The 51,384-nt window shown below is 38.6% G+C and overlaps 5 protein-coding genes and 1 pseudogene across 8 annotated transcripts; 4 read left to right on the forward strand and 2 right to left on the reverse strand.

Annotated features, from left to right (window-relative positions):
- The first annotated feature begins 2,556 nt into the window (after window positions 1–2,556).
- Window positions 2,557–7,875, forward strand: LOC121971279 (polyadenylate-binding protein RBP45-like). Of its 3 annotated transcripts, none has more exons than XM_042522455.1 (7): window positions 2,557–3,109; window positions 3,889–4,366; window positions 6,255–6,310; window positions 6,380–6,510; window positions 6,589–6,685; window positions 6,755–6,937; window positions 7,607–7,875. In XM_042522455.1, the coding sequence occupies exons 1-6, from the start codon at window positions 2,708–2,710 to the stop codon at window positions 6,911–6,913; spliced, it is 1,323 nt and encodes a 440-aa protein (XP_042378389.1). In that variant the 5' UTR covers window positions 2,557–2,707; the 3' UTR covers window positions 6,914–6,937; window positions 7,607–7,875. The 3 variants fall into 3 exon arrangements, with proteins under 3 accessions (XP_042378389.1, XP_042378390.1, XP_042378391.1); XM_042522456.1 differs by having other exon boundaries at window positions 6,758–6,937; XM_042522457.1 differs by having other exon boundaries at window positions 6,761–6,937.
- An 863-nt stretch (window positions 7,876–8,738) lies between these two features.
- LOC121971280 (B2 protein-like) lies at window positions 8,739–14,322 on the reverse strand. Its single transcript, XM_042522458.1, has 6 exons — window positions 14,166–14,322; window positions 12,533–13,122; window positions 11,465–11,565; window positions 10,236–10,319; window positions 10,050–10,160; window positions 8,739–9,085 (listed from the first exon to the last, which is right to left on the reverse strand). The coding sequence occupies exons 2-6, from the start codon at window positions 13,104–13,106 to the stop codon at window positions 9,044–9,046; spliced, it is 912 nt and encodes a 303-aa protein (XP_042378392.1). The 5' UTR covers window positions 13,107–13,122; window positions 14,166–14,322; the 3' UTR covers window positions 8,739–9,043.
- Window positions 14,323–15,117: 795 nt separating this feature from the next.
- Window positions 15,118–16,865, forward strand: LOC121971281. Of its 2 annotated transcripts, XM_042522460.1 has the most exons (2): window positions 15,119–15,746; window positions 15,915–16,865. In XM_042522460.1, the coding sequence occupies exons 1-2, from the start codon at window positions 15,192–15,194 to the stop codon at window positions 16,362–16,364; spliced, it is 1,005 nt and encodes a 334-aa protein (XP_042378394.1). In that variant the 5' UTR covers window positions 15,119–15,191; the 3' UTR covers window positions 16,365–16,865. The 2 variants fall into 2 exon arrangements, with proteins under 2 accessions (XP_042378393.1, XP_042378394.1); XM_042522459.1 differs by having other exon boundaries at window positions 15,118–16,865.
- Window positions 16,866–17,387: 522 nt separating this feature from the next.
- On the reverse strand, window positions 17,388–40,058 carry LOC121971282 (tobamovirus multiplication protein 1-like). Its single transcript, XM_042522461.1, has 11 exons — window positions 39,786–40,058; window positions 38,008–38,098; window positions 37,883–37,935; window positions 22,781–22,873; window positions 22,617–22,688; window positions 21,381–21,453; window positions 21,260–21,305; window positions 21,107–21,170; window positions 18,119–18,172; window positions 17,921–17,998; window positions 17,388–17,776 (listed from the first exon to the last, which is right to left on the reverse strand). The coding sequence occupies exons 1-11, from the start codon at window positions 39,942–39,944 to the stop codon at window positions 17,684–17,686; spliced, it is 876 nt and encodes a 291-aa protein (XP_042378395.1). The 5' UTR covers window positions 39,945–40,058; the 3' UTR covers window positions 17,388–17,683.
- A 309-nt stretch (window positions 40,059–40,367) lies between these two features.
- Window positions 40,368–44,318, forward strand: LOC121971283 (annotated as a pseudogene).
- Window positions 44,319–44,870: 552 nt separating this feature from the next.
- LOC121971284 (pentatricopeptide repeat-containing protein At1g55890, mitochondrial-like) lies at window positions 44,871–46,211 on the forward strand. The gene has a single exon (XM_042522463.1). It carries the CDS (start codon window positions 44,913–44,915, stop codon window positions 46,116–46,118), a length of 1,206 nt encoding a protein of 401 aa, XP_042378397.1. The 5' UTR covers window positions 44,871–44,912; the 3' UTR covers window positions 46,119–46,211.
- Window positions 46,212–51,384: the final 5,173 nt, after the last annotated feature.

Genomic DNA, 51,384 nt, shown 5'->3' on the forward strand with positions numbered 1-51,384 from the left:
GTCCGAAAGTGATTTCCGGCCCACTTGCCCGCTCTTGGCTGCAGCCGACCGCGTGGATCTGCAGCTGACGGACGCCCGCCTTTCTGGCTCGGTTGGAATCTCCTCCGGTCGGCCCACCAGCAATAACGTTGATCTCGCCCCGGGAAGTATTGCTCCTATTTTCCTCCTCCCGAGCGGACGGTCGTGATCGTTCTCTGGACGCCCGGCGATTCTCCTGCCTCGGGGATCGGTGCCGATCGGGTGTCTGCTGGTGTCGCCCCTCGGTGCGGGTCCGGTCAGCTTCATGAGTCCTACGTCTCCTGTCGATGGGAGGCGACCGTCGTTCGGCTTTCCTGGGAACAGGATTGGACACAAAGGGAAGGCTTCGGCAATCCCTCGTGTTGTGCGTATCCGTCTGGTGGAATTTGCGAACATAGGGTCCACCTCTTCTTTGGCTTGGGCGGCGAGCGACTATTTCTTGTCGTGCGATCGACGTGAGGGATCGAATGCTTGACCCTCGGTCCTCCGGGTGGTGGCGGTGTCTGTTCCGCTCGGCATGAGCAGTGCCTCCGAGTTTCCTTCCGAAGCGGCTTGCGCTTCTTCCACATTTATATATTCGTTGGCCCGATGTAGCATGTGATCATAATCTCGGGGCGGCTTTCGGATGAGCGACCGGAAGAAGTCCCCATCCACAAGGCCTTGCGTGAAGGCATTCATCATCGTCTCCGATGTGGCCGTTGGGATATCCATCGCCACTTGGTTGAATCGCTGAATATAGCCTCGAAGCGATTCTCTCGGCTCTTGCTTGATGGCGAATAAGCTGACACTTGTCTTTTGATAACGCCGACTACTGGCGAAGTGGTGGAGGAAGGCCGTTCGAAATTCCTTGAAGCTCGTGATGGATCCGTCCGGCAACCTTCGAAACCACCGTTGAGCCGATCCCGAGAGGGTGGTAAGGAAAACTCTACACTTTACTCCATCTGTGTACTGATGGAGCGTGGCTGTATTATCGAACTTACCCAGATGATCATCCGGGTCCGTTGTTCCATTGTATTCGCCGATCGTCGGAGGCACGTAGTGCTTGGGCAGAGGGTCTCGTAGGATAACCTCCGAAAATTGGCGATTGATCCGCTCGGGGGAGGAGTCCGCTCGGGGAGCTTTCCCCTTCCTGTCATCCCGCCTTGGCATTTCATCTGAGGAAGATCCTCTATCTCTTCGGGCTGGTATGGCTTCAGGGGTGCGAAATAAGGCCCGATGGAATGCGACGGTGGTTGGAGGTGCTTCCGCTCGGCCACCAGACGCAGATGTTGCTTGTTGCTCCGCCCGCTCGGCGGATGCTTTTTGTTTTTGCTCCATGAGTTTGGCGGCCCTCATCTCGACCAGAGCCTCGAGTTCTTCTGTTGAAAGCGTCACCGTGTGTTGTCGTCCAGCCTCGTCCATTGTCTCCGATCGGATGCAGGAGCGTTCCCACAGACGGCGCCAATTTGATCCTGTCCGAATCAAGAGTCAGTGGACGCTGGGCACGCGGCGCTCTCTGCTGGATCCTCGAGTGCTCCGGCGAACCTGCAACAAAACCGAGCCGGGAGGGGTGTCCGACGCTCAAGTCAGGTAAGTGGTGGAGAAAGTGGCTGCCAAATTCGTATTCTGCGTACCTTCGGCGAAGTAATAGCCTCTTTATATAAGACGGAGAAGGAACCGATGCACGCCCACCGAGGTGCGTACGTGTCAGTAACCCATACCATGGTATGCACTTGTCAGAGAGCTTACCGACACCATGCTGCCACAGTCTTTGTCAGACTAGAAGTATGGCACAGCCATACGACTTGACGGCTGTCAGAAGATGTCCCCGTCTTTTACCCACCGTCTGACTGGGGTGCCTGGCCCGCCGAGCGGGCGATGAACGTCGTCCGGACGGCCTTGATTCTTTGCGCCGTCCGGGCGGCACCTCCTTCCGCTCGGTTATTACGCACTGCTTTATTTGAGCGTCGGACCCCTGGTCCCTACCAGGGTGCCTTTTACTACCAGATTTCCCTTTCTTCTGAGTCCGGTCGGCTCGTCCTTTTTCGGCGAGCCACTGGACCCTTTGACCTCCCCTCAGCGTTGACTCCTTATGGGGTTCCGGATTTTTACCGCCGGATCAATTATTATATATTATTATACGTATTACATTTAAATCAATAGTCAATTGTATGAATATGATAAATTTGAAATACAATAATAATAAAATTATAACCGTCAAAATATAAAAATTATTTAATAAAATAAGCTATGAAATTATAATATTTATAATTAGGATAATTATTACAATATTGTAGGATTTTATAGCTATTAGCCTATTATACATAAATTTGTTCTATACATAAACGTGGGGAGGGGGGCCTTTTGAAATTGTCCCGATGATACGCGTTCTGTTTGGTCTAGAAATCATTTCATATACGATAGAAGATACCCGAAGTTTACCAACCTTTTGTTAAAGTGTGTGGGCCCCAGCTACTCAGTTAAGAAAGTGGGTTGCTCTGAGAACAGTATTAGTTTTTAATTTGTTAATAAATAGGATCACGGGGCGCCTCTTTTTAAGATCTGTCGTCCTCTCGTTAGGGTTTTCTCCGTTCCAGCCCTCGACCCCTTTACTTTCGCCTCCAAATCATCCAAGCGAAGAGGGCCATCGCGAGATCTCTATCGCTGTTCTTCTTCCTGAATCTGCGTGATTTTCGTTCCCTATTCGAAGATGATGCAGCCGGGCGGCGGAATGGTGCAACAACCTCCGATGGCGCCGCCACCGATGGACCACCAGCAACAGCAGCAGCAACCGCAGCAGTGGCCCGTGATGCCACTCATGCCACCTCTGCCTCAGCCGCAGTACTACCAGGCCGGCCCGCCTCCGCCGATGTGGAACCAACAGACATCTCAGGTTCCGCCGCCTGTCCCTCAGCCTCCGCCGCAGTACCAGCATCCTGCACCGCCCGTGTTGCCACCCCAGATGCAGTACCAGGTTTCTGCGCCTAACCCGGCACCAGCCATGGCAGCGCAGCAAGGATCATCTGATGAGATCCGCACGCTTTGGATCGGCGACTTGCAGTACTGGATGGATGAGAGCTATATCTACAGCTGCTTTGTACATACGGGAGAGGTATGTTTTTCTATCCATCTATATTCTTTTTTAGCCCATTGGTTTTCAGTATCTCTGATTAATATATTTAGTAGCCTCATGAGGTATATTTATGTCACGTTTCTTCTAGTATTTCTTCAGTCGAGATGAATCGATCAGTTTTTCTATACACAAAATCAACCACCACTATTGTTAAGTCTTTCAACATAAGGATTTAGAGTAACACAAATCGAAGTTGTGTAACTTGTGTTACTTGTGCGAACTAAGGCCTACGCAATCTATTGATTAGTTGGTCAGGCCTCTTTGGACAATGAAACACTGGGAGTTGAGTAACTTGGATTGTGACTGATATCTTTTAGCTATAGAACAAAGCCTGTCCTGTAGTTATTACTTGTTTCATTATCTGACATGCTTTTCAAGAGTTTAATTTATGCTCAAATGAACATTGTGTAAGCTTGCAAAATTTCATGAGCTCTTTCAGGAGTTTAGCAACAAATGACACGATGATTCACTTATCCTTTTTGTTTTTGTGCATCTCAGGAAGTTATCTGATAGTTGGGTCTCAGCTTCTTCTTGTTGCATATCATGTAGTTATTTTTCAGGTTAATTGTAGTAGTGCAAACATTGAGACGCAGGAAAAAGTTTGGTTGCAACATCTCTTTTCTTGCAAGTCTCTATTTTGTTTTCTGTTCATCTTGTTGACTTGGATAATGATTGCCCTTGTAACATGAAATTTGTTTTTATTTATTCAATTTTTAGATGTGCATTTTTCTTCTCCGACATGTTCAACCTATGTGCAGGTTGTTTCAGTTAAACTTATTCGCAACAAACAAACTGGGCAGTCAGAGGGTTATGGTTTTATTGAGTTTGTATCTCAAATGGCTGCGGAACGAATTCTTCAAACTTATAATGGTCAAACAATGCCTAATTCTGAACAAGCTTTCAGATTGAATTGGGCTTCATGTGGAGCAGGAGAGAGGCGTGGAGATGGTGCTGATTATACAGTTTTTGTTGGTGATTTGGCTGCAGATGTCACTGATTATATGTTGCAAGAGATATTTAAGAGCCGCTACTCCTCAGTTAAGGGTGCCAAAATTGTCACTGATCGACTTACTGGGCGTTCCAAAGGCTATGGCTTTGTTAAATTTGCTGATCTTAATGAACAAACAAAAGCATTGACTGAGATGAATGGAGTTTATTGCTCAACAAGGCCCATGCGAGTTGGTACTGCTGCTAACAAGAGGGCATTGGGTAGTCAACAGCAATATCCCTCAAATGGTATGCAGCAATGCAATGTTCCTGAAATACTAATACTGTCTTGTTATTCTTCATATTGCTTCTACAGGACTCTGCAGGGATCCTATAATCAATTGGATTCCTTGTTCATTGGTTACATATTTAGACAGTTCATTTTGAATTACATCAGTTCCTCAGTTAGAGTTAATCTTGGAATGTGTTAAAAGAATTTCCTTGGCCATTTTGTTTGCTATCATGAACAGTTCGTTCCAGCACTTTCCTTCATGAAATTTGGGCTCATTTACACATAGTTTTGCATAATGAACACTTATAGAAACTCATGTTGTCTCAAAGCAGGATGACATGCCCCTTCGTTTAGGCATTGGAATTGACTTCAGCTGAGATGCAAATCTCCTATAGTGAGGGGCCCAGTAGGTCAGTGTTTTGATTACATACTGATTCGGTTCTTAGTCCTTTCTGTGGCTTTATGGGCTACAATTTTTCAGTTAAAAACTACGCTGGCTATCTATAGCTTTCAAATTCCCACTTGCTTTTCCTTTATAATTCCTCCAGTTTCTTACTTTTACATCTATCATTAAATTTATGCCTTCAATTGTCATTTCCCTGTCAGTAAGAGCCTTCATAGAATTTCTGCTATAATCATCTCATAGGCTGAGCATATGATTTCAGTTCTTAGTTCTTTTCACAATTTATGAAGGAATCTATTTACGATCTTCAGATTTTGCATTGGTGTTCACATTATCTTCTATCCTTTTTTTTTAAGAATCTTAAGTTCTGATTGGTCAATTGTATTCTTCAATGCACTGAAAATTTATGATTCAGGTCATTGTTAAGTGCATGAATGTGATCTTGTTAGTCGTATCCAGGTCAAGTAGGCCCAGTTAACCGTATTTTCCTTATAATTCAAGTGAGTTTAAGAATCTTTTCCTGTTCAAATGGTTATTTTTTTATTACAAGATTTGCATGGCCAATAGTCAATAACTCAGATAAAGTAGTTCATATCATGAACTTCATTCCACATCGTCAACACATTGTAAGCCTACTAGAAAACTCTACACTTAACAAAGTTTTTGGGCAGCTTCCTTTATGTTGATTTCAGTGGTTGCAATTGAAATATCACTATGATTGGTGAAATTTTTGCTAATGTTATTGAACTTGATTTCAGTCTTATTTTATTTACATTTTTCCATTACCTTGCTACATCAACTCTTCAATTTATATTTCCTGCTGGATGAATTTACAAAGTTTTTGCAATTTAATATCAATATTATTAGTCCCATCTACATTTATTATTAGTTTAATCATCTAATGAACCACCTTGTCAACTATTAAATTGTTAAAGGCTGGAGCCTAACTAATGTTTTTCCTACTTGTTTAATTCTAAACTAAAAACTTGTTAACTGATTTGGCAAGGACCTTTTGAAAATGTTACATAGATCCACCATCTTGCATCTTTAGGTATTTGATCATGGAATTTGATTATTCATTATGGGATTGATATCCATTTTAGCTTAATTAGGAATAACTTCAATGAATGCCATTACAATAAGATTTCTCTACTTTGAGATTGGTTTAAATGTTTGAACCACTACTAAAAAGTTATTGTGCATGTAGTGAGGCTGTGTGTGGTGTGATAATTTGTAAGATACAAGTGTTCACCACCATCATTCCGCTTGTTGAAAGATATCTTTTTGCTCAATTGTGTAGAAGCTGAATTAGCCAGTTGAAATATCCATATCTGGTCAAACTCCCTTTGGCAGTATTGCATCGGCACAATGTTTGAAATGATTGCTGACTTCTAATTTGATTTCAATCATTTTACCATTCGTTTTGTTTTTCCTGTAAACATTATACCAGTAGAAAAGTTTCAGATTTAAATCAATTGATGATGTTACATTGGCTTTTGTAGTTTCCTACCAGAGTGGACAGAATGCAGAGTCTGAGAATGATCCAAACAATACTACCGTGGGTATTTTGTTTTGTTTCTGATAGCTCTTTCATATATATTTCTAAAACATGATGCGTGGATTGCAGATTTTTGTTGGTGGGCTTGATTCTAATGTTACAGATGATATTTTGCGACAAGTTTTTGGCCAGTATGGGGAAATAGTTTATGTAAAAATACCCGTAGGGAAGCGATGTGGGTTTGTTCAATTTTCTAACAGGTTAGCACATAATGTACGAGTACCTGAACATTGTTACTCGTACCTGATTATATTTCTTCCTTTTATGTTGTCTCTCAGGTCAAGTGCTGAGTCTGCATTAAGTTCACTAAATGGAACCCAGTTAGGTGGACAAAATATCAGATTGTCATGGGGTCGCAGTCCTACCAATAAACAGGTATAACATGTTCATCTTATCATATAAAAGTGTGTTGTTTTGAAGAGCTTTACCAATGACTGTCCTCATCAGCAGCAGCAGCAGGAACCCAACCAGTGGAATGGAAGCTACTATGGATATACCCAAAACTACGACAACTATGGTTATGCTGCCACTCCACAAGATCCTAACGCATATTCATATGGAGCATATCAAGGATATGGGAACTATCAGCAGCAGCAGCAATAACTGCTGGCACAGCAGTTGCCTCAGGTATGCACTTTACTGATGCAAATTTCACATCACCACCGCCATTGGCTTGATTATCCTTGTCATAATAAAAAAAAAGTTACATAAGTTGGCTAGATAGATCTTTGACATCATCATTGTCAGTCATTTTTGTCATTATCGGCTAGATGGATCTTTAATATCATCGTTATCATAGTCATTCTCAACCTAAGCATTATCGATCATTGAATTATTTTTTTTATTGTGCACAAGTTCAAACCAAAGAACATGTTGCATTTGTGCTGATGAGTTCTGTTCACAGTGGCATTCTTTGAATTCACCTTATCATCATTACAGAATCTAAATAGCAGTGTCAGTGATTTGGTTGGGTGGTTATTAAAATGGCACAAGCGTTATGGTGATTTTAAGAAATTCAGGGGCCATTTTCAGAAAAAACAAAAATTTAAACTTTGGATGTTGAAATGATTAGTTTGAGTATAGTGATGCAATATTGCAAACAACTTGGAGGCAAGAGGTTGAGGAATGAGGACAAATGAAAATATCATTTTAAACAATTCGTAGTCAATATAGCCACTTCAAAGTTTGGACCGGATTATGTATAAAACCTAGATTGACTTTCTGTACCCGTTAAGACGTTTGTGCTAGTATTTGTTGATACTGAACTATTCAACTAAGATGTCATTTTTGTTGCAGTGATCTGGGGAGCTCATTGCGGCTCGGCTTGTAATTTCCACAAGGAAAAACTCGTTACTTTCTGGTTCCTGCTCGCCTCCCCCTTTAAATCCTTTTACAATACGTTGATGTTGTGCGAACTTTGTAGTAGCTACCAAGTCAATGGGCGATTGGTGATTACTCTACTTTATTGCTTTGGAATTTTATCTTTCTATTGTGGGATTGTGGTTGTATGTCATGTTTTTAATTACTCAACTTTCGGTCTTGATGATTGCTAGTTCTGCTTCCTATGTTAGTTGATGGTCTATGTTTCGGTTTCCCTTTTTTATTATAATGATTGTAGAAATGAACTGCTGCTTTTAAAAGCTTTTGGTAATTGTATGATTTTCAAAATCACGAATGGAATTATTGTGAACTTATTTACTTTTAGTTTTGTCAGCTTACGTGCCCAATCATACAAATAAAGGTCCAATTTGCGATCCAATAGAAAGCGTAATCTGCTATTGTCTGGTAGAACGTCCTTTATCGGGCCGTTATCTTGGACAACAAGATCGATCACTAGAAGTGTAACGACGCGAAGTTTAGCTGATTCCTCTTTATTGGGCTGAAGATTTACAATGTTTGGATTATTTAAGTTGACAAATGGCCCGATCTATGGCCCATTAAAGCCGACCTATGGGTTTGCTTATGGCCTAAGCGTTAGATCAGCTTAATGGACAACCGAACTGTCCGTTAGTCGGCGTTATTGAGCCCGAGGAAGGGCCAGATTATAGCATAATAGTGTTCGGTAATGAACCTCACGGTAGCCCAATTTTGAAAGAAGGTCCATTTTCAGTCTTAATGGTTAGCAAATAGCCCATATATTGATGTAAATGGGTCAGAATCGGCCTATCTTTTTTACGGGCCATAAATCAACCCGCATGCCGACCTTAATGGGCCTGTCATGACTCAATGTGGCAGAGTACAAGCGGTTACCCTGCCTATAAAGGCTAACCAATTTGGTTATTACACTGCCCAAATGGCGGAAACCAATTTACCCAACTAATTGGGCCAAGCAGGATTGGAGGCGACTAGCTGCAGTCGCCATGTTTAAGATCGTAACGTTGAGATGATTTCTTTTCTCAAAAATAAACGAGAGAGAGAGAGAGAGAGAGAGAGAGAACAAGCATAAACATTCTACTTCATGTGTCATCAACAACTATTACACGACAACAGCAAAGCAAAGAACAAAGCAGCCAGAAAAGATAAGTCTACACCAGATTCTATACTTATACATTGGAGCATAGCAATACCTCTTTAGCTGAGTACCTAGCTTTTACTCTTTTCGGGTCACAGAGCATGCCAGATCGCGGGAGATGCAAATTCAGTAAACTAACCAAAATTACTGCTTACCCTAAAGCCATTAAAGCAAGCCCGATACGTCTTGAGGCTCGGGCTATGAACAGATTGTTCAGCTGTTCACATGCCCTCTCGCTCGCACAAGTCCAACAGCTGCAAGGTCTGATGACACAAATAGGTGGAAAACAACCCTTGTTCATTGAGTTAAACAATATATAACCTAAACTGCTTGAACATAACGTTTTACGGGTAAGCTAAAACCATGCTTTCTTTATTTTACCTATATGTTAATAAATAACACCATTGAATATCGTAACACCTCATTGACGAGGTGATAATGCCAAAAAGTTGATATGCATTCCTTTCATAACAATGCCAATTGGCATGGCTGGAATATATTCCATTAACTGACACATGAAACGCTCTGAGAGATGATGACCCCTTCATTATCGTAGTTGTTAAGTAGATAATGGCAAAAAGTTGATGTGGAAACATTAGAGAAATGAGTAGGTAATTCTTGTCAGATCCAATGTGGTTCAGAAGACAGAGAGGAGACTCAAAGGGCCTGCCTGCAGTTGAAGTTGCAGCTCTGACTCTTAACGAAGCAACAGACCTTAAACCTTAAGGTAAGCATGTTTCTTCTTCCTTCTTGGTTCCTCCCTCTTAGTTAATGGCACCATGTGTTAGCAGAACGCTAGCATATTCTAGTTCCAGCCAGAAACAATACCCATCAAAGAATGAGACATTAAACTATGGTTTTCTGTTACTAAAAGAACATAAGATTTAGCTTTGCCCCAATTCGGTCTTACAAACTCTGACAATTTTTTTCTAACAATCTAACCTACAAATTGCATTACACCTACCTACACTAGTGTTTTTTTTAACCGTTTCTAAACTGTCATGCACATCAAATTAGCTAGCTATACTAAAATCATCATGTCTTTAGATAATTGATGTTCGCTCATATCTATTCTCAGCTAGAATTTTACTGAAAATCTATAGAAAATAGTTGAAGTACTATGAACTTTCCTCCAAAAGCAACATCAGTTTTAATATGACAAATAGGGAAAAGAAAAAAGAAATATCAACCCATAACAAAAGCACAACAAAGTGAAGTAATTATTACCTCAGATATAGAGAGTTCAAGGCGAAACTTTGGACCGTCATAGTGATGCAAAACTGGCCGGAAGGCATCTTCTTCAAGAGCCTTATAAAGTTTTCTAACACGAATCCTCACCTAATATTTTGCACCAAATACAAAAATCTTAGTGTAGAATGTGATGCAGGAGAAGGCTTGATGGGCATTATTTACCTGTGCTGGAAACCTGGACTCGCCTTTGCACTTTTTGTCTTCCCAAGCTGTTGGATCAATGTTAGAGCCCCCAAAACTAGCCGCCTACCAGAAACAAAGCACTTATATGTGAACATAGCAAACAAGAATATTTGACATGGAAAATAACTCAGTTCAATTACTAATCCCCTCACACTTCAAATATAGACAAGAAATGAGAAAGGGGAAAGAAGCTTTCTGATCCTATTGCTAAACTATAGTGCATGTTTTCTCCTTAATCTTTCCTCCAAAATTTGACTTAAACCTTCTTGCTAAAATATCCGGATGCATTAAATTTGGACAAATAGTGGAGTCTGCTAAAACTCAGGGCCCTGCATAGGCCTTGGTTTTGAGATGGTTAGCTCAAGAAGGCTAAAGGTCTTTGGACTAGGTGACATTGTGAAAGGGTTATGGGTAAGTTTCATCCAGGTCAGGTGTAATTTGGCTGGCTTGTTAGCAGTTCGCCAGTGTTTTGTTGGATTGGGTCCAAGGTTGATGGGCTTTCTAGGTTGGGTTCAAAAGCAAGGTGATGTTGTGGTGTGGACTGAGGTTAAATTTAAGTGGAAGGTTTGGGTTAAAGTGAAGATTATTTGGAATGCTTTGGTTGAAGTGGAGATTAAGTGGAATGCTTTGGTTGAAGTGGAGATTGTGAAATGAAGCCTATGGTGGAAATTTTTGTCGCTTGAGTTTCGCTTGAGAGTTGGATGTTGACTGTAGTTGGTCTAGTAATCCATCTAAAGTCCCCTCAGGTCCCAATTCCCAAGCAGGATGACCTATTCTTGGAATGACGACTCTATGTTGATCTACCTCATTGATCACATGCCAATCCCTCAGTAGTTGATGATAATACACAGAGACTCGCAGTGTAAGCATATAATGAACACACGCCAATGATCTATTGGCCTGCTGAGATGGTGGTAGTTTCTACCCACATCTCCTCCATATGATAGTATGATCTAATACATACACCAATGATCTATTAGGCATATGCCCAATCTCGACTTGCCTTGCTCAGGAGAACTAAATCACAAAATTATGAAAGTGAAAGACCTAAAGTGTGAAAACATGCAATCATGTAACGAATATCAAAATTCTACTCAACCAAGATAACATAAACACTGCTACAATGCCTAGTTCACTTGGGTGATAAAACTAGCAGTGCAAACCTACAGACAACTTGAATACAGAAGCTTAATTGATAATAAAATAACCTCAAATATCCCGTGTAATTGGTGAGTGGTATAATTGTATAGAAAAAGTGGCAATCCTGGAGTAATGGCACGTACTGAGTCACGGTATCTGGGAGGCAATCCTGCAAATGTGGTCACAAGCAATTGAAAAATTTTATAGCCTGAATGGAAATAATAATTGCCTATTATAATAATAGTAGGTACATAGAGGTAAAGCTACCTAAAACACTTGGTCACTTTAGCAGACATGAAACTTTCACTTGGATGGTACATAAAGGCATCTACAGGTAATTGATCTAAATGTTGTAAGAGAACAAAAAGAAAAAGTAAACAATGATGAATAGTAAAAAGTGCAGATGAAAGTAAAGAATTGATCCAAATTCTAATACAATGCTTTTTATATCAGTTCAATAATGTATTGTCTGTATAACATATACTAGTAAAATAGAACACCTGGAAAAGTTAAAATACTTCTAGTTGCATTATTAGGCAGACGATATTCTAGCTTGCCATACTGAGTGGAGATGCCCCTTAGCCACTGGAGAAACATGCAAGAAGGAAAGCAATAAAAAATAGTTACTACCATCTAGAATCCTTCTGTCACCTTAGAAGACTGAGTTTTCAGCGATCTAAACTGAAAAATTATATCAAAATATTTAAATACTGTGAGATAAATTGTCCTAAAAGAGATTAAATGGACAGAGAAGTTTTCCAGTAAGAAGAAAAAAACACTTAATTGGCTAAATAGCCTTGATAATATCTTTCCACTTGATATTTAACAAATAACAGATAGCATGAAGTGAATTTACATTTCATGGTTCTTAGCTCAAGTAAAATAAAAATGATGCAGAAGATCAATATCATACAAACAAAAACCGTTTTAGTTGATAAACACAGAGATTGCAGTAATAAAATGCAGCTTCTTTTGATTTGTTCACAGATAAAAAATAATGCTCAGCCTACATGCCCGAATGTTGGCTAGATGCATGATCAAACAATACTTTAGCAACACCAAACTACAAATCAATAGCAAAAATCACATAGTTGCAAACCAAGATTCACAAAATGATTAAAGCTAAAAGATCATACCAAAAAGTTGTCGTTTGAGATCTTCCTGCATAGTATCATTGTTGCAAACAAAGATATAACCACCAAGAACTTCATTTCTAGGCAGCATCTCAGTTGAGGGTAATGTCTTAAACCTCTTATCAATGTTGTTGCTGTTGTTATTGCCATTGATGTTGTCGAAACTGTTGCTGTCATTCATATTGTGGTTAACTTCTCTATTGGCAGAATTTTTAGCATACTTGTTAATTGCATAGTCCAGCTTGAAGCTATTGATCTCGTTAGTGTTGCTTTTCTGGTAGGCATTGCTCATGCTATAAGCACCATGGAAGAGACTCTTTACAGAAGTATCATTTATCTTCAGATCCAGATTCACAAGTCCAAGATTGATGCTCTCGAGTTTGTTATCCTCGTGGAACTCAACCTTGTCATATGGCTTAGCTTCGATAGAGTTTTTTGAGTACTCCAGATTATTCTGGCGGCCAACTTTGGACTTTGTCAGTTCAGCCAGTTTGGAAGTCATAACAGACCACTGATAGTCCTCTAAATTTTTTGTTTGACCTCTGAATTCATCTCCCAATTTCCAGAGGCTATCCATCTTTTGACAAACCTAACTGTTAAGTAAATAATCCATCTAATTAAGGTGATAATAAATTTTGCAAAGAAAAACCAACAAAACAAAGAAAAAAAAAATTCTATCTTTTCAAAACCTAACTGTTTATAAAAGTAACATAAATTAAATTATCTAATGGTCAAAGAAGAGAAATCTAACTATACAAAACAGCCAACAAAAAAGGACAAAAAAAACTCCTTAAAACTGTGCAGATCAGGTAGTCATACAAGTATCTACAATTCTCTCCGAACAGAAGAGATTACATAGAAGAATCTAGGTAATTTTTGGTCTACAGATCCAACATTGACTAAAGACTTCATGGTAAGAAATCTTCTGGTTTAAAATTCACTGATCAAAAGAAAGATTGGTTACACAGACTAGAAAATTGGCATCCACTCTCCAACCTCTTTGAACAGCAATCTTAAATCACAGGAAGCAAACTAAACAAACATGAGAAGACAATATTGCAATTCTAACTGACAAAGTCCAGATCTGAGATTGGGGAGAACAAATAAGAGGAAGGTCAACATGATTTACACTGCAATGCAAATAATGCCCCACAATCACCTTCTAAAGTAGAAACACAAGAATTCAGCCTCAAAATGATGGTTGCGCCTAGAATCCAGTGCTCTATGTTCCATAGTACTGTTGATTCGAACTCCAGAACTCTAGACCTCGACCAAAGGCACTCGGGATCTAGCTGGTTTACCAGTTGGAACTGCTCGAAGTTTTTTGAACAGCGAGAAGAAAACGAAACGAACTAGATAACACAAACCATTTTAGTGAAATAAAGTCCAGATCTCAACTAAATACTAGCTTTCAGATCAACATTGGGGTGAACAAAGAACAGGTAGGGCAACAAGATTCGCAATGGGACTAACTAAGCTCCTTAAACATCAAATTTAAAGAAGACAATCTATTTGATTATTTTAGTAAAATTTCAGCTGCGAAAGTCCAGATCTCGACCAAATCGAAGCTCGCAAATCAACATTGGGGCGACGAACAAACAACAGTTAGGGCAACAAGAATCGCATAGGGACTCACCTCTATTCGACGCTGAAGACAATACCCGGGATCGCTAGGGTTTGTCGACGTAATAATCTGGAAACCCAAGCTTCTGAGATCGACGGAGAGGAAGGCAAACCACCTCTCCCTCTTCTCCTTAGTGGGAGCAAAGAGGAATGCAAATTTCGTCGATAGAGCTAATAAATGTATACAGAAGGAAACGGTTTGACCTGGATAGGCTTCAATTTGAAGAGAATTACTTTGCTGCCACTTGAAATTTTCACTATATTATTCCTTTTGTTAATTTAAACCACGGGAAAGTTTTCATTTCACTGCTCTGAAAATTTATATGCCTTTTCAAAATCAAACAACCTCATTTAATCAAAAAAGAATGAGCTACGTAATATTAAACAGATTACCCTAAAAATACCGAAACCAGATCCCCAAAACTTCGTTTGATAAACTTGATGATTACACATCAACCATCGAACGTGTTGTAGAAGCAATATAAGCAACACGGAAAGAGAAAAAAAAACGCAGAAAGATTTTACTCGAATAAATCGACAAGTTCCAGTTCTCGACCAAACTCAAGAAATCAACATTGAACAGCAGTTAAAGCAGCAAGATCCGCACTCGGACTAACCTTGATCCAAAGCGCAGAAGGCGATCCACATTTTTCAGGGCTGGAAGAACGGAACCGCATCGATGTTCTGCAAACCCTAGCTTCCTATGGGATCGAACGGAAGAAGAAGACGAAGGCGAAGCTGCGATGTTCGAATTAGGAAGTCGACGGAACCATTTCATTAGGAAATAGATCGATAAGACCGCCTTATAGTTAACCACTGCGGATACGAATAGGTTGTCGAAGGACCAGGGTAGCCTTTTCATTAAAGATATTTACTATATTGCCACTTCGGTACTTTTTTCATATTTCAGCGTCAAATTTCGAAAATTACATATTTGGCAATTTATGGACGGGAAATATGTCGAAAGGCCCGGCCCACCAAATGCTGCGAATTAGGGTTACAACCATTGCTTGATAGCTTGAAGGTTCGAAGCTCGGAGATGCCGCATGGTTCTGTCGCCGGCATTCCTGTCGTCTTCCGCCATCGGCCTCTCGATGCGACGCACCATCTCTTCTTCGCCAAAAGATTCAAATTTTATCGAGCACTATACTTAGCGATGGGGAGCGAGGGGCCTTCGCGGCGGCCCTTCTGTCTGAAGTGCTTCAAGGCGGCTAGTACCTGTATTTGCTCTCGATTACCGTCGACGCCTCTCGACAACTCGATCTCCGTCACGATCCTCCTTCATAGCTTGGAGAAGAAGCACCCGCTAAATTCAACGCGGATCGCTAAGTTGGGCCTGAAGAACCTGGAGATTGTCCCGGTCACCGATGTGAATTTTCACGCTCAGCTAGTTCTTCGTCCTCTCGAGCCTTCCATGGTTGCCCAGATGAAACCAGAAGGAAGTTTGAATTTTTCAGATGCCAAGTGCTGCAATGGTTGCCGTTCTGCACATTCATTCAATCCTCAGAATCCACTGGAAAGGCAGGTCTCAGATCCTTCATTTACTTATCATAAACAGACTCCAATTTCTTCGATGCTGCAACGCGATTTTGATGTAAGTTCAGCTGATTCGATCACAATGGCATGTGATAAATGCATAGTAACATGCTCTAGTAGAGATATAAAGATGTTTGTTGAGCGCTCTTGCAAACCTAGAATCAACTGGGTCTTAGAGACTCCCATTGGCAGAGCTGCAATTGATAGTGGTTTTACTGTTAAAAAGTTGCAGAGGAAGGAATTGCAGCCAAGCAAGAAACTAGAAGACTTTGACGAATTCGATATTGCGATCCCTCCTGGAGCTGCACTCCTTTTTCCTAGTGATAAGGCTATCAGTTTAAAGGAAGTGGATTTCGAAGTGAAGCATTTGGTCGTTTTAGACGGCACTTGGGCAAAGGCAAAGAGGATTTACCATGAGAATCCATGGCTGCAACTTTTGCCTCATCTGAAGTTGGATTCAGGGAGGGAGAGCTTGTATGCTGAAGTGAGACACGAGCCTAAGGCAGGTTGTTTTTCCACCATTGAAAGCATTGTTTGTGCCATGAAAGAATTAGGAGGTGCCATGGAAGGTTTGGACAAGCTTTTGGATGTGTTTAGATCAATGGTTGATGATCAAAGGGTCTGCTGTAAAGATAAGATCAAGGATAGTGTTTTAGAAACTGTATCAGAACCATAGACTTCCTGTTGATTCCCGGTTTCCGGTTTTCGTGGTTGAAGCAATCCAAAATCTGATTCAACTTGGTGCCATGGGGGTGTTGACAAGCTTTTGTATGTGTTTAGGTCAGTGATTGATGATGAAAGGGACTGTGAAGACAAGTTCAGAACCAAAGCAGTTCGACATCTCAACTAGGTGCCCTTTGATCTCTGATACCGGTTGATAGAGTTAAAAACATTATACAAGAATGTCTAGGCTGAACTTTTGTTTATATTTGAGATGATGAACACAATTTTGAATTGTTATCATTTTTCCATAAGACCTCAGGAGATGCTCGATTCCTGGATCACAACACATCAAACTGAGGACAAATAGAACTTGGAAAGATCCCCAGTTTGATGTTTTTCTTGTTAAGTTATTTAAATGGTTTTTTGCTTTTTTTGAAGAACTGATAAGTGTACCATTTGAGAGATTTCTTCTTGACAGAAAAAGAATGATGCAGGATGATTTTGTTCTTTCCAATATTTGGCTTGTTTGGTGTATGCTTCCTTTTTTTGCAAAAGATGATCTCCGCATTGATTAAGTATTGATGATATATTAGTCGACTTCTGAATGAAAGCTTTCGATTTATCCGATAGTTGAATTAGAACTAGAGAAGTTAGTCTACTTATGATATCACCAATAATATATCAATTAAATCATTTTGCTAATGATAGAATTTACTTTTTTTTCTTTACTTGTTTATTTCCAATATCTATACACCAATATTTGCATTTTAATATATATATGTATATAAAAGTGGCATTTTTTAGCAACTTAAACCTGATTCATAAAGTACCACAGCATATAATATTTTTATTATTACAATTGTTAGATTGAACAACTTGTTAAGGATAATAACATATTTACTATAATAGGACAGATTAATTTCCAATTAACGCGTGTTCTAAAAAAAAACCCCTCCCTCTTGGTCTATTTCCTTGACAACCTAAGAAGAAGTATGAGAGATATTTGAGAGGAGCTTTTGTTTTAGTAAAAGTATGCTAAAATAATATTGTGATCCTTCTTATACACTTCAACTTCTGTTCTAAAAATACATAATTTTCTCAAACCTTCAATCTTAGCAAACACTTAAACAAATTGGTTGCTTGTGCGATCCCACAACTCCATTCCAAAGCACTGAACTGACCTCCTATCCTTAGGGTCACTAGAGTCCCACGACTAAGCAACAGGAGGGATCACAACGAATAGCTACTCATACAGTTTTAGCTACTGCAACCTTTGAACAAAATTTCGAGTCTGGTTGCCACAATGCAAGCTCAAAATAGTGTTCATTCCCGCTATTGGATAGGGTGGTGTTGTGCTGATACTCGCTTTGGAGGAAGCTTACGGAGTATGTAAAGAACAAGTGCCGAGGGGAGTATTTCGGTCAGCTGTCAAGAAAGAATCATGGTATTAGATGGAAATGAGCATAAGCTAATTTACGAAACTAGCATATTAAACATACCATGTCGAAAAAAGAATCATAGTAGATGCATATGGTCATAAGCTAATTTATGAACGTGTATTAAGCGTACCATGTAGTATACAAGGTCTAGAATAGGATGATCCAAAACCTCAAGAGAGGCATCTCTGTCGAATGCAGACAATCCCACCTACAATGAAAAGAGGGATACATAATTTCAATTGAGGCACTCAGAGCAGCACATTGCATTCAGTTCTGTGTTTTCAGGATAACATAACAAAACAGGCCCAAAGTTTATCGATCAACTTACCACGAAGCATCGTATAAGGAAGCATGCAAAGCATATGGCCGTGACATATCCCACCTACATCAGATTTCACATTCCCGATTAGGAGGGATCCAAGAATATACCTAGTTACTCACAATCAACTGTTCATCATTGATGCCGATATGAATTGCTCGAATTTGTGTCCAGCAAAGGAGTTCAATTCCTAAAAAAGTTATTGCTATCATTTCATTGATGATCAATGATCTACAACACGAATTGACTTTGGAAATATGGTTAAGCTAACTGCTTGAACCTATTCAAATAGTTAACAAAAAACTAGGGTGAGCACCTAAAATCTGAATCCAACAAACTAAATCAACCCAAACAAAAAATATTGGTTATCGGTTGGGTTTTAGTTTGTAATAAGGCAAAACATCAATTTTGATTTAGGTTCAGTTTTAACATATACAAACGGCTAAACCCAAATTGAACAATTTAAATAACTTAATATGTCATTATGTTTTCTTATTGCTATTCTTACTGATATGTTGTTTTCATGGATTAACATAAACCTTAAATTACAAGAATCATTGTTATTTTCACTAAAATGTTACCTAAAATTTTCAATTAATTTTCTGGTGGACATTTTATTTTGTCAGTTAATGATTTATTTGATTTTGAAAATTCTAAGCTTGGTTTCAATTTTTTGTTACCAATAAAATCAAGTTATAAGCCAAAGTGTGCCCACAAAAACAACAAAGAAACTAAAAAGTAATTATTTTCTGGTATACAGGAAATCCATATTAAAAAGTAATTATTTTTTTTTTAAAAAATCAAAATCTTCTGGATATTAATCCTAACCAGGAGTTCAACTGTTTAGCTTCAGTCTTTTGTATGGTCTTGTGGAATAATAACAATCAGTAAATGCTTTTAGCAAATAAGTTGGTTTTTCTTATTACGAAGGTTGACAAAATGCAGTACTTTTCAAATGTTTCTCGGCAATTTCCCAAAGGACGCGCCTAGAGTTTCTGAGCCAAAAGGCACACCAAGGTTTCAATTTTTCCCAAACGGCGCACCCAATTCCCATTTTACCCTTCCTTCCAACCGTTGACTTTTTCTCGTTTCTCTCTCCTTACATGTAATATTTTCCCTCTTTCTTCTTAAATTAAAGTAAACTTTAATATAATCCTCTAATTTTTTTTTTAAAATCTTAAAACTTTAATAAAAATTTTAAAATATATTTTGAATTTTTTGATATCTAATTATAAAAGAATAAAAAATAAAATAAAAAATGAGAATTGATTTTATTAATAAAAATAAAATAAAAAATCACTCTAGTGCTAATTTTAAAAACCAACACCAAAGCTTAAATACCAACATCATTATGTTATGATACTGGTTTTTAAACACTAGCATAATCGTGTTTAAAAATCAGTACCACAACTTAAACATCAGCACCACAACTTAAACACTGATTTTTAAAATAGTAAACAAGAGCATATTTGGATTCTAGAACACGGTAGAAACCCATAGGAATTGGAATGATCAAATCAGAGCTGTCTATCAATAAATTTTGATAAAAATCTATTGATGGACTTAAGAGATTTGAATTTTTGAAAAGTTGACATGTAATGAAAGAGGATGGTACAGTGAAAGTATTTATGGTGTCCATGCATAATTCTGACATCCCTACGATAAGTTACGTATGTTTACCCATTGCCAAAACAATGACAAAATTGCTCGGAGCCTCTAAAACGGCTTCAAATGATGTTTTTAGGCTCAAAACACAAGTGTAGATCGCTGAAAGAGGTTCAATTTGGCATGTAGACCATTCTGATACTTGAATTAAAAGTTATGACCTTCGAAAATAAGTATTTGACACATACACATAACTTATCGTAAGGATGCCAGAACCAAACATGAACAACATAAATACCTTCACTGCACTATTTTCTTCCATTACCTGCCAACTTATCAGAAATTCAAATCTCCTACGTCCATCAAAAAGTTTCAATTAAAACTCATTGACAAGTCTAAAGAACTTTAATCAGACCCATTTCAAGTGCTACATGTTTCTAAAGTGCCCCGAAGTTTATATGTGCCCATAGATATCAGCTTGAAGTCATTAACAACAGTGATAAAAAAGTTTTCAAAGTTTATGACTTTAAAACAATTGACACATTCACATAACTTATCATAAGAATGTCAGAATCAAACATGGACACCATAAATACTTTTACTACACTACCCTTTTTCATTACATGTCAACTTTTCAAAAATTCAAATCCCCTAGGTTCATCAATGAGCTTCGATCAAAACCCATTGATGGACTTAGAGAGTTCATGTGTTTCTGCAATGTTCTGGAGTTTAAATATGCCCTTCTTTACTATTTTTAAAAAATCACCACTACAACGGTGCTGGTGTTTAAGTTGTGGTGTTGATGTTTGAGCTATGATTCTAGTTTTTAAATACCAACACTGACACCACAACAATGTTGGTATTTAAGCTTGATGTTAATTTTTAAAAACCAATACCAAAGCAATTTTTTATTTTATTATTTTTATTAATAAAATCAATTCTCGTTATTCATTTTATTTTTTATAATTAGATATTTAAAAAAATTATTAACCTTCTTTATATTTTTTATTAACATTTAAAATAAAAAATAAAAATAAATAAATTTAAAGGATAATAGATAATTTAATTTAAGAGGAAACAAAGGAGGGGAAAGATATTACATGCATGAAGAGAGAGGAAAGAGAAAAAAAATCCACGGTTGGCAAGAGGGGTAAAATGAGAATTATGTGTGTCATTTGTGAAAGTTGAAACCTTGGAGCGCATTTTAGGCATTCAAAAACTCTAGGGGTGCCCTTTGAGAAAGTGCCATATGTTTGTAGAAATATTTGAAGCTAAGTACAAAATTTCTTTCATGGAAAAGAACAGGAAGGCATCAGGAGCTCCTGTTGTTAGCTATCATGCCTAATTCCACTTGTACTATATTTTGCATCTGAAACAGTATTGATGAAATACCTCATGAAGTTTCTTCCTCCTCCCTTTTGATTCAATTGGGAATCGCCGAAGCAGGAAAAACAACCTATTCAGAAAAAGACAACAAAACAAACATAGATAATGCTACATTGCTACTTGTGATTATCATGATGTCATGCAATTATTAGTAATTACCTGCCCCCGTAGATGGCAAATCCAAGCGCAGCTACGAATGAAACAACTGAAATTACAAAAGCATGAGCACAAAAGTAAGTTTATGATCATGGGAAAAAGAAAGGAATGATAGACTAGCTACCTGCTATAAAGATTTTCCCCAATAAATCTCCTATGCTGCTGTAATCTACCAACAAATATATCCAGATACAGACCTGAATCCATTGTAGATAATCAGAATATACAATTGCATTGCAATGATAACTTTGATCTGATTCAGCGTCTAAGTTATTACTTATCATGAGACACTTAACTTCCATGATGTTGCTTGAAGAGAAATCAATGAAAACTTATCCAATGAAAAATATGGTATTTTGAAAACTCTCAATCAATTTTAGTTTTATTAACTCAGTTTTCTTTAGTCTTTGATCTTCCTCACGCCTTCAATTTTAATTGATTCAATTTATCCAATTATAGAATTCAATGACAATTTTATCCAATTTTCACTCACTCTGTTACTAGAGGCACTGTTTTGAAAAACATCCCGACAAGATGATTCAGCCACCCTATTGGATCTTGTTTTTTAAATAGTCAACAAGCCCTGTTCAACTAAAAAATAATATTAAAGAATCAAACCATTAATTCCCAATTCAATTGATTAAACTAATAGGTTTGATATGGCCTGATTTTAACACACTGTTTAAAGATACACCTAACTAGTCATGGATAACTATTTTCATATTTCTTTTTTACTAACCTCTTCATTTTATCTTTTCTAGTAATCACACAAACTAATCTTAGCATGTTCATTTTTACTATACTAAACTTTTTATGTGTTATTTCCTAATTATCCATCATTCTGAATCATAAAAGATGATTGATTCTATCATCTCATCCCTCCAACGAATTCTATGCTAGATAATATCACTACTAGTATTCAAATTATTTAATATTATATACACTATGTTTACTTTAATCTCCCTCTATCCTTTACACCATCCACTAAATTCAACCAGTACGAATGTTTAAAAAAACATAAACAGAGAGTTCGCTTTGGATGTAAAGATCAATTCTTACACTCTCAAAAGATTGAACTCTGCTAACTACATTATCATATTATCACATTAATATAATTACTGTATTTTTTTCTTCTCTAAAACTCAACAGAATAATTGTCTACACACTCTATCATAACATTTTTGAAATCAGTAAACTTTTCTCTATAGTTCTCCTCAGTTAACTTAATAATAAATAGAAGCGATAGACCAAAACAACAAGACAAAAAAAACATTTTGTGTGTGAAACGCCTGATGCAACAGAAGATTTATCAATTGAAGAGCCAAATAAAGGAATTAACTGAATGAAGGATAAGCCAGACCTGAATAACATAGATGGCAGTATTGATGCAAATGTACACAGTCCTTAGTTTGTCCGTCGGAAGATTTTTTGCCTGAAATTCCAAGAAAATAAAATCTTATGGTTTTGACTGCGTCTATGAAAATGCATTTTAATGCAGATAATGGAAGTGGTCCTCTAACTTGCCTGATGGTATATTTCTGCCCAGAACAGTACAAGCAGTGTGTACGTAGAGAAGAACAATAAACCAGGAAAATCTAGTAGAGCTATAGTATATACCTGGATGAAGAAGAAAATGACTAAATTGATTGCTAGCCAAAATAAAAAAAAATTAATAATAGTTACATTGTATAATATTTGTGAAAAACGAGGGGAAAAAACAACTTATTCAAATGGATTTGAAAGTGGCTGTTTTTCTCTTTTGTATCTCATTAATATTACCTGTGGTTTTTATATCTCACTTAGTCAAGAAACAACTATGAACTGATGAAGAAAACATACCTGTGAGATGTGAGATGTGAGATGTGATAGTGAATACATAATTATTCAACTTTAGCCCGTTGGGATTCAATCAAAGTTTCACATTAGAAAAAATTGGAAACGATCATGGGTTTAAAAGGATATAGGATATCTCCATTGGTATAAGACCATTTGGATAGAGCCCAAGAGCAAAGCCATGAGGGCTTAGGCGCAAAGTGGACAATATCATGTCATTATGGAAATATGTGGACATCCTTTTGCACAACAAATAGTAGCAGAACTATGGTCTAGATGAGATGCTATGTGATCAACATAATTTTGTTATGAAGAACTGTAACATAATTTTGTTATATAAAATCGTAACAAAATTTTATTATGAAAAATCTTAATAAATTTTTCTTCCATGACATTTATCGCATTGACCTTCATCGAAATATGAGCTACCCGTCAATAATCTCCACCTTGGCGAATATTCACCCATTCGAAGAACCGGAGTATTTGAACAAAACTCCACCTAGATCTCTGGATCTGGGCTTCCTTTAGCATTTAGAGATATGGATTAAGTTTAAGCAATGCTTGAACTTCTCTGTGGTCATTGACTTTGTCAGCATGTCTGCAACATTATTTGCAGTGTGAACCTTTTCAAGTTGAATTTTTCCTGAAGCAATCAACTCTCTGATCTTGTGAAACCTTACATCAATGTGTTTGGTTCTCGCATGATACACCTGATTCTTCGCCAAATAGATAGCACTCTAACTATCACATAACTTCACTCTACATTGTTGAACGCCCAATTCTCTGACCAACCCTGTAAGGCATAAAGCTTCCTTTGCTGCTTCAGCTGTTGCCATGTACTTTTGATTCCGTAGTAGACAATGCAATAATGGATTGTATCATAGATTTTTAACAAATAGGTTCTCCTATCATAGTGAACACGTATCCTGTAGTAGACCTCTTATCATCTAAATCTCCTGCATAGTCTGCATCTACGTACCCAACAACTGAATGATCTTCTGATTGTCTATTGAATAAGATGTCATAATCAGTTGTATTTCTTAAGTATCTGAAAATTCACTTCACTGCAGCTCAATGTGGTTGACCAAGATTTGAGAGAAACTTGATCACCATACTAACTGCCTGCGCCAAATCTGGTCTCGTGCAAATCATGACATACATCAGACAATCAACTGCACTGGTATAAGGAACCTTTGACATCGCTTGGATCTCTTCATCCGTACACTATGATAACTAGAAGTGATGCGCTATGGGTGTGCTCACCGACTTTGCATTTTTCATATTAAACCTATTCAACACCTTTTCCATATAGCTACGTTGAGACAACCATAATCTCCCTGCAACTCTATCTCTGTGAATCTCCATCATAAGAATCTTCTTAGCCTCTCCCAAATCTTTCATGTCAAATTCCTTGCTCAATAGTCTCTTCAATTTGTCGACCTCTTTCATCTTCTCAAAATGAGTATGCCATCTATGTATAGTAGTAAGAAAACCAGTGATTCATCTTCAAGGCTCTTCATATATATACAGCAATCATACTCACATCTCCTATATCCGTTTTAAATCATGTATGAACCAAAATTTTTATACCATTGCCTAGGAGATTGTTTCAATCCATAAAGCGATTTCTTCAACTTACAAGCCAACCGCTCTTGTTTGGGCTGACTAAATCCCTCAGGTTGTGACAAAAAAATCTGTTTCTCCAAATTTCCATGAAGAAATACTGTCTTCACATCCATTTGCTCCAGCTACAAATCGTGATGTGCCACCAAAGCCAACACCGCTCTAATTAAGGTATGTCTTACTACTGGTGCGAAAATTTCTTCATAGTTAATCCCCTTTCTTTGTGAATACCCTTTTGCTATCAATCGAGACTTGAACTTCACTTCTTCTCCCTCTGGCATTGCTTCTTTCTTCTTAAATATCCACTTGCGTCCTATAGCTTTCTTTCCTTCAGGAAGTTCCACTAAATCCCACGTTTGGTTCTTATGTAACGACTCTATTTCCTCTGCTATAACACCCATCCACTTGTCCTTCTCAAAGCTATGTATTGCCTCCTGAAAAGACGTAGGGTTTCCGCAACTAGTGATAAGTGCATAAGTTACCAAGTCTTCAAATCCGTATCTTGTGAGTAGTTTTACGACTCATCTCGTTTTGCCACCAGTTATAATGTGATGCTCTGTGTGCTCTAAGCTAGAATCATCGGAGTTATGAGTCTTTAGCTCCACTTGTACAACATCTTTCTCAATGTTGCTTTGTGGTGTTTCCTTTTCTTCTTCCTAAGTATGCTGTAGCATAGCCTTCTTGTCAAACACCATATCTCTATCACTACCTTATTTGCCTTAAAATCCCAAAGCTTGAAGCCTTTACCTCTTTTTTGATACCCTAATACACTGCTTTAACTTCGTATCCAGCTTTGATCTTTCCTCACTAGATATGTGCATATAGGTTAGACATCCAGAAACTCGAAGATGAGAGTAATCTATTGGATTTCTTGTCCATACTTTCTCTGATACTTTGTCTTCTAGTACAGCCCTTGATGATCTATTAATGAGATACCATGTCATGTTAACCGCTTCTGCCCAGAAATTCTTTGCTAGCCTCACATTCAACATGAGACATCTTGCCTTCTTAATAATTGTCCTGTTCAACCTTTCCGTTGCCCCGTTCTGCCGAGGTGTCATGTGAACCGAGAAATGCTTCATTATCCTATGCTGCTCACAAAATTCCTGAAACTTTGAATCTGTGTACTCAGTCCCATTATCTGACCTAAGGCATTTGATCTTCCTACCGGTTTGGTTCTCCACTTTAGTTTTCCACAATTTAAATTTGTAAAAGTTTCCAATTTGTGACGTATAAATTATACCCAAACCTTTCGTGAGTAATTATCAGTAAAACTCACAAAATACAAGTGCCCTCCAGGTGATGCTATACTTGCTGGTTCCAGAGATCCATATGTACGTAGTCCAAAATCTCATCCGTCTTGTTTCTTGCCGTCATGAATTGCACTTTGCTCTATTTTCTAAGAATTTGCATAATTCAAACTTCCACGTCTTGACACCCTTCAACAAATTTGTTATGAAGTTCTAGCATTCCACGTTCACCTATATGCCCTAGCCGCATATGCCACAAGATAGTACTGTCTAATTCAAACTCCACCGAGGTGACTCCACCTACAATTATAGATGGAGCAGGTTAAGAGTGATCGGACGTGGATGTTTGCAAGGAGGTCCGTAACTAGTCAGGGTGATCGAATGCTCGCGGGGAGGCTTGAAGCAAATCATGAGTGACCAGATCCAGATGCTTGTGGGGAGGCCCGGAATAGGTCAGGGTGACTGGATACTCGCGGGGGGCCCATACCATGAGAGTAATGGTGGTCCTTCGTTTAAGGGGAGAATGGTTGGGATTTAATCAAAAAGTCTCACATTGGAAGGATTTGATAAAGATCATGAATTTAAAAAGATGTAGGATATCTCCATTGGTATGAGGCCTTTTGAGGAGACTTTGATTGATCCCAATAATCCTCCTCTTAAACGAAAGACTACCATTACTCTCATGGTCTGGGCCCCGCGAGCATCCAGTCACCCTGACCTATTCCGGGCCTCCCCACAAGCATCTGGATCCCGTCACTCTTGATCTGCTTCGGGCTTCCCTGCGAGCATTCGGTCACCTGACGCGTTTCGGGCCTCCCTGCAACCATTCATGTCCGGTCACTCTTGACCTGCTTCGGGTCTCTCTGCAAGCATCTAGTCACCTTGACCTGCTCCGGATCTCCCCGTAAACACTCGATCACTTTTGACCTGTTTTGGGCCTCCCCACAAACATTCGGTCAACCTGACCTGCTCTGGACCACCCGTTAACAATTGAATCATGAAATTTTAGTGATCTTCTTCATCTAATGAATGAGGAGTCCGTTTAAAAATCGTCCACCCTGCACCCACCCCTGAGAATATGATTCACGAGGAATCACACAAGGTTAGATTGATAAAAACCTCTAATAAAATACCCACCAGTACCCATAACCCAGTAGATAACGTACTTGACATAGTCCATTTTATGGATTAACGACTTACCCATTCAGTGACTTTGGTATTCCAACCTTTCTTTTCTTTTCAAGGCCTATCGGAAAGAGAATCCAGTACCTCTTGGTCGTGAATATCTGAATAGGATGTATCAACCTCCATGGATATCTTTGCTTCAGAACAAAACAATTAGAATTAGGCTCGGTCAATAGGAATATTTATTATCCATATGAGGGATCCTCCGATTGAGAAGATCCCCTGACCTGAGACGAATAAAAAGATCTATCAATTTTCTTTAGTTATTCAGTTAAACCAATGATTCGTTATTAGAGTAGAAAGCAACAAGCATTTCATCGGACATGCGTATTTTTTATTTTCCGATGGATTTCCATGATTTCATTAATGGAAATTATTTGATGTAGTGAGTAATAGACTCCGGTTGTTCACCGTTCAAGAATTCTTGTTTAGGTAGTTCATACATCCATATATAGTGTTTTGATCTAAGATTTCAATTCTTCCATGTTTCAACAATAACATATTGTTCAATGGAGCTAAGGTGCAAAATATGGAATAAAAAGTGTTTCCACGACTCTACCACCCGGCCAATCCTGCTCCACTTAATCCCTTTTTTATGGTCACATATCTTTACAGCTAAGGAATGAGAAATCTTTCTCCTGTTACATAAATCAAATGTTTCATTTCATTCGGGAAAAGTCATCCCCTTCTCAACACTATTTTTATCATTTGATACAATAGTGTTCCCTTAGATAGGAAGAGATTTGATAAATAATGATAACTCTCGGATAGAATATTAGAACGGAAAGATCCATTAGATAATACACTCTTGCTTCTAAGCCATTTCTAGCGATAAATCAACAATTCGTAGTACTTTTCTTGCCTATTCCCGATAAACTAGCGTGTCAACATAGATGTAGGAGAATCCGTTTGGAAAGTAATAAGCACCTTTGGCATCTTTTCATATGTAAAGAATTCTTGACGTGAAAACACAGAGACAGAGGACTAATCTTTGAATAGGAAAAAGAATGGATCTACAGGTCCCAAATGAATTGCCTTATTCAAAAAAGCCTTGTTCTTTGGAAAATCTATCTGACGTCCGGTACTGCATGGTTCCCCTCTGCAAGAACTTCTTCTCATGTTCTTGAAGCTCATCCACTTCATGGTAAATGCTCCGCTTGCTCTGAAATGATCTGGCTCGATAGGGAAAATCCAAATCAATGGGTCTTTCAATACAATCAAATAGATTGGTCCAAGGGCACCATATTCTAGGAGCCCAAACTATGTGATCGAATAAATCCTCCTCCATTTGTTGCGGGTCGATGTCCTCTTCCTTTTCTTCAAATTGTGATTCATATTTTTCATAGTTTTGAATCATATCTAACTGATTCCTTGATTCGGACAGAAGAAGTAATGTCACTCGATTATTATCAAATTGACTGTAATCTTTTTCTGTTCGTGGGGATCTCAACAGAGCGCCTTTTAATTCTAATAGGCCATGAACTAGATCAGAATCATTCTTAGCGAATCTATAAGAAGCGATCCAATTATTTTCATCAGGTCCGGGTGAAGACCATGACAGAAGGAACCAATTTAAACCAGCACATCAATATATTTAACCAGATTATGAGTGATATGAAACGGGTTGATGTGAAAATCGAAGATGAAGACAAGGCGCTAATGTTGTTGAATTCTCTACCTTTATCTACTACATACGAGAATTTGGTTACTACTTTAATGTGGGATAAGAAAACTCTTAAATTAGAGGAGATCTGGTCTGGACCATAGCTCTGATACCAATTGTTGCGCAAGAAGAAAAGGAAGAAGAAGAGTTACCGTTCGACGATGTGCCTACTTCACAAAAACGGCCGAAACTTTATTAGAATTCTCTCTTCTCAAGAGAATCACATTCAATGATTCTCATGATTGCACAATAGATTTACAATGATGCCTATAAATAGTACATAAACCCTAAACTCGCTAAAATCGTAACAAAATTTGATATGAAAAATCACAATAGAATTCTGTTATGAAAAAATAAACAGAATTTTATTATATAAAATCGTAACAGAATTTTATTATGAAAAATCTTAATAGATTTTTTTTCGACATCCCTCGCATTGACCTTCATCTAAATATGAGTCACCCATCAACAATCTTCACCTTGGCGAATATTCATCCCTTCGAAGAACACGAGTATCTGAACAAAACTCCATCTAGATCTCTGGGTCTGGGTTTCCTACCTTTAGCATCTAGAGATATGGATCAAGTTAAAGCAATGCTTGAATATCTCTGTGGAGCCAGTATGTCGCAGTGTGAACTTTCTCAAGTTAAATTTCCCCGGAAACAATTAACTCTCTGATCTTGTGAAACCTCACAACAATGTGCTTGGTTCTTGCATGATACACTTGATTCTTCGTCAAATAGATAACACTCTGACTATCACATAACAACTTGACTCCATCTTGTTGAACACCCAGTTCTCTGACTAATCCTGTAAGCCATTAAGCTTCCTTCGCTGCTTCAGCTGCTGCCATGTATGACTCTGTAGTAGACAATGCAATAATAGATTGTATTGTAGATTTCCAACAAATAGGTCCTCTTGCCACAATGAACACATATTCTGTAGTGAACCTCTTATCATCTAAATCTCCTGCATAACTTGCATCTACGTACCCAACAATCGAAAGATCTTCCGATTGTCTACTGAAATGAAGCCATAATTAGTTATATTTTTCAAGTATATGAAAATCTACTTCACGGCATCTCAATGCGATCGACCAAAATTTGAGAGAAACTTGCTTACTGTTGTGAGAAGCAAGGGTAGATAGGTCTTTTTATCTTTTGTTAATATCTTTTGTTAATAAGTTGATTCTTAGGGTTGTATGGCTATATAAACATATGTAATTCGACTGGAAAGGAATGAATCTTTAAACTCTTTTATTACAACATGGTATCAGAGCAACCCTAACCCTAGTGCCGCCACACCCTCTTTCTCTTGACGCCGCCTCATCTTCTTTCTCTTTCTCTTAACACTTTTCTCCCCGTCGAACACCACCTCCTGCTCGCGACTTCTTCCCGAGCTCATTTCCTCTTCTGCTCCAGGCCCGACGCTCCTCCTACTCGCGAGAACTTCTTCCAGCGGTGACGTCTCTTCTGCTGCTCGCGACTTCTTCCAGCGGCGTCTAGGGCACAACGGCGTTCCCTCACCCCTTCTGCTGCTCGCGATTTCTTCCAGCGGAGTCTTCTACTGCTCGCGATTTCTTCCAGCGGCGTCTAGGGCACAGTGGCGGCATTTTTCCTTCCTTCTTCATCTCGCGACGCCGCCCAATCTCTTCATCTCGCGCCGTGATTCCACCTCCTTCGCCGATCTCTGCTTTTTCCTTTCTTCCCCGACGCCGCCACCTTCTTTCTTGTGCAGTGCCGGCGGCAGTTCCTCTTCTAATCTCCTTGTGTGGCGCAGGCGGCAGTTCCTCTTCTGATCCCCTTGTGTGGCGCAGGCGGCTATCTCTCGACGTTGTGATTTCTCTAGCATCTGTTTTGTCGTGATTTCTCTAGCGTTTTTTTTTGTGAGTGTAATGGCGGATAACGCTAGTGAAACCTCGGGGATTTCTGTGAATCCTATGACGTCTTCAGGACAGGTACAACCATTTTTCACAATGACAGGCATAGGAGGGTCCGGTCTTCAGATAGTATCAGAAAAATTGTCCGAGACAAATTATGCATCTTGGGCAGTTGCTATTGAACTTTATGTCGAAGGACATGATAAACTTGATATTCTTCACGGCTCTAAAGTAAAACCAGATGAAAAGGATCCTAGCTTTCGTACTTGGCGGCGTGACAATATTCAATTAATGACTTGGATACTTAACTCTGTTAGTTCTGGCATCAAACAAGTCATTCTTCATAACAAAACAGCGTATGACATGTGGAAGACACTGGAGCAGATGTATGGACGTCGACATGATATGCTGCGTACTTATCAGCTCAGCAGTCAAATTTTCAAACTTGAACAAAGTTCTATGTCAGTCACCAATTATTTTGCTACTCTGAAGGGGCTGTGGGATGAGTTTGACTACTACCGGATGGAAAATTGGAGTTCCACTGATGATCATCAGAGATATTTAAAGCTTCTGGAAAAAGACAGAATTATTAAATTTTTGGATGGACTTAATGCAGAGTTTGAAAATTTAAAAGGGCAAATCCTTGGTCTTGATCCTACTCCCTCCCTAGAACAAGTTTACTACAAAATTTTTAGTGAAGAAGGTAGAAGAAGGACGATGAACAACAAGGGGATTTCCACTATAAGCCCTCCGATTGGGAAGACCTCTGTCTTTATTGGTTCTGCAAACAAGTTCCGACCTGGGGGAACTAAAGGACGAGGAGACAGATTTTGTCGGCACTGCAAGAGGACTAATCATGATTCAGATTTCTGTTGGGAAAAATATCCAGAAAAGAAACCTGAAAAATTTAAACATAATGCTAAGAAGGCTCCTAATAGTGGTAATATTGCTATCCAAAAGTTAGAAAATGAAGAGATTATTGGTTCCTCTGTGCCTTCTACCACTGGATTGTCTTCTACTGATATTGTTAACCTCCAACATCTTCTCTCTCGGCTTCAGGCTTCATCTTCTGTCTCTACTCCAGTTCAAGCGCACGCAGGTATTCGTAGCTTGGGATTAAATGTTACTGGTCCCAGCTTTTACAGCCCCTGGGTCATTGATTCAGGAGCTACAGATCATATGACAAATGCTGCTAACTCCTTTATTTCTTACTCTTTATCCTCTGGGCAGGAGAAAGTGATCATTGCAGATGGAACCAAAGCTACTGTTGCTGGCAAAGGTTCCATAAAACTTACAGATCATTTTTTCCTATCCTCTGCACTTCACGTTCCTTCCGTTTCTATTAATTTACTTTCTGTTAGTAGCATTACTAAACAACTACACTGCTCCGTAACCTTTTTCCCTGATCATTGTGTCTTCCAGGATCTCGAGACCAAGCAGACGATTGGGACTGGCCGTGAAGTAGGGGGTCTTTATTATTATCAGCTTGAAACAACATCTGCTCTGAAATCTGCAGCCAAGTGTTTGGAAAATAAGCATCAAGAAATTCTTTTATGGCATTCTCGGTTGGGACATTTGTCTTTTCAGTCTTTAAAAATTTTATTTCCTAGTCTCTTCTTTTCTGTTTCTCTTCAGTCATTTCAATGTGAAATCTGTCAGTTGTCCAAACATTGTAGAACCCATTTTTCCGAGTCTATAAAGAAGAGTTTGTCTCCATTTGATCTTGTTCATTCGGATGTGTGGGGGCCCTCTCCTGTGACTTCTTTGGATGGCTATCGATATTTTCTTTCTTTTATTGATGACTACACCCACTGTACATGGCTTTATTTGATGAAATCTGGGAAGAAGTTCCTCGTCTCATTCAAAATTTTTGTAGAATGGTTGAAACCCAATTTACCTCAAAGGTGAAGACTCTTCGTTCTGACAATGCCCGTGAGTACTTTGCACAGTCTCTAAATACTTTTCTTGAGGATTCAGGAATTCTTCATGAGTTATCCTGTCCCTACACACCACAACAAAATGGAGTGGCCGAAAGAAAGAATCGTCATATCCTTGAAACAGCCCGTGCCCTATTATTTCAACGTCACTTACCCAAATATTTCTGGGCTGATGCTGTCCTTGCAGCTGCTTATCTCATCAATCGATTGTCATCTAAAGGTCTCGGGAACCAGTGTCCTCTCACTATTCTTCATCCTGACGTAGAGTTGTTCTCCCTTACACCTCGGGTTTTTGGTTCTCTTTATTTTATTCATGTTCTTGGTCCCAAGTCCTCTAAACTTGATCCTCGTTCTATACGAGGAGTTTTTATAGGGTTTTCCACTTGCCAGAAAGGCTACAAGTGCTTTGATCCTATTACTAGGACAAGATATATCTTGAAGGATGTTACCTTTTTTGAGTCCGAGTCTTATTATTCTCCTCAGTCTCGTCCTCAGGGGGAGAATACTACCTCTTCCTTTGTACCTCAAGTGGTTCCTCATGTGATTCCTTCTCCTATTTCACTGGATGTCATGGAAAATGGAAAAGATGCTCCATCACTGGCTCACAGTCTTCACCAGATATTATTACTTACAAACGACGACGACACAAGCAAGGACCTACTGTTAATCGGCTAGTTGAATCGGATGCTCCGGCTCCTGATCCTGTGAAGCAGTTATCCTCATCAGTTGAGCCAACCGCACCTCGAAATATGGATGAGCTGAACCTTCCTATTGCTGTTAGGAAGGGCGTCAGGTCATGTACTCAACATCCTATCTCCAACCACATTTCATATTCTCGTTTGTCTCCTTCATATCATGTATTTGTTTCACAGTTATCAAATCACGATATACCTTCTTCCTATTATGAAGCTGTAAGGGATTCAAGGTGGCAGGAAGCAATGAATGAAGAAATGGAGGCTCTCAACAGAAATGGTACTTGGGAATTAGTTGATCCCCCAAAGGGGAAAACTTGGTTGGTTCTAAATGGGTCTATGCTATCAAGTATAACTCAGAGGGTGAAGTGATAAGATATAAAGCCAGACTTGTTGCCAAGGGATTCACCCAAACATATGGGGTGGATTACTTGGAAACTTTCGCACCAGTTGCAAAGCTGAACTCGGTCAGGTAATTCTTTCTCTTGCTGCTCAATATGATTGGCCTCTGTTTCAGTTAGATGTTAAAAATGCCTTCTTAAATGGTGACCTTTATGAAGAAGTATACATGTTACCACCTCCTGGAATTGAAACAAAAGGAAAGGTTTGCAAGCTAAGAAAAGCTTTGTATGGGCTTAAACAATCTCCCAGAGCATGGTTTGATAGGTTTTGTAAAGTCATGATATTGTTTGGCTTTAAACAAGGGAATGCTGATCATACACTCTTTATAAAAAAGAAAGAGGACAGAACTACCATTCTTTTGGTTTATGTTGATGATATGATAGTTACAGGTGATGATGAGGTAGAAATCCAGGCTCTTAAGTCCAAGTTAACATCAGAATTTGAAATTAAAGATCTTGGATCATTGAGGTACTTCCTGGGCATTGAAGTCGCTCGATCAAAAAAAGGAATCTATGTATGTCAGAGAAAATATGTGTTGGATTTACTCAAGGAGACAGGGAAGCTGGGTTCTCGGCCAGCGTTTACTCCTATAGAAGTAAATCATGATCTTACTAGTTCTAGTGGGGAGGATCTTACAAATCTGGAAAAGGGAACATATTAAAGGTTGGTTGGAAAATTACTCTATTTATCTATGACTAGGCCTGACATCACCTATGCTGTTAGTGTAGTAAGTCAGTACATGCATGCTCCTAAGACTATTCACATGAAGGCTGTTGACAGGATTTTAAGGTACTTGAAATCATGTCTTGGAAAAGGCTTGCTGTTTAAAGGAGGTGGTGATCTGAAGGTGGAATGCTATTCTGATGCAGACTGGGCTGGTTCTCGAGATGATAGAAGATCCACTTCTGGCTATTGCACTTTTTTGGGAGGAAACTTGGTAACGTGGAGGAGTAAGAAACAAAATGTTTGTGCACGGTCTAGTGCTGAAGCAGAATATCGAGCCATGGCACATGGTCTTGCAGAGATGTTGTGGTTGAGTTTTTTTTTGACAGACATGGGATTAAAGGCTGAATTACCTCTCAGGCTATATTGTGACAACAAGGCAGCAATCAATATTGCAAATAATCCGGTACAACATGACCGGACTAAACACATTGAGATTGATCGTCACTTTATTCGGGAGAGACTTGATTCTGGAGAGCTTTGTCTGCCTTATGTTAAGTCTGAGGACCAACTTGCTGATATGTTTACAAAAGCTATACCCCAAGCTGTGTTCAACTCTTCTCTTAGCAAGTTGAACATGTTTGATATATATGTTCAACTTGAGGGGGAGTGTTGTGAGAAGCAAGGGTAGATAGGTCTTTTTATCTTTTGTTAATATCTTTTGTTAATAAGTTGATTCTTAGGGTTGTATGGCTATATAAACATATGTAATTCGACTGGAAAGGAATGAATCTTTAAACTCTTTTATTACAACACTTACCATACTAACTGCTTGCGCCAAATCTAATCTCGTGCAAACCATGACATACATCAAACAACCAACTCCATTAGCATAAGGAACCTTTGACATCTCTTGGATTTTGTCATCTGTCTTTAGACACTGTGTACCGTATAACTTGAAGTGATGCGCCAGCGATGTACTCACCGACTTTGCATTTTTCATGTTAAACCTATCCATCAACTTCTCCACATAGCTACGTTGAGACAACCATAATCTCCCTACAGTTCTTTCTGTGAATCTCCATCCCAAGAATCTTCTTAACCTCTTCCAAATCTTTCATATCAAATTCCTTGATTAGTAGTCTCTTCAATTTGTCGACCTCTTTCATCTTCTTCGCAACAATGAGCATGTTATCTACGTAGAGTAATAAGAAAACCAGTGATTCATTTTCAAGGCTCTTCACATAAATGCAGCAATCACACTTACATCTTCTATATCCGTTTTGAATCATGTATGCATCAAAATGTTTGTACCATTGCCTAGGAAATTGTTTCAATCCATAGAGCGATTTCTTCAACTTGCAAATCAACTGCTCATGTCTAGGTTGAGTAAATCCCTCAGATTGTGACATAAAAATTTGCTCTTCCAAATTTCTATGAAGAAATTCCGTCTTCACATCCATTTGCTCTGGCTGCAAATCGTGATATACTACCAAAGTTAGCATTACTCTAATTAACGCATGTCTTATTACTAGAGAGAATTTTTTCATAATCAATTCTCTTTCTCTGTGAATACCCCTTTGCTACCAACCGAGTCTTGAACTTCACTTCTTCTCCTTCTGATATTGCTTCTTTCTTCTTGAATATCCACTTACACCCTACAACTTTCTTTCCTTTAGGAAGTTCCACTAGATCTCACGTTTGGTTCTTAAGCGATGACTCCATCTCCTCTGTCATAGTACCCGTCCACTTGTCCTTCTCAGAGCTATGTATCGCCTCTTGAAAAGAATTAGGGTCTCCACAACTAGTGATAAGTGCATAAGATACCAAGTTTTTAAATCTGTATCAGGTGGGTGGTTTTACGACTCGTTTCGTTCTACCACTAGTTATAGTGTGATGCTTCGTGTGCTCTAAGCTAGAATCATCGGAGTCATGTGTCTTTAGCTCCACCTGCACAACATCTTTCTCTATGTTGCTTTGTAGTGTTTCCTTTCCTTCTTCCTGAGTACGCTGTAGCATAACCTTCACGTCAAACACTACATCTCTAATAATTACCACCTTGTTTGCCTTATGATCCCAAAACTTAAAGCCTTTAACTCTTTTTTGATACCCTAGAAAAATGCACTGCTTTGACTTCACATCTAGCTTTGATCTTTCCTCACTAGATATGTGCATGCATGCTAGACATCCAAAAACTTGAAGATGAGAGTAATCTACTAGATTTCAAGTCCATACTTCCTCTGATACTTTGCCTTCTAGTGCTACCCTTGGTGATCTATTAATGAGATAACATGTCATGTTAACCGCTTCCGCCCATAAATTCTTTGCTAGCCCTGCATTCAACCTGAGACATCTTGCATTCTCAATGATTGTCTTGTTCAACCTTTCCACTATCCCGTTTTGCTAAGGTGTCCTGCAAATCGAAAAATGCCTCATTATCCCATATCTTACAAAATTCCTGAAACTTTGAATTTGTGTACTCAGTCCCTTTATCTGACCTAAGACATTTAATCTTCCTTCTGGTCTGGTTCTCCACTTCAGTTTTCCACAATTTAAATTTTGTAAAAGTTTCTGACTTGTGACGTATAAAGTATACCCAGACTTTTCGTGAGTAATCATTAGTAAACTCACAAAATACAAGTGTCGTCCATGTGGGGTGACCTTGAACGAAGTTGAGAATAGGTTCGGAGTAGGTCAAGTTGGTCGGGTGTTCACGGGGAGGCCCGGAGCAGGTCAGGTTGACCGGATGTTTGTGGGGAGGCCTGGAGCAGGTCAAGAGTAACTAAATGCGGTTGTTTGCGGGGAGGCCCGAAACAGGTTGATCGGATGCTCGCGGGGAGGCCCAAAGCAGGTCAAGAATGACGATCCATATGCTTGAGAGGAAGCTTAGAGCAGGTCAGGATAACTGGATGTTCGCAAGGAGACCAAGATCATGAGAGTAATGATGGTCCTTCGTTTGAGGGGAGGATTGTTGGGATACAATCAATCTCCCACATTAGAAAGATTTGGGAAAGATAATGGGTTTAAAATGATGTAGGATATCTCTATTGGCATGAGACCTTTTGGGTAGAGTTCAAGAGCAAAGCCATGAGAGCTTAGGCCCAAAGTGGACAATATCATGCTATTGTAGAGATATGTGGACATCCTTTTGCACAACAACCCGAATAAATTATATGTTCAGATATCAAAAATCCTTGACCACAGACTTTCCAAAATCATTATGTCATGACCACATTTTTCTTAGGTAATAAATGGTTTACATCACAGCTAGCGTTTGGAATTCAAATTAATATCATCTTAGCATATGATGTTACCGATGATACTTTCTAGCTACCTTAGTAGCTGAATTAATATTTACATCATTGGTTAGATCAATTAGGCTCTATTAGGAAAGCAATGGTTATAGGTGATCATCCTTGATTCAATGTGAGTGATTCAAAAATTTTGATTATCACTTGCCTTTTGCTGATTAAAAAATATTATTTTTCAATTCATTTACCTTGGGCCTGAAGAGAAATACTCGAGTATGAAATCCAAACTCAACTGCACGTACTGTAGAAGGATTAATGTATGAGCACTTATACAATGGTTTTAATGTTAAAATGATCATGTTGTAGTACTCACCTCCATTCACAATAAAATTCATAAAATGGAAAACCTTCTGTGTTGTCCAACCATACTGGGGCACACGTAGTTGGATTCTAATCAATTGAACCTGAAAATGAAACAACTTTATGAAATCAGTTTTCCAGCATAAAAATGAAGCTGAAGCAAATTTTTGTTTAGAATCTTGAACAAAATTGATCTCATAACAGTTATTTTTGAGAGGGAAAAACTTATTTAAAGGCAACTGAAAGAGAAATGCTAATGGAAACCACAAAAAACACAAGTTAATAAACAATCAGGTCATTGACCTCAATTAACTAGCAGTTGTCCACTCAGAAGGTGCTTATTAACACTTCTAACTAGGGCTGTAAATGAACCAAGCGTTCGTGAACAAGCTTGGTGTTCGGCTTGGTAAAAGCTTGTTTATGTTCGTTCAATATGCACAAGATTAACTAAACAAACAAGCTTGAACAGCTCGTTAAGCTAAACAAACAAGCTTGAACACATATGTGTTCAGCTTGTTTACGTTCGTGAACAATGTTCGTGAACAACGTTCATAAACAATGTTCATGAACCATATTCAGTAATAAAATTCTTTTCAATATACTAAATAAATAATAAAATAAAATAAATAAATTTAAATTATCAAGCTCAATAACCAATCAAACAACTGAAAGTTTTAAACAATTAAACAAGCTTGAATTGAGAGCTCGATAACATCTAAACAAACCAAGCTCGAACCAAGCTCAAGCCAAGCTTGAATTGAGAGCTCGATAACATCTAAACGAACCAAGCTCAAGCCAAGCTTCAAACAAGCTCAAGCTCATCAAAAATAAACCAAGCCAAGCTTGAACACTCATTTCAAAAGCTTGGTTCATTTTAAGTTCGGCTCGGCTCGGTTACCTTATCAAACAAGCTTGAACACCCCAAAGCTCGACTCGGCTCGGCTCGTTTACAACCCTACTTCTAATAATGATAGATTCCATAATTCAAGAAGTTCACAAAATCCATCTAATTCTCTGAAGTAAAAAAATAAGAAACTTTGGTCAATTTGTTTTGAATAGAAATGTTTTATTATCTAAAGCATTCTCCATGGTTTTTTTTTCAGAGAAGAGGGATCCTCCTTGATGCATGGTGAGGCAAAATAAATTCCCCCTTCTTCAACCCAAGGGGGAGCTCGCTAACAAGAGCAGGGGGAGGGAGGATGGGCTCGCTGGCAAAGGCAGTAGGCTCATGAACAAGTGGAGGAAGATGACTTTTGCTCATTTTGAGGGCAAGTTATTTTCCACCACAATGCCTATATTTTCCATTAACCACGATTTTACATTCTCAAACATTAGGCAATCCGAAAAATATATACAGGAAAACATTTTACACAAAACAAATGAGCCAATAATCATTCCTGTGTCTACTTCTTTCCTATAATCTAGTATCAGCCCAGGCGGATAGAGGAATATTAAAAGCCAATTCTTCTACCATTATTGAAACTTCTCAAATACCCTTAACAAGCATAATATATGCAAACACAAGCAACGAAACATATCGATGCTAAGGTCAAACTAATTGAACACAAATTAATTATTTTAACACAAATTAATTATTTTCAGCAATCATACTTTTGGTTTCTAAAACTCAACACCAAACTCATATAAAAATATCCAGATGTGAGATGTATTAACTAACCTTAAAACGTGGAAAGACAGCGAAGATGCAGCTTACCAGCGACAAATTACCAACTTTTACTAGGAAAAGGTAAAGAGACGCGGAAGAAAGAGAGAGGGGGAAGGGATAGTAACCAGCGCGACGGATGAGACGAGGGCGTAGGCAGCGCAGAGGAAATAGAACACTCCGTCCTGCCACTTCGGCGACTCGTTGATCTGGTCCCACCAGCTCGACAAGCTCGCCTCTGCGAAAATCGGCGCCGCCGTCGAGACAACCTCTCCACCTAGATCCATGAGACCAGAATGAATCGAAATCTAGCTTTGTGGAAGCTGAGAGAGGGGGTCGCCCAAAGCTCGTTCCAGCGACGAGGGTTTTGTCGCGATGAGGGAGAGAGAGAGCTGGATGGCCGAGAAAATTATAGGTGTCGACATGGATTTTTATTGCCCTCGAAATGACTCGGTATTTACGGAGCCACAAGGCATTTATAAGTGAAATTTGTGGGTTGTAATAGGGCTATTATGGTCATTTAAGGATCTCGAATTAATAAAGTGGAGTAGTTTAGGCAGATCCGTGCGGATTTAGATATTGGATCCGATAAGATGTGAGATTGTCCGGTAGCTGATACCATTTCTTACCGGATCTCTTGCCGGAAGCTCCGAATTATTTGCAATAGTTCAGTGTGACATTGTAACAAGCACATAAACAGTCCACTTGAGTAGCGGCGCTACCCTTCCATATGATGAAGAAGCGTATGTGCTGCTGCTCTCTCGCTGCTCTGCGCACCCACAAACCCTTGCCCTTCCCCTTCTACATCTCCCTCTCACTCTCCGTCGTCGCCGCAGCCTCCCCTCGCCGACGCCTCTCCAAATTCTTCTCCCCCTCCTCCTCATTGAACGCAGTGCTATCCATAGCCGCGGATGACTACCGACCCCCTTCCTCCTTCCACTGTGGACCATCCCTCCGCCGTGGTCACCTCCCGGAATCGCCACCTCTCTCTTTGAATCACTCCAGTGAGGACGGCGACGGCGGCGTTATCGAAAAGGCAAAGTTTTGCCGCGTCTTCGATGTCGCCGCCCTCCGGGTTCCCGTGGAGGAGTGCGCTGCCCTCGAGAGCCACCTCCGCGGGCACCTCCTCAACTGGCCCTGTGTCCGCAACATCGCCAGGGTACCCGGCGACGATCTGGACCTTGGGATCCAAAGACTGCTCCGAGAGGGCGAAGGGGATGGCGGGGCTAGGCTCGACTCGCTCGCGGCCAGGGTTGATGGGAGGGCTGACGTCGAGACGGCGGCGCTGAGTCCAGTGCTGTATAGGGAAAAACTCGCGAAGGAATTCAATTGCAGTGGGTTTCTTAAGTTTAGGAATCTGGCGAAGCTGTCGCGGCCAAAGAAGAAGAAGAAGAAATTGAACAGCAAAGATGGGGGTGATCTAGCGAGAAAGAACTTAGAAAAGAATGATTTTTATGTCGTCAAGATGATCGGAGAAGAAAAAGACGAGGGGGATTTAAGCGGTTTGCTCAGCGAAGACTTCAAAGGACGGAGGTGGAGAGGTCTTACCAGGCTGCTCCTATTGGACGAGAAATATGCAAAGAAAGGTGTGAGTGAACTCCCAGAGGCCATCAAGGTGCCTATGATTCCTTTGTGAGTTCTCCATTTGAGTTTGCCAATTGAATTATCCTTTGTATTCTTATCTTTTCTATATGTAAGTGGAGACTACTTATTTGATTTCTAGTGAATAATTTCCACCACATCTAATTCAAAAGGAAAGAATTGATATCCAAAGAAGAAGATCCTGTTGCATTTAGGAATTGCTTCCAATGTAACATGAAGTCGAATGAACTAACTTTAACTTGTAGTTTTTGGACTTGGGACATGCAAACACAAATCAAAATGACTTCAGAGCAAGTGGGCACTCTTTAGTGCAGCTTATATGACACTCGATTTCTCCATATTTGTTCATACTATAGCATGATTATGCTTCTTATCGTGTGAATACTACAACAAAGGATAACTTACATTGACAAACTACTGTGGAAGGAAAGATAATTTTGAGATCGCAAGAATTTCAAGATGTTGGGATGCACCATCTGTTGCAAAGATATATAAAAATTAACTTGCTTGTTGCTTCCAGTTTTTCGTAAAAGAAATCTTTGTGTGAGAACTCATTTGTGTTGCTTGAAATATTTGCATATTCACTTTGTTTGAATGCCATTCAATTATTTGGATCCACGTTTCTTTTATTGCATTTGGATAGAGGATGATTGAAACAACTCGTTGAATTTTTTTTGCCTCAGGCTGTATTAAATGGCAACACATTCCACAGTAGATCCTCGTCATTTGAGCTTGTTCAATGCCAGCTGACCTTATTCTATGATTATTGGTCAATGAGTGAGGTGAATCAATGTTTTTCTACATGTCAATATTCATTGCCCTATTAATTTCTTCATTTACCTTTTTGTGATAGCTTTTAGTTTTCTGTAAATTGATGGTCTAGCTGTTTTTTCAGCTCCTCGAGGCCTTGCTACCCGAGGGCTTGATTGTTCCAACTGGATTTGAAACAATTGGCCATATTGCACACTTGAATTTGCGAGATGAACACTTACCTTTTAGAAAACTTATCGCACAGGTCAATTTCTTCAACAGGGATTCTGTAATTAATATTCAATTATGGGTGTTATCCTGATATTAGATGTACTCGTATTGTTCAGATAGTCTTGGATAAGAACAGGCCAAAAATACAGACAGTGGTTAACAAGATGGATGCAATTCAAAATGAATACAGGACAATGCAACTTGAAGTCTTGGTTGGCAATCATTCCCTTGTAACAACTGTGGTGGAGAATGGATTTGTTTTCAAGTTGATCTCGGAAAAGTGTAGGATTCTCATTCCCTTCTGATGTGTGTGTATTGAGATTCTCATTTTCAACTTTGACTTGTTTGTTTCATCAATTAAAGCATTAGAAGATGGCATCATTAGCTTGTTAGTTTGCAATATGAAGACTACGAGTTCAAATAATGTTTCTTTTTTGTTTTGACTGCAGTTATTGGAATTCTAAGTTGGCAACTGAGAGACAACGACTTATCTGCAGTTTCACAAGATCTGATGTCGTATGTAAGCCCCTTTCTCAGTTTGTATAGACTTCAGATATGATTATTCACTGCCACTATTATGTGCTTCTTCGTATCAACTGACCATAAACAGTTGATATTTTTTATAATGAATACAATTTGGTGAATTGTTTAGATGTGCAAACATGGTGCCAACCAAGGAAAGCTAACATCGAAATATTTGATACTAGCATAATAACATGTTTGTACATGATCATGAATAGGCGACGTATTCTCTGGTGTTGGTCCAATAGCCATTTCTGCAGCAAGTGAAGTGTGTATTTGCCAATGATCTAAACCCCAATGCTGTTGAATATCTTGAAAGAAACATTGTCCTCAACAAGCTCGAGAGGAAAGTAGAGGTATGATGAAGCTGTTTGTCTATACATTTGAAGTTGTTATTGTTATGCTTGACATAGTGAGTCTTCGACAGTTTAGCATAACTACGGACTTCTTTTGGTCTCGTTTTTTGGTTTGTCATTCACGTGTTCTGGATTTTCTTGTAGTTTATTTGTCGGAGACAATTGTTTAACTTTCCAAATGTTATTTTAATGGCAACTAATACAGTTACTGTTTACGTCTCAGGTTTTTAACATGGAAGGCCGTAGGTTCATTGCTGCAATGTTCACTACTCAACTGAGATATTCTATTACACAAGTGGTTATGAATTTGCCAAATGATGCTACCGAATTTCTAGGTTCGTTCGTATTCTTTTCAAATCTTCAACATATTACTGCAATTTTCACACTTTCTATTCTAATTTGACTGAATATAGAATTGTGTTTGGATATAAACTACTAGAAAGGATGTTTTGACAACCAAACTAGAGTGAAAAGGCAACGAGTAAAATAATATTGGTTCTCAGTTTAACCAGTTGAGCTTGTCGGTCCAGTGCAGTTCGGTTTTCAAAAACACTGCCTCATGAATTTTGCATATTGAAGTATCGCCGAATATGAATTTTTATATCGCAATCTACAATGAAGTGAAACAAAGCACACAGCACAATTTTAGCTCAATCTGTTGGTTGTTTGATAGACTTAATGGCTTGAATTTCTACTCTCAAACAGATGCATTTAGAGGAGTATTCAGAAACACTCCTACGTCCGCTCGCACTCTTCCAAAGATTCATGTCTACGGATTCTCAAAGGCACAAAACCCTGAGTATGATTTTCAAGAGGTCAGTTCATCTTGCTGCAGACTAATCATTATCGTCGAGTCATACTTGTCATGACTATTTATCTATTGTCGGCTAATAACCCAACTATTATTGTCATTATTAAGCTGATCAAAACAAGAATGGTTTTCTTTCGCAGAGGATTAATGTCGCATTGTGAGGAAGTTGTCGATGTAGAAATGCACAGAGTCCGTCTTGTTGCGCCCGGAAAATGGATGCTTTGCGCATCGTTCATATTGCCCGAAGGTGTTGCTTTTGGGAAATAATTAGTTCACTCCCTAGAACAAACATGCTGAGCCTTTTATCACTTGTATTATATATGATGTTTTATCTCTTAATACATTAATTTTTTAAAAAGAAATAGATTTACTATTTATTATCATTTAAAGGGATGCCCTTTGTTTTTATTATCATTTAAAGGGTAACCAAAAGAATATTTTATAGTTAAAAGAAGCTGTATGTTGGAAATTGAAATAATGTGTGAAGTAGTTTTGATTAATATTAGAGAAATTTTAATTAATATTAGAATGGTTTTAGTTAAAATTGTTTTATATTTAATGATTTAGGCCAAAAGTACTATAATAGTGAAGTAGAGCAAGTTTAACAATGTTATAAATAATTTTGATCAAAAATATTTTAAATTATAGTAATTTTAATCAGTTTTAAAGTAGTTTTAACGAGTAATTTTAATTCGTGTTAGAATAATTTTTATTAGTATTAGAGTAAATTTGATTAATAATAAAATAATTTTGATTAATATTGAAGTTATTTTTGTGATATTGTTATTATAATATTTGATCAAATTTGATAAAGAAGAGTTATTTTTGGATGATCTTTACCACTTTTTTTCCAAACGTTTATATAAAATCCCTTGCGCTTTATATCATTTATACAAATTAAGGTACCAAATTGCAAAAACAAATGGTTCAATAAAACCCTCTCCTATCTTCGCCGCCGTTAGGGCAGCAGAAGATTGCTAAAAATGATGACCAATCGCACTCGCTGTCTGTTCCTACTCCACCGCCGCCTCTCCTCCACCTCCACCGCCATCGCTACGTCGCCGGTAGCTATCGATAAGCCTAACCCTCCAACGCCCTCCGAGCCGCTCTCCCTCACCCTCAACAAGCTCTTCAACGAGCGGGACCCTGACAAGCTCACCGCCGCCTTCATCGCCGCCTCCTCCTCCTACCGCTTCCGCTGCCGCCACCGCATCTACGAGGTCTCCATCCGCCGCCTCGCCAAGTGTGGCCGGCCCGATGCCGTGGAGGCCATCCTCGAGCACCACAAGAGTTTCTCCTCTGACCTAGCTCACGAGGGCTTCGGCATCAGCCTCATCTCCCTCTACGGAAAGGCCGCGATGCCCGCCCACGCAGCCGCCACCTTTCGGCAGCTCCCCGATCTGGGCTCCCCCCGCACCGTCAAGTCCTTCAATGCCCTCCTCACCGCCTACGCCCAGTCCGGCGACCTCAACGGCCTCAATGAGGCCTTCCGCGATATCCCCGCCTCGATCACCCCTGATATCATCTCCTACAACATCCTCATCGGCGCTCTCTGCGAAAAGGGCGACCTTGAGGCGGCTATGCGCACGGTCGACCTAATGAACACGAACGCAATCTCCCCTGATCTGATCACCTGCAACATCCTTCTACACTCTTTCTACATCAACAAACCTTCCGAAGCGGAGAAGATTTGGGCGATGATGCGAGAGAACAACATCGAACCCAATTCAAGGAGCATCAACGCTAAGCTGCGTTGGCTGGTCGCCGAAGGAAGAACGAACGAAGTCATCGAGCTCGTCGACCAGATGAAGCGCAACGGACCGAAGCCTGATGCTTTCACCTTCAATGCCTTGCTCAAAGGCTACATCCAAGATGGGAACTTGGAGGAGGCGAAGAAGCTGTACCTCGATTTCGCAAAGAACGAGTGCTCACCGAATCAACAGACGTTTGAGTTTCTTATCTCATACCTTTGCGAGGCCGGTGAGCTCGACTGGGCGGTGAGGTGCTGCAACGATGGCATGAACAAGCGGTGCTATGTGAGAGCGTCATTTTTGCAAGGGGTGGTGGATGCGCTGGTGAAGAACTCGAGGGTGGAGGAGGCGAAGAAGCTGGTGGAGGCTGGCTGGAACAACCGCTACCCCAAGACAAGTCTCGGGTTGCCCGAGTCTACTCAGAGTTTGGTTGTTTAATTAGAGATAAATCTCAAGATATTGGATAATCTATCACAAGTTATTGGATAATCTTATTATTCATGGATATTTTTTCTTCTTTCGTATTGAACACTTGAATCTGTCTAACAAAATCATTTGCTTTGATTCAAAATGAGTTTGAGAAGCGAATTCACAGGCGGCATGAGTCGCCGGCCCCAGTTTAAAGAAAGGGTACTCTAGTTCTCTAGCTAGAACTGTGACCGTGGCGAAGGAAGCAAATAAGAGGACGTCAACGGACCGACGGAGATAACGTCGTCTCCTCCGAGGTGCTGGAATTGGAGGGAGTCGACGGCAAGCTGCATGTTGTCCAATGTCCAGGTCCCGGCTTCTCCTTCGGTTAATTCTGAAAGGGACTAGTTTGACCTACGAAAAATTTCCACATTTTTTTTTCCAAAAATCCAATTAAAACCAACAGAATTTTGTTTTTCGCTTTCCCTGCTGAACCTTGTTTTTTTTTCTCTCTTTACCTTCCTCAACACATAACCCCTTTTTTATTCTTTCTTTAACTCTAATTTTACCCTCAAAATTCTTCCTACCCTGTCAATAAGGTAGGAAAAGAGAAAAGGCAGTGACAGGGAAAGCTAACTATATTGTTCATCTGATTATGAGTATCGAGAAAATATTGAATCCATTCCTAGTTGGTTTTCTCATTGCTAACTGGTTCTCAGTGTTGAGTGCATATAATTTTTGTTCGTTCATTGTTAAGATTGTAAATGTACACAGACGAAAAGTCTGCAGCTTGATTTTTGTAATTCTATACTTCCTTGCTTGAAATGAATAAGTAGGATGGAAGCCTAACATCATAGTTTCTATTCTTGCTGTATTCGACTAACATCGACTCCAAATTGAAGATCTAAACCATTGTGATCACTAAAGCACCAATGACTGTTCTATTTCTCAATTGTCTTTATCGAATGTTTTACTGTGTCCTTGTTATGGACTGATTCCATTCATTTTAGTTAATAGCTCCTAAACCATACAAGATCGATCCCATTCATTTTCTAGTTCATCCTTTTAGGTTTGTTTCCTGAAATCTGCATAATCTTTACCACTTTTTGATGCCTGATCTTGTTGATTTTTGTTAGTGTGTGTATTTATGTGTCAAGATACTCCTTCATATTTTGTGGATAATTATTTCATAAAGGCAAATATTTATTGTTAATCCTTTACTTTTTATATGATTAATGATAAAATTTTATAGATTAATGAATATATTAATATGAAAACAGTCATTGATCAGATAGATATCCAGAGAGAACATGAATATTTAGATCAACGCTGAGTATGACTAGATCGAGATTGATCGAGAGATAGATATTCAAGCTATACTTAGGAGAGTCTTGAGTTTAGAGGTGCACTGAAAACGACCCACTTAAGAGATCACATATTAAGCATCATTAGTCATTTCTCTGATGGACGACTGTAACTGATCTTTTGATTTAAGACCTTCGTTTATTCTATACGTGGAGTTATGTACTTTGACATCGTTAAAAGTAATTTTTAATCAGATTATGATTAATACGATAGTTGGTGTATGACAAAACGTAGAGAGAATAATATTGAGTCGATAAAGAATTCATTGCTCTTTTGGATAAGGAGTTAACATCCTGGTCGTTTGATAGAGATATTAGTGACTTAAAATCCATGGTTATGGGAGGAATATTTATTTTTCAAGAGGAGTTTATTATGTCTTGGAAATCAAGTAAAACAATTAATTTGGTGATAATGCATCGAATTAATTGGGATGTAGGCTTAAATGAAGAGATTGAATTACATAGTAATCGGTTTATGGTGATATATAGTTTATGACTAATACTAGTTTTATCACGTTGGATGACTAAAAATTGTTACGGGATGGTTACCTTCTATGCATGGTTTGCACTGTCTTCGTGCATAAAACCTAGAGGGTTGCACGCATAGTACGTAGATATTAACATTATCTATAATTGATTATTTTAGTGGATACTAAAATTAATCGATTTTATTATTTCTGAATTAGAATTAATTGTCTTATTAATTAATTTTGAAATATCAAAAGCTATAACAAAATATGAATTTATTTGATCAAAAGATGATTAATGGAGAATTTGAATAACCATAATCATGATGATTAATGAAAAATTCGAATAGTCACAATTATGATAATTAATAGAGAATTTGAATAGTCATAATTATGATGATTAACAGAGAATTTGAATAGTCATACCTTTTCATCTTCCTTGGAGGTTATAAGTAATTATCCTTGGAAAGATTCTTTAACGATCTCTCTCTCTCTCTCTACTTCTCCCTTGAAAACTTCATTTTCACTTTCTTCCATCGAAAGTGATCGATATTGCTTCCAAAAGGTTTTGTCGATCTAAGAGGCTAGCAACTAACAGATCGTGTCAATGTCGTGATCTAGTGAGTATAGATGTCGCTAGAGTATGTGAGGCTCTCATTTGTTTGTGATATCATTCACTCTATCAAAAACTACGAGGTATAGTTTATTTCATGTGATTTTATTTAAAACTATATGTATCACGAAGAGATCCATAATTTAAGAAAAAAAATCTGATGTTAATATATGTATTCTGTTACGCTCCTATTTCAACAGTGGTATTAAAGCCAATTCGTGGTTAGATTATATAGTATGAAACGTCTTCTTTAAAAAATTTTGTGCAATCAATGTTTTGTGAGATTTCATAGAAATTTTTATTCCTTTATTTCAAGTTATATAGTTTAACATTTCAAGATAGAAATGAATTTTTGTCTATCTAACCTGTACATAAATACATGTTTTGATTGAGATATAAATATCTTATTCCATAATTATATTAACATGTTAAAATCCCCGAGACCTACTTGTCCTAAAATGAATCAAGACGCAATGAAAAGTTATGGCCAAAGAACATGATTACTTCTATATTAAGGGAGATACATCTCGTAATGAGATTGTCCGAATGCACAAGAAGTCATTAATGGTGAGACATTTTTAATAATAATAAAATCTCTTAAATTTATTAAGTCAAGATTTGTTAAATGTCCTCCATTAATAACTATGATGATAGTTAGAGTTTTTACATAGGTCGGTACAACTCAGCCGTAGGCTTGTGTCAAAACATCTATAATTTATCATAATTATTAGTGGGTCGACTTAACTCGAATTCGTTGACTTGTTTAACTACATTAAGGTCAATTGATTTGAGAGGCAAGTGTTTAGAATATAAGACCTAACAAGAATATATCGAAAGTCACATAAATTTGTGATTGGCAAGTTAAGACCTTGATGAATGTAGCATGTAGGTACAACTCAGTTGTTTGCATACTATATGATTCAAGATTTTAATCCTTCTAGGAATTGTTGCCAACCAATTCCTGATTCTAATAGTGGGGGATGTTGGACTTAATAAAATAATAAGGGTTATAAAATCCTTTATTAAATATATTCCATAAATATTAAAACTCTGCTTTAAATTATTTTATTTTAGATGACAATCACAACCACCTTTTCACTGTGAAGCATTCTCAAGAAAGAGAATATCCTCCTCGGTTCCAACTCCCTAGATTAGTATATGAAACTAAAAATCGTCCTAAGACATGAAAGAACAATTTTCATGCTCGAAGACGAACCAATGAAGGAGTCCGTGCCCGACGCTTCAGACGAAGATCAATCATATTATTCTCAGTATATGAAAGATACACTAGATGTGCAATCCATTAGGTTGTCTTCTATGTCTCCTGAGTTGTAGAGACAGCATGAGAACATGAGTGCTAGAGATATTGATCAGCACTTGTGTGAGCTCTTCCAAGAAAGTGCGAGAGTAGAGAGGTATGAAACCTCTCAAGCAATATTTCATACCATGCTAGTGGAAGGAAACCAAGTTGGGTCTCATGTACTTAAGAAGATAGCATACATAGAGGGGCTTAAGAGCTTAGGTTCCAAATTGAACTAGGACTTGGCTATTGACTTGGTCTTGTCGTCACTACTTCCATTATTTTTCCAATGTGTTGAACTTCAACATAAACAACATGGACAAGAGTTTGACTAATCTGATGACAATGCTGAAAACTACTGAAAAGGATATGACAGTAAATCCTTCACTGCATGCAATAATGGTCAGAAAGACCAACAAGTGCCCTAGCACTGGGAAATTTAATCCCAAGGCTAATGCAGTGACGAATACCAAATATCAAGCTAAGAAAAAAAACTTAAGAAAGGGATACAGGTACCCCCAATCTGATGAGAAGAAGGTCATATGCTTCCATTGTGGCAAGAAAGGTCATTGGAAGTAAAACTGCTACATTTTCATGAAGAATAATGCTAGTGAAGCAGATGCTTCAAGTATCTTTATGATAGAGTACAATCTTTCTATTTCTTCATCATGGGTTATAGATTCTAAAAGTAGTTCTCACATTTGTGTAAACATGTAGGATCTAAGTGACGGTAGACGGAACTACAAGTAGCTAATGGAGTGAGAGTTGTTGCGTTAGCGGTAGGAATTTATTCAATAAATTTACCTAGTGGACTTATTTTGAATATAGAAAACTATTATTTTGTTCCTAGTTTCTCAAAGAATATCATTTCAGTGTCGAGTTTGGACGACAAGGGATTTGTATTTCAATTCAACGACAAGTTATGCTCCTTTTATTTGAACAATGTGTTATATGAGAATGATTCATTGAATAATGATCCTTATATTTTTTTTAACTTAGATGAACTGATTTATTGTATTAAAAGTAAGAAACAGAGTTTGCATAACTCAAACTTGACATATTTCTGACACTGTAGACTTGGTCATATAATTAAAAATGCATCGTTAGATTACTCAGTAATGGATATTTGGACTCTTTTAAATTAGAACCCATAGATATATGTGAAGCATGTTTATAAGGCAAAATGACCAAGAAGCCTTTCATTAAATAGGTGAATGGGCAAAAGAGCTACTAGAACTCATACATAGTGATGTTTGTGGGCCATTGCAAGTTCAGGCTAGAGGAGTGTATACCTATTTCGTGACTTTTATTGATGATTTAAGTAGATATAGATATATCTACTTAATGAGGCATAAATCTAAAACTCTAAACAAATTTAAGGAGTTCAAGAACGAGGTAGAAAATCAATGTGGCAAGAAGATTAAGATCCTTCAGAGTGATCAAGATGGTGAGTATCTAAGCCAAGAGTTCAGTGATTACCTAAAAGAGTGTGGAATAATTTTCCAACTTACACTTCTTAGAATGCTAGAATGGAATGGTGTTTCGGAAAAGA

The sequence above is a fragment of the Zingiber officinale genome, chromosome 4A (assembly GCF_018446385.1).
Source record: "Zingiber officinale cultivar Zhangliang chromosome 4A, Zo_v1.1, whole genome shotgun sequence".
Classification (NCBI taxonomy): Eukaryota; Viridiplantae; Streptophyta; class Magnoliopsida; order Zingiberales; family Zingiberaceae; genus Zingiber; species Zingiber officinale.

Excerpts from the sequence above, each read along its gene's own strand:
- LOC121971281 (XM_042522459.1), top strand. The coding sequence starts at position 15,192 with ATGCCGCATGGTTCTGTCGCCGGCATTCCTGTCGTCTTCCGCCATCGG.
- LOC121971279 (XM_042522455.1), top strand. The coding sequence starts at position 2,708 with ATGATGCAGCCGGGCGGCGGAATGGTGCAACAACCTCCGATGGCGCCG. Across the intron at positions 6,311-6,379 it reads ATGATCCAAACAATACTACC|ATTTTTGTTGGTGGGCTTGA; the intron begins GTGGGTATTTTG and ends CGTGGATTGCAG. Across the intron at positions 6,686-6,754 it reads GCAGTCCTACCAATAAACAG|CAGCAGCAGCAGCAGGAACC; the intron begins GTATAACATGTT and ends GACTGTCCTCAT.
- LOC121971280 (XM_042522458.1), bottom strand. The coding sequence starts at position 13,106 with ATGGATAGCCTCTGGAAATTGGGAGATGAATTCAGAGGTCAAACAAAA. Across the intron at positions 10,320-11,464 it reads AATTACACGGGATATTTGAG|GCGGCTAGTTTTGGGGGCTC; the intron begins GTTATTTTATTA and ends TGTTTCTGGTAG. Across the intron at positions 9,086-10,049 it reads TTGAACTCTCTATATCTGAG|ACCTTGCAGCTGTTGGACTT; the intron begins GTAATAATTACT and ends TTGTGTCATCAG.
- LOC121971284 (XM_042522463.1), top strand. The coding sequence starts at position 44,913 with ATGATGACCAATCGCACTCGCTGTCTGTTCCTACTCCACCGCCGCCTC.
- LOC121971282 (XM_042522461.1), bottom strand. The coding sequence starts at position 39,944 with ATGGATCTAGGTGGAGAGGTTGTCTCGACGGCGGCGCCGATTTTCGCA. Across the intron at positions 21,454-22,616 it reads CTGCCATCTATGTTATTCAG|GTCTGTATCTGGATATATTT; the intron begins GTCTGGCTTATC and ends CAATGGATTCAG. Across the intron at positions 18,173-21,106 it reads GGAGGAAGAAACTTCATGAG|GTGGGATATGTCACGGCCAT; the intron begins GTATTTCATCAA and ends AATCTGATGTAG.